The sequence below is a fragment of the Triticum urartu genome, chromosome 6A (genome assembly GCF_056163025.1).
Source record: "Triticum urartu cultivar PI428250 chromosome 6A, HENAU_Tu73, whole genome shotgun sequence".
NCBI lineage: Eukaryota > Viridiplantae > Streptophyta > Magnoliopsida > Poales > Poaceae > Triticum > Triticum urartu.
Window position 1 is genome coordinate 233,467,676 of NC_141878.1, and position 72,089 is coordinate 233,539,764.

Here is a 72,089-nt window from a genome sequence, read left to right on the forward strand (position 1 = left end):
CCCATACAGGAGTGCTTCATATTCAGCTTCATTATTGGAAGAATCAAAGTGGATCTGGAGGACATATCTGAGCTTGTCTCCTCGGGGGGATACCAGAACCACCCCAGCACCGGAACCATTCAGCATTTTGGATCCATCGAAGAACATGGTCCAGTGCTCCGAGTGAACTTGAGTCGGCAGTTGTTGTTTAATCCACTCGGCGAGGAAATCTGCTATTGCTTGGGACTTAATAGCTTTCTTTGCCTCGAATTTGATATCTAAGGGAAGGAGTTCAATCGCCCATTTTGCCACTCGACCAGTTGCATCTCTGTTGTGCAGAATCTCTGACAATGGAGCGTCTCTGATGACTGTAACAGAGTGATCAGAGAAATAGTGTGCAACTTTCTTCGTGGTCATGTAAATTCCATAAACGAGCTTCTGATAGTGCGGATATCTCTGCTTTGATGGAGTCAGAACTTCAGAAATATAATAAACTGGGCGCTGAACTTTGTAGGTTTTTCCCTCTTCTTCCCGCTCGACCGTAAGTACTGTACTGACGACTTGTCCAGTGGCTGCTATATAAAGCAGTAAAGGCTCTTTGCTGATTGGGGCAGCAAGCACCGGCTGGGTGGAAAGCAGGGCTTTTAGCTCTACAAATGCTGCATCAGCTTCAGGAGTCCACTCGAACTTATCTGATTTCTTCATCAGTCGGTAAAGAGGCAGTGCCTTTTCACCAAGGTGAGAAATGAATCGACTTAAGGCGGCCAAGCAACCAGTAAGCTTCTGGACATCATGCACACGCACCGGGCGTTTCATTCGGAATTACCAGTCGTCGCCTTTTTATTCTTCCTGGGCCTAAGAGCCACATCTTCATCGTCATCTGGAAGATCGATGATGTTGGGCGGAGCTGCGGAGAAAATCAGTCGACTCTAAAGTAAACCGCTAGAACTCAATCGACCGAGTAGCCAAGAGCAAGATCATAAGAGTTTTCACCTGGGTTGGAGGTGACCGCATCTTCCATCTCCTCGTCTCGGTACTAGAGAGAAGAGGTTCCTGATGTAGCAGCACTGCAAAGACCCGCACCCAGTCGGTTATGTTCTGTTGTTCGAGTCGACACAAAAAAACAAGTCAGATGATTACCCGGAGATGGTAGGGATGGTCACTTTGATCCTGGGCAGAGCTTTTGGCAGTTTGGCGGAGGTGGCTTTTGGTGCTTTTGGCGCTGGAGGCGGCACAACCTTGAGCTGCTTCGCAGCCTTCTCGATCGGCGCTGGGGAAGACGTCTTGGGACGCTTCGAAGACTGCCCAGTCGGCGCGGTCACCAGGTCCGGAGTGCTCACCGGGTCGTGAGCGTGTTTGGATCTCCTCTCCCTGCGAGGAGGTGAGTCGACCTCTTCGTCTTCAGTCGATTCGTCGCGCTCCTCGTCCTCCTCGACATCCGAGCGCCACTCGCCGCTCTCGCCCCCACTCGCTCCTTCCTCGACGTCTTGCTCCTGCACTCCATTGGGCATCGAGTATATGTCAATGAGGGCCTGAAAAGACAACGATCAGAAGAAAGTCAGTCGACCATCAACAAGGTGTCACGCAGTGAATCGGAAAGATACTTGGTAAAACAGAATCATACCTGCTCTGGCTGGCGCGAGTGGTCGAATGGAATCACCCTCCTAGACCCCCAGGGGTTGTCTTTGTTGTTGGTGATTCCCATCAGCCACTTCTCCAAGATGTCCTCGCTCACGTCCTTCGGGTGGATCCGAGTGGAGTCCTCGAGTCCGGAGTACATCCACATCGGTTGATCACGAGCCTGAAGCGGTTGGATGCGTCGACCGAGAAAGACCTCCAGCAGGTCCATCCCAGTCACCCCATCGCGGACGAGTTGGACGACCCGCTCGACCAGCACCTTAACCTGCGCCTTCTCTTCTGGGACCGCCTTTAGGGAGGAGGGATTCTCCACTCGAGCCAGAGAAAAGGGAGGAAGTCCAGTCGACTAACCCGGGGTCAGCTGGTCCTTACAGTAAAACCAAGTCGACTGCCAGCCTCGGACCGAGTCGGGAAGGATCATTGCTGGTAAGGTGCTCTTGTTCCTCATCTGGATCCCCAGGCCCCCGCACATCTGGATCACATGCGTCCTCTCATCACTTGGATTGGCATTTTTGACCGACTGGGAGCGGCAGGTGAAGATGTGTTTGAAAAGACCCCAGTGCGGTCGACAGCCCAAGAAATTTTCACACATTGACATGAAAGCAGCCAGATAGACTATGGTGTTTGGAGTGAAGTGGAGGAGCTGAGCCCCAAAGAAGTTCAAAAAGCCCCGAAAGAAAGGATGGGGAGGTAGAGAAAACCCGCGATCAACGTGGGTGGTGAGGAGAACGCACTAACCCTCCCTTGGCTGCAGCTCGGTCTCGTTCGCCGGGAGCCGCACCGATTTGTGGGGGATCAGTCCCCCCTCCACCAGGTCGTCGAGGTCGTCCAGGCTGATCGTCGAGCGGATCCAGTCGCCCTGGATCCAGCCCGGCGGCAGGCCGGATTTCGATGAGGATCCGCCCTGGCTGGTCCGCTTGCCCTTTGCCTTCGCGGTTGTCTTCTTCGCGCGCTCCAGCGCCACTGTCTTCTCTTTTCCCATGATGGCGGATCGAGTTCGAGCGAGGGTTCGGTGATGAGAGCAGGAGCGAGCGTGGCGGAGAGGTCGAAGGAAGAAGAAAAGAGAATAGGAGCGCACGGGGCAGAGACCCGGTCCGGTGCCTTTTATAAGGTCGCTCCCCGAGTGACTGACTGGTAGGCCCAGACGATCTAAACAAATCCAGCAACAGTCGCGCGCACAGTACGTGGTGAAAAAGGTGGCATGGAGATCGAGGAGACTTGCCTAATCCGTCCCGATTACCATGGCCCCGCCCGTCTGGTGCCCTTCCCGAAGTTCGAATCCCGCGAAATCCGCAGAGAGCAGAGCAACTTGTCAGACTGAAAATGTCCTCTACATTATCATTCGGAATTCTACCGTGAAAATTCACTCGACAAAAACCAAGAATGGACCAAGGCGACTGAAGAAGAAGTTGGCATTGTTTCCTCAGTTCATGGCTCCAGAACAAGTTATACCCAGAGCACGAAAAATGGGTCGGAAGTGTTCTCAACTCCTTCCCCACTCAAACCCTGATCCATTCGGGGGCTAATGACGAAGCTATGTACCTAGGGTAGGGTCATGGATCTGTCCAAGATACCCTCCCCAAGGACATCTCTAAAAGAACTAGAAGCAGTCAAAGAGAGATCGTCATCCACTCAACCATGAAGTTATGTTCCACTCGACAGCTTTGAAGACAATCGACCATGCGAACAACCACTCGACCACCAGAAGATGTGAAGCCACTCACTCCACAACGGTCAGGATTTAAATCATAGCTTTAATAATCATTTATAGCACTTTACTCCGGACGTTACCAGTAACGCTCCTCCTTTATGAACATTGAACCCTGAGTAACGGAGGGGAGCTGGGGTCCTGACGCACTCTATATAACCCACCCCCCTCCTCTGGGACAAGGGGTCGCACCTTTTGTAATACACACGCATATATCTAGTCGACCGCCTCCGGGCTCCGAGACGTAGGACTGTTACTTCCTCCGAGAAGGGCCTAAACTCGTAAAACTCGTGTGTACAACTCCTCCAGAGCTAGGATCTTGCCTCTACATTCCTACCCCCCCCTATTCTACTGTCAGGCTTAGAACCACGACACCGGCCGGTAGAATTGGGGAATGAGAGCTGAATGTTGAGAACGAATAAATCTTCTGAAATGATGGCATCCGGAGAATCAAACTGAAAAGACTCATGAATTGATCCGGATGGGTGAAAAGAATTGTCACGATTGGAAATAATTATGAGAGGATGGCATGAAGCTAGAACCATGAGTCTTGAGAGAATGGGTAAGATTGAAGATAAACTCTTCTTCGGTCTTCAAATGTTGAGAATGACGACGAGAAACATGACCATGAATTTGTTGAGGCACTCCGGAATGACAATTAGAAATGTTGAACCAACGATGAAAAGAATTTGAAAAATCTTGGTAAAAGACATTTGACTGATGATAACTCATTCTTGCGTCAAACTTTGAGATGAATTTGAGAATAACTCCGAGAAAAGAAGAGTCAGGCAAGATCCTGGGAAAAGACCTATGGGTTAGGGCCCACTCAAAAGAAACACCATTGAACGATTTAGTAGAGAGACACCGGTTGAATTAAATGGCTAGAATGAGATTACAACCTCGAAAGAGCTTGAACGAATGCAGAGTGGAAACACGAATCTTCGAGATATCTTCAGCAGTCCGGAACAATTGAATAGCAAGTGGGAATGATTATGAGGTGCACCGGCATGGGAAAACATTTGGAACAAGGAAATGGATATGATCAACAAAGCTTGAATTGAATCCACCGGAGAAGAAAACGAGTGAAGAGTGACGAACTTGAAGCTCCCTTAGCATCTTCATAAGAAACACCGAGTAAAACACCTATTTATATATAAAAAGTAATATACAGGTGACGAACCTATGTACCTAGGGTAGGGTCATGGATCTGTCCAAGATACCCTCCCCAAGGACATCTCTAAAAGAACCAGAAGCAGTTGAAGAGAGATCGTCATCCACTCGACCATGAAGTTATGTTCCACTCGACGGCTTTGAAGACACTCGACCATGCGAACAACCACTCGACCACCAGAAGATGTGAAGCCACTCACTCCACAACGGTCAGGATTTAAGTCATAGCTTTAATAATCATTTATAGCACTTTACTCCGGACGTTACCAATAACGCTCCTCCTTTATGAATATTGAACCCTGAGTAACGGAGGGGAGCTGGGGTCCTGGCACACTCTATATAAGCCACCCCCCTCCTCTGGGACAAGGGTTCGCACCTTTTGTAATTCACACGCATATATCCAGTCGACCGCCTCCGGGCTCCGAGACGTAGGGCTGTTACTTCCTCCGAGAAGGGCCTGAACTCGTAAAACTCGTCTGTACAACTCCTCCATAGCTAGGATCTTGCCTCTACATTCCTACCCCCCTATTCTACTGTCAGGCTTAGAACCACGACAGTTGGCACCCACCTTGGGGTAGGTATCTTAGCGATTTTTTAGAGAAGTTGCAAGTTTTCCGATCCCCGTTGCTACGTCTTGAGCTTGCGTTGGTTTTCCCCGAAGAGGAAGGGATGATGCAGCAGAGTAGCGTAAGTATTTCCCTCAGTTTTTGAGAACCAATGTATCAATCCAGTAGCAGCCCATGCTCAAGTCCCTTGTACCTGCACAAAGCGATAGCTACTCGCAACCAACGCGATTAGGGGTTGTCAAGCCCTTCACGGTCACTTACGAGAGTGAGATCTGATAGATATAATATTTTTGGTATTTTTGGTATAAAGATGCAAAGTAAAAAGTAAAGGCAAACTAAAAAAGCAAAGCAAGATTAAAGTAATGGAGATTGATATGATGAGAATAGACCCGGGGGCCATAGGTTTCCCTAGTGGCTTCTCTCAAGAGCATAAGTATTCTACGGTGGGTGAACAAATTACTGTTGAGCAATTGATAGAATTGAGCATAATTATGAGAATATCTAGGCATGATCATGTATATAGGCATCACGTCCGTGACAACTAGATCGAAACGATTCTGCATCTACTACTATTACTCCACTCATCGATCGCTATCCAGCATGCATCTAGAGTATTAAGTTAAAAACAGAGTAACGCCTTAAGCAAGATGACATGATGTAGACAGATAAATTCATGCAATATGAAATAAACCCCATCTTGTTATCCTTAATGGCAATGATACAATACGTGCCTTGCTGCCCCTTCTGTCACTGGGTAAGGACACCGCGAGATTGAACCCAAAGCTAAGCACTTCTCCCATGGCAAGAACTACCAATCTAGTTGGCCAAACCAAATGGATAATTCGAAGAGACTTGCAAAAATAACCAATCATACATAAAAGAATTCAGAGAAGATTCAAATATTATTCATAGATAGACTTGATCATAAACCCACAATTCATCGGTCTCAACAAACACACCGCAAAAAGAAGATTACATGGAATAGATCTCCACAAGAGAGGGGGAGAACTTTGTATTGAGATTCAAAGAGAGAGAAGAAGCCATCTAGCTACTAACTATGGACCCGAAGGTCTGAGGTAAACTACTTACACTTCATCGGAGGGGCTAGGATAATGTAGAAGCCCTCCGTGATGACGGCCCTCTTCCGGCGGAGCTCCAGAACAGGCCCCAAGATGGGATCTCATGGATAAAGAAAGTTGCGGCCGTGGAATTAGGTTTTTTGCTCCTGTTCTGATCGTTTGGGGGTACGTGTGTATATATAGGAGGAAGGAGTACGTCGGTGGAGCACCGAGGGGCCCACGAGGTAGGGGGCACGCCCTAGGGGGGGCGCCCCCCACCCTCGTGACCTCCTCTTTGATCCCTTGCAGTAGGGTCCAAGTCTCATGGATCACGTTCGGTGAGAAAATCACGTTCCCGAAGATTTTATTCCGTTTGGACTCCGTTTGATATTCTGTTTATCCGAAACACTGAAATAGGCAAAAAAAACAGCAATTCTGGGTTGGGCCTACGGTTAATAGGTTAGTCCCAAAAATAATATAAAAGTGGAAAATAAAGCCCAATATAGTCCAAAACAGTAGATAATATAGCATGGAGCAATCAAAAATTATAGATACGTTGGAGATGTATCAGGCATCCCCAAGCTTAATTCCTGCTCGTCCTCGAGTAGATAAATGATAAAAAGAGAATTTTTGATGCGGGGTGCTACTTGGCATAATTTCAATGCAAATCTTCTTAATTGTGGTATGAATATTCATATTAGAAAGATTCAAGACAAAAGTTTATATTGACATAGAAAATAATAATACTTCAAGCGTACTAATAAAGCAATTATGTCTTCTCAAAATAACATGGCCAAAGAAAGTTATCCCTACAAAATCATATAGTCTGGCTATGCTCCATCTTCCCCACACAAAGTATTTAAATCATGCACAACCCCGATGACAAGACAAGCAATTGTTTCATACTCTAACTTTTTCAAAACTTTTTCAATCTTCACGCAATACATGAGCGTTAGCCCTGGATATAGCACTATAGGTGGAATAAAATGCTGGTTGTGGAGAAGACAAAAAGGAGAAGATAGTCTCACATCAACTAGGCGTATCAACGGGCTATGGAGATGCCCATCAATAGATATCAATGTGAGTGAGTAGGGATTGCCATGCAACGGATGCACTAGAGCTATAAATGTATGAAAGCTCAACAAAAGAAACTAGTGGGTGTGCATCCAACTTGCTTGCTCATGAAGACCTAGGGTAATTTGAGGAAGCCCATCATTGGAATATACAAGCTAAGTTCTATAACGTAAAATTCCCACTAGTATATGAAAGTGACAACATATGAGACTCTCTATATGAAGAACATGGTGCTACTTTGAAGCACAATATATGAGACTCGCTATATCATGGTGCTACTTCGAAGCACGAGTGTGGAAAAAAGGATAGTAGCATTGCCCCTTTTTTGGGGGGCCTTCTTTTTTTCTTTGGCCTTTCTCTTTTTTTTGCACAATGCTCTATTGAATGATGATCATCACACTTCTATTTATTTACAACTCAATGATTACAACTCGATACTAAAACAAAGTATGACTCTATATGAATGCCTCCAGCGGTGTACCGGGGTATGCAATGAATCAAGAGTGACAAGTATGAAAGAATTATGAACGGTGGATTTTCCACAAATACTATGTCAACTTCATGATCATGCTAAGCAATATGACAATGATGGATGTGTCATGATGAACTAGATGGTGGAAAGTTGCATGGCAATATATCTCGGAATGGCTATGGAAATGCCATAATAGGTAGGTATGGTGGCTGTTTTGAGGAAGGTATATGGTAGGTGTATGATACCGGCGAAAGTTGCGCGGTATTAGAGAGGCTAGCAAGGGTGGAAGGGTGGGAGTGCGTATAATCCATGGACTCAACATTAGTCATAAAGAACTCATATACTTATTGCAAAAATCTAGAAGTTATCGAAGCAAAGTATTACGCGCATGCTCCTAGGGGTATAGATTGGTAGGAAAAGACCATTGCTCATCCCCGACCACCACTCATAAGGAAGACAATCAATAAATAAATCATGCTCCGACTTCATCACATAACGGTTCACCATACGTGCATGCTACGGGAATCACAAACTTCAATACAAGTATTCTTTAAATTCACAACTACTCAACTAGCGTGACTTTAATATTATCACCTCCATATCTCAAAACAATTATCATGCTTCAATATTTTATTAGTATTCAACACACTCAAAAGAAAGTTTCACAAATCTTGAATACCAAGCATATTATTATTAAGCAAATTACCATGCTATTAAGAGACTCTCAAATTAATTTAAGTGAAGCATGAGAGATCAATAGTTTATTTAAAACGAATCCACCACCGTGCTCTAAAAGATTTAAGTGAAGCACATAGAGCAAAATTATCTAGCTCAAAGGATATAAGCGAAGCACATAGAGCAAAATTACCTAGCTCAAAAAGATATAAGCGAAGCACATAGAGCAAAACTACTTAGCTCAAAAGATATAAGTGAAGCACATAGAGTATTCTATCAAATTTTAATTCATGTATGGCTCTCTCAAAAGGTGTGTACAGCAAGGATGATTGTGTCATACTAACAAAAAAAGACACAATAAATACAATACGCTCCAAGCAAAACACATATCATGTTGGTGAATAAAAATATAGCTCCAAGTAAATTACCGATGGAAGTGGACGAAAAGAGGGGATTTCTTCCGGGGCATCCCCAAGCTTTGACTTTTTGGTGTCCTTGGATTATCTTGGGGGTTCCATGGGCATCCCCAAGCTTAGGATCTTGCCACTCCTTGTTCCATGATCCATCAAAAGAATTCACCCAAAACTTGAAAACTTCACAACACAAAACTCAAAATAGAAAACTCGTGAGCTCCGTTAGTGAAAGAAAACAAAAGACCACTTCAAGGTACTGTAATGAACTCATTATTTATTTATATTGGTGTTAAACCTACTGTATTCCAACTTCTCTATGGATTATAAACTATTTTACTATCCATAGATTCATCAAAATAAGCAAACAACACACGAAAAACAGAATCTGTCAAAAACAGAACAGTCTGTAGTAATCTGTAGCTAGCGCAAGATCTGGAACCCCAAAAATTCTAAAATAAATTCCTGGACGTGAGGAATTTATATATTAATCATCTGCAAAAATAATTAACTAAATATCACTCTTCAAATAAAAATGACAGCAGTTCTCGTGGGTGCTAAAGTTTCTGTTTTTTACAGCAAGTTCAACAAGACTTTCCCCAAGTCTTCCCAACGGTTCTACTTGGCACAAACACTAATTAAACACAACCAAAAAGAGGCTAAATAATTTATTTATTACTAAACAGGATCAAAAAGCAAGTAATAAAAATAAAATTGGGTTGCTTCCCAACAAGCGCTATCGTTTAACGCCCCTAGCTAGGTGTAACAAGCAAGGATAGATCTAAGTATTGCCATAGTAATAAGATAGATTGGTGAAACTCATTTCATATTCTCTATGTTCGGCAGCAAGTTTTCTTTGAGGCAAGCAAAAGTAATCAAAAGGATTAAATTTAACGGGGCAAAAGTCCCCAAGATCAACCTTGGGAGGTATAGGTTCCTCCTTTGGTCCTTCATAATGCACCACCAATTCATCATTATCAGCATTCTTTTGACAGAACTTTGTGAGCCTATATTCAAGTGAATATCCTAGTTCATTATTTCGAATAGCCAAATCATCATTAAGATCAGAAATTCTATCAACTAAAACATTGGTAGGAACCTTTCTTCTAAGATTTTCATTGAAAGCAACATAATCTAGAGATTAAAAACGCATTATTTCTTCTTGATCAAAGAGGATAGCCTCTATGGGAGGACGGCAAGCATCCACCCTATAATGTGCAAAGATTTCTTTGGATTCTCTTATTATGAATATAAACTAATGAGCCAAAAAGATAGTAGCGGCATCTTCGCTAGGAAGGCCGGTGAATTGATCTTTCATAACAAGATTCAACAAAGCAGTATTAATTTCACAAGATTCAGCATCGGTAAGAGGAGCAATCGGAGTGCTAAGGAAATCATTATTATTGGTATTGGTGAAGTCACACAATTTAGTAGTATCTTGAGCCATCGCGACAAACAAGCAATCTAACACATGAGCAAACAAAAGGCAAGCGGGCAAAAAGAGGCAAATAGGGAGGGAGGATAGATAGAGAGGGCGAATAAAATGGCAAGGGTGAATTGGGGGAAGAGGAAAACGAGAGGCAAATGGAAAATAATGTAATGTGAGAGATAGGGATTGTGATGGGTACTTGGTATATTGACTTTTTGCGTAGACTCCCCGGCAACGGCGCCAGAAATCCTTCTTGCTACGTCTTGAGCTTGCGTTGGTTTTCCCCGAAGAGGAAGGGATGATGCAGCAGAGTAGCGTAAGTATTTCCCTCAGTTTTTCAGAACCAAGGTATCAATCCAGTAGGAGCCCACGCTCAAGTCCCTCGTACCTGCACAAAGCGATAGCTACTCGCAACCAACGCGATTAGGGGTTGTCAAGCCCTTCACGGTCACTTACGAGAGTGAGATCTGATAGATATAATATTATTGGTATTTTTGGTATAAAGATGCAAAGTAAAAAGTAAAGGCAAAGTAAAAAAATCAAAGCAAGATTAAAGTAATGGAGATTGATATGATGAGAATAGACCCAGGGGCGATAGGCTTCACTAGTGGCTTCTCTCAAGAGCATAAGTATTCTACGGTGGGTGAACAAATTACTATTGAGCAATTGATAGAATTGAGCATAATTATGAGAATATCTAGGCATGATCATGTATATAGGCATCACGTCCATGACAAGTAGATCGAAATGATTCTGCATCTACTACTATTACTCCAGTCATCGACCGCTATCCAGCATGCATCTAGAGTATTAAGTTAAAAACAGAGTAACGCCTTAAGCAAGATGACATGATGTAGACAGATAAATTCATGCAATATGAAATAAACCCCATCTTGTTATCCTCGATGGCAACGATACAATACGTGCCTTGCTGCCCCTTCTATCACTGGGTAAGGACACCGCAAGATTGAACCCAAAGCTAAGCACTTCTCCCATGGCAAGAACTACCAATCTAGTTGGCCAAACCAAACGGATAATTCGAAGAGACTTGCAAAGATAACCAATCATACATAAAAGAATTCAGAGAAGATTCAAATATTATTCATAGATAGACTTGATCATAAACCCACAATTCATCGGCCTCAACAAACACACCGCAAAAAGAAGATTACATCGAATAGATCTCCACAAGAGAGGGGGAGAACTTTGTATTGAGATTCAAAGAGAGAGAAGAAGCCATCTAGCTACTAACTATGGACCCGAAGGTCTGAGGTAAACTACTTACACTTCATTGGAGGGGCTAGGATGATGTAGAAGCCCTCTGTGATGACGGTCCTCTTCCGGCGGAGCTCCGGAACAGGCCCCAAGATGGGATCTCATGGATACAGAAAGTTGCGGCGGTGGAATTAGGTTTTTTGCTCCTGTTCTAATCGTTTGGGGGTACGTGTGTATATATAGGAGGAAGGAGGAAGGAGTATGTCGGTGGAGCACCGAGGTGCCCATGAGGCAGGGGGAGCACCCTAGGGGGGCGCCCCCCACCCTCGTGACCTCCTCTTTGATCCCTTGCAGTAGGGTCCAAGTCTCCTGGATCACGTTCGGTGAGAAAATCACGTTCCCGAAGATTTTATTCCGTTTGGACTCCGTTTGATATTCTGTTTATCTGAAACACTGAAATAGGCAAAAAACAGCAATTCTGGGCTGGGCCTCCGGTTAATATATTGGTCCCAAAAATAATATAAAAGTGGAAAATAAAGCCCAATATAGTCCAAAACAGTAGATAATATAACATGGAGCAATCAAAAATTATAGATACGTTGGAGACGTATCACCCGTCATCATGGTCTCAGGCGGAGTTTTGGCTGAGGGCCGCGAGATCCGTCTCGGCGCGCTCGTGTTTATCACCGACGACTCCGCTTGGCTTCCAGAGGCTCCACTCGACGTCGACGCGCTCCCCATCCGCGGGGCGACGCACTTTCGCGCGTGCGTCCGCGGTGTCCTCCTGCGGCAGCCGTCGACCCAGTATCAGTCGGCTCCAGCAGCTTTCCCCCTCTCCGTGGCCCGCCGGAGCAAGCATTCCGGTCGGTTGAGGCTTCTGCGGTGGGTGAGGCATGCGGTGGCCCGCCAGTCGGCCATCCCTCAAGTCGCGGCAATCGAGCCCGACGAAACTCTCTACGGCTTGTTCGATCTGTCGACTGGCTCCGTAGAGACTGCATCCGAGTGCGACAGCAGCGACCCGGCGGCGGAAGTTTTGATGGTCAATGGACCACACGGTCCTCCTGGCTTCACCCGTGAAGACGGAGGTGATGGGGACGGCGATCCGTCGCGCGTTCATGAAGAGTACCGCCCAGAACCCCTCTCTTCGCAGCAGAGGGGGGAACTTCGCCGTCGTAACATGGATGCACTGCACACTCCTATAGTTGGAGAAACCCCTGAGGCCCGGGCCTTGGAGCAGGCGCGCTTGGCCAACTTGGCTGAGCGCACTCGACTGGAAAACCTCCAGCGCGCACTCGACGATCGCACTCGGCAACGTGCTCCCGAATCCAGTCGACACCAGCTTTTTCCACCTCCGACTCAGGTATACCGAACCACGATCCAGAATCTAGCAGCTGCTGCCCGGATAGTGGAGTCGATCCAACCTTCCCAGTCAGAAGCTGGACGAGGTTTGGTGCAGATCCGAGCTTTGCTCTGAGCGGCGGGGGAACAGAACACAGCCGTATCTCAGTCGCGGAATAGGATCCATAGCAGATCCGTGGTTGCAGACACAGTTTAGTCGGCCTACAGCCCAAGATCGCCCCCGAGGCGTGAGGGACGTGGAGATCGACGAGATCAGTACAGAAACCGTGAGTAGTATGATCACCAAGTCGATCGCGATGATCGTCGTCGAGTGCCCACGCCTCCCCCAAGGAGTGGGTCATACGTGCCTCGGCAGCATGAAGACAGGCGCCCTCACAGCGTTGGGCGAGGGATTCCAGTCGACCCCAGGGAGCCAGGCTTTGATGCGAGATCTATTCTCGTTTAGGGCTTGGTCGACAGAAACAAAGCTCACTGAGAGGGCCATGACAGGGATCCGCAAACCAGCAGCAGGGTGCATGTCTCAGGTCTAGAGTGCTTCAGTAGAGCCATCAGGGCTGCGGTGATTCCCCCCAACTTCAGGTTGGCGACTGGAGTCAGTAAGTTCACTGGTGAGTCCAAGCCTGACACCTGGCTTGAAGACTACCGGGTGGCTGTCCAGATTGGTGGCGGCAATGATGAAGTGGACATGAAACACCTTCCTCTGATGTTGGAGGGCTCGGCTAGAGCATGGCTGAATCAGTTGGCACCTAGCAGTATTTATACTTGGGAAGATCTCACCCGAGTGTTTGTCAGAACATTTGAGGGCACTTGCAAACGGCCGGCAGGTTTGACAGAATTACAGTGTTGTGTTCAGAAACCAAATGAAACTTTGAGGGATTATATCCAGAGATGGATCACCCTGCACCACACAGTGGAGGATGTGTCTGATCATCAGGCAATTTGCGCCTTTAAGGAATGTGTCAGGTATCAGGAGTTGAATCTGAAATTCGATCGGACAGGAAATATGACTCTGACTCGGATGATGGAGATTGCCACCAAGTATGCCAATGGTGAAGAAGAACGACTCCGGAGTGGCAAGCACAAAGCAGTCGCCCATGAAGCCGGAGGAGGAAACTCCAGTCGGAAACAGAAGCGCAAGGCCAAGCCAGCTGCTCCTGGTGAAGCCTTAGCTGTGGTTCAAGGAAAGTTCAAGGGGAAGCCCAAAGGGCCATGGAACCCCAAGAAAGTAAAAGATCAAGATGGAAATGACGTGCTGGATCTGCCGTGCCACATCCACACCAAAAAAGATGAAGAGGGTAATTTCATTTATCCGAAGCACACCACTCGGCAGTGTCGACTCCTAATCCAGCAATTCCGAGAGAAACATCCCAAGGAAAAGGAGAAGGAAGCAGACAAGGCTGAGGATGAGGAAGAAGAAGATGATGGTTATCTCCACGTGAATTCCACTCTGATGATTTTTGCTGACGTTGAGAGCAAAAGTCGATTGAAAGTCATCAACAGAGAAGTGAACATGGTCGCTCCGGTGACACCCAGATATTTGAAGTGGTCGTAGACTGCCATTACATTCGACCAGTCTGATCATCCAGCGCACATAGCCACCCCTGGGAGGCAAGCACTGGTGGTCGACCCGGTGGTCGAAGGCACTCGACTGACAAAGGTCCTAATGGATGGTGGCAGTGGCCTGAACATACTGTATGTAAAGACAATGAAGGGAATGGGCATTCCGATGTCCAGACTCAGTGAAAGCAATATGAGTTTCCATGGGGTCATTACAGGCAAGAAGGCTGCATCGCTCGGCCAGATTGCTCTCGGCGTGGTTTTCGGTGATTCCAAGAATTACCGCAAAGAAAAGTTGACATTTGAAGTTGTGGATTTCCAGAGTGCCTATCATGCCATTCTGGGCAGGCCAGCTTATGCACGTTTTATGGCTCGACCATGTTATGTATACCTCAAATTGAAGATGCCTGGTCCCAAAGGGGTGATCACTATCACTGGTAATCGGAAGAAGGCAGAAGAGTGCTTCCAGAAGGGTTCAAAGATCGCCGACGCACAGATGGCTGTGGCAGAATTGCAAGAATACCAGAAAAATGCAGATCTGAGTGATTTGTTGCGAGCCAAGAAGCCAGCCACAGATTCAGCATTCCAGTCGTCTGGTGAAATGAAGTCGATTCACATTCACCCGACAGACCCCCAATGCTGCTCTGACTCACATTTCGACCACACTCGACTCAAATAGGAAGAAGTGCTCATCCAGTTCCTCCGTGAGAACTGGGACATCTTTGCATGGAGACCTTCAGACATGCCGGGTGTTCCCAGGGGACTGGCTGAGCATCGTTTGCGAGTCGACCCAAAAGTGAAACCAGTCAAAGAACATCTTCGACGGTCGGCTGTACAGAAGAGAAAGGCAATCGGTGAAGAGGTGGCTCGGCTTTTGGCAGCTGAATTTATCCGAGAGATTTACCACTCCGAGTGGTTAGCCAATGTTGTCATGGTCCCAAAGAAGGACGACTCACTTTGCATGTGCATTGACTTCAAGAATATCAATCGAGCATGCCCAAAAGATCACTTTCCTCTCCCTCGCATCGACCAGATAGTCGACTCGACTGCCGGGTGCGAGCGTTTGTCCTTTTTGGACGCCTACTCCGGGTACCACCAGATCCGTACGGACCCGACGAGATAAAAACAGCTTTCATTACCCCGTTTGGGTGCTTCTGTTATGTCACAATGCCATTTGGTTTGAAGAACGCTGGAGCCACATTCATGCGGATGATTCAGAAGTGCCTGCTCACTCAGATCAGTCGGAATGTGGAAGCATACATGGATGACATCGTGGTCAAGTCACGTAAAGGTTCCGACCTACTGACTGATCTTGCTGAAACCTTTGCCAACCTCAGAGGGTATGATATCAAGCTTAATCCATCAAAGTGCACGTTTGGAGTTCCGGGCGGAAAATTACTCGGTTTTCTCGTTTCCGAACGAGGGATCGATGCTAACCTAGAGAAAGTGGGTGCTATACTCCGAATGAAACGCCTGGTGCGTGTGCATGATGTCCAGAAGCTTACTGGTTGCTTGGCTGCCTTAAGTTGATTCATTTCTCGCCTCGGTGAAAAGGCACTGCCTCTTTACCGACTGATGAAGAAATTAGATAAGTTCGAGTGGACTCCTGAAGCTGATGCAGCATTTGCAGAGCTAAAAGCCCTGCTTTCCACCCAGTCGGTGCTTGCTACCACAATCAGCAAAGAGCCTTTACTGCTTTATATAGCAGCCACTGGACAAGTCATCGGTACAGTACTTACAATCGAGCGGGAAGAAGAGGGAAAAACCTACAAAGTTCAGCGCCCAGTTTATTATATTTCTAAAGTTCTGACTCCGTCAAAGCAGAGATATCCACACTATCAGAAGCTCGTTTATGGAATTTACATGACCACAAAGAAAGTTTCACACTATTTCTCTGATCACTCTGTTACAGTTGTCAGCGACGCTCCATTGTCAGAGATTCTGCACAACAGAGATGCAACTGGTCGAGAGGCAAAATGGGCGATTGAACTCCTTCCCTTAGATATCAAATTCAAGGCAAAGAAAGCTATTAAGTCCCAAGCAATAGCAGATTTCCTCGCCGAGTGGATTGAACAACAACTGCCGACTCAAGTTCACTCGGAGCACTGGACCATGTTCTTCGATGGATCCAAAATGCTGAATGGTTCCGGTGCTGGGGTGGTTCTGGTATCCCCCCGAGGAGACAAGCTCAGATATGTCCTCCAGATCCACTTTGATTCTTCCAATAATGAAGCTGAATATGAAGCACTCCTGTATGGGTTGTGTATGCCCATCTCACTCGGCCTCCGTCGCCTTATGGTCTATGGCAACTCAGATTTGGTAGTCAATCAAGTGATGAAGGAGTGGGACGTCAGAAGCCCAGCCATGACTGGTTGCTGCAACGCGGTGAGGAAGTTGGAAAAGAAGTTTGAGGGGTTAGAGCTCCATCACATACCCCGAATGAAAAATCAAGCCGCCGATGACTTGGCAAAGATAGGTTCCAAGAGAGAATCCATTCCCAGCAATGTGTTTTTGGAACATATTCACACACCGACCGTTCAAGAAGATCCTTTTACTAAAGAGCCCCCGCAACCTAAGAGCACCACAGATCCGACTGAAGTCGAGGTCCCAGCAGTGGTCGACCTGATCATGGAGGTTCTGGTCATCACACCCGACTGGACAGTGCCGTACATTGCGTACATCCTCAGAAAAGAACTCCCAGAAGACGAAGAAGAGGCTCGGCAGATCGTCTGTCGATCCAAGGCCTTTACTGTGATAAGAGGACAATTGTTCAGGGAAAGCGTGACTGGAGTCGGTCAGAAATGCATAACGCCAGAAGAAGGTCGAATGATCCTCAATGACATCCACTCGGGGACCTGTGGTCACCATGCGTCCTCTCAGGCCATCATGGCTAAAGCATACCGAGCCGGATTCTATTGGCCACGAGCAAATGAAATGGCCAAAGATATAGTCGACAGATGCGAAGGCTGCCAGTTTTACTCCGACATGTCTCACAAGCCAGCGTCAGCCCTGAAGACCATTCCCCTCGTCTGGCCCTTTGCTATTTGGGGACTAGATATGGTTGGACCACTGAGAACTGGTAGGAACTGGTAGAACTGCCAGTTTAGAGCTTTCTGCGCTTCTCAAGGCACACGAGTCGACTATGCTTCAGTCGCTCACCCGCAGTCGAATGGACAAGCAGAAAGAGCCAATGGCCTAATTCTCAAAGGATTGAAACCCCGACTGACGCGTGATCTCAAACACGCAGCAGGCGCTTGGGTCGATGAACTTCCGTCAGTTCTATGGGGTTTGACGACAACTCCCAACTGGTCGAGTGGACGAACTCCTTTCTTTTTGGTCTATGGTGCCGAAGTTGTTCTACCAAGTGACCTGCTCCACAATGCACCCCGAGTCGAGCTTTTCTCCAAAGAAAAAGCAGAGCAGGACCGGCAAGATTCAGTCGATATCCTAGAGGAGGAAAGAGAGATGGCCTTGATCCGGTCGACCATCTATCAGCAAGACTTGTGTCGATTCCACGCCAGAAATGTGAGAAGTCGAGCCTTCCAAAAAGGACACCTAGTTCTTCGAGTGGATCAACAGAAACCACACAAGCTCGCCTCGGCTTGGGAAGGCCCCTTCATCGTCACCAAAGTTCTCCACAATGGAGCATACCATCTTTACAGTGTTGAGCATCAGAAGGACGAGCCACGAGCCTGGAATGCGGAGCTGCTCCGCCCCTTTTATACTTAAGCACTCGTTCGAATAAAATGTAATAAGAAACACCTTTGTAATTTGTTTACCAAGGACAAGAGCTTTACAGTCCTCTCGTACGATTGTTGTTGTTCTTATTTACCTCTGAAATCCCCCAGTGGGTGGGCTTAGCCGCGAATCTGGTTCGCCTAAGTTCGAAAGAAAATCCTACCGAGTGACGAGCAAGCCTCTCATTCGGGAGGCTTAGCTACGAATCCATTTCGCCTAAGTTCGAAAAAAAATCCTACCGAGTGGAGAGCAATCCTCCCACTCGGGGGCTTAGCTGCAGTCCAGTACTCGCCTAAGTTCTCTCACCCAGAGACTTAGTTGCAGTCCGGCACTCGCCTAAGTTTGAAAAAATCCTACCGAGTGGAGAGCAATCCTCCCACTCGGGGGCTTAGCTGCAGTCCAGTACTCGCCTAACTTCTCTCACTCGGAGACTTAGCTGCAGTCTGGCACTGGCCTAAGTTTGAAAAAAATCCTACCGAGTGGAGAGCAATCCTCCCACTCGGGGGCTTAGCTGTAGTCTAGTACTCGCCTAAGTTCTCTCACTCGGAGACTTAGCTGCAGTCCGGCACTCGCCTAAGTTTGGAAAAATCCTACCGAGTGAAGAGCAATCCTCCCACTCGGGGGCTTAGCTGCAGTCCAGTACTCGCCTAAGTTCTCTCACTCGGAGACTTAGCTGCAGTCCGACACTCGCCTAAGTTTGAAAAAATCCTACCGAGTGGAGAGCAATCCTCCCACTCGGGGGCTTAGCTGCAGTCCAGTACTCGCCTAAGTTCTCTCACTCGGAGACTTAGCTGCAGTCCGGCACTCGCCTAAGTTTGAGAAAATCCTACCGAGTGGAGAGCAATCCTCCCACTCGAGGGCTTAGCTGCAGTCCAGTACTCGCCTAAGTTCTCTCACTCGGAGACTTAGCTGCAGTCCTGCACTCGCCTAAGATTGAAAAAATCCTACCGAGTGGAGAGCAATCCTCCCACTCGGGGGCTTAGCTGCAGTCCAGTACTCGCCTAAGTTCTCTCCCTCGGAGACTTAGCTGCAGTCCGGCACTCGCCTAAGTTTGAAAAATCCTACCGAGTGGAGAGCAGTCCTCCCACTTGGGGGCTTAGCTGAAGTCCAGTGCTCACGTAAGTTCTCCCACTCGGAGGCTTAGCTGCGGTCCAGTACTCGCCTATGTTTGTAAAATCCTACCGAGTGGAGAGCAGCCCTCCCACTCGGGGGCTTAGCTGTAGTCCAGTACTCGCCTAAGTCTCTCACTCGGAGACTTAGCTGAAGTACCGGCACTCGCCTAAGTTTGAAAAAATCCTACCGAGTGGAGAGCAATCCTCCCACTCGGGGGCTTAGCTGCAGTCTAGTACTCGCCTAAGTTCTCTCACTCGGAGACTTAGTTGCAGTCCGGCACTCGCCTAAGTTTGAAAAAATCCTACCGAGTGGAGAGCAATCCTCCCACTCGGGGGCTTAGCTACAGTCCAGCACTCGCCTAACTTCTCTCACTCGGAGACTTAGCTGCAGTCTGGCACTGGCCTAAGTTTGAAAAAAATCCTACCGAGTGGAGAGCAATCCTCCCACTCGGGGGCTTAGCTGCAGTCTAGTACTCGCCTAAGTTCTCTCACTCGGAGACTTAGCTGCAGTCCGGCACTCGCCTAAGTTTGGAAAAAATCCTACCGAGTGAAGAGCAATCCTCCCACTCGGGGGCTTAGCTGCAGTCCAGTACTCGCCTAAGTTCTCTCACTCGGAGACTTAGCTGCAGTCCGGCACTCGCCTAAGTTTGAGAAAATCCTACCGAGTGGAGAGCAATCCTCCCACTCGAGGGCTTAGCTGCAGTCCAGTACTCGCCTAAGTTCTCTCACTCGGAGACTTAGCTGCAGTCCTGCACTCGCCTAAGATTGAAAAAATCCTACCGAGTGGAGAGCAATCCTCCCACTCGGGGGCTTAGCTGTAGTCCAGTACTCACCTAAGTTCTCTCCCTCGGAGACTTAGCTGCAGTCCGGCACTCGCCTAAGTTTGAAAAATCCTACCGAGTGGAGAGCAGTCCTCCCACTTGGGGGCTTAGCTGAAGTCCAGTGCTCACGTAAGTTCTCCCACTCGGAGGCTTAGCTGCGGTCCAGTACTCGCCTATGTTTGTAAAATCCTACCGAGTGGAGAGCAGCCCTCCCACTCGGGGGCTTAGCTGTAGTCCAGTACTCGCCTAAGTTCTCTCACTCGGAGACTTAGCTGCAGTACCGGCACTCGCCTAAGTTTGAAAAAATCCTACCGAGTGGAGAGCAATCCTCCCACTCGGGGGCTTAGCTGCAGTCCAGTACTCGCCTAAGTTCTCTCCCTCGGAGACTTAGCTGCAGTCCGGTACTCGCCTAAGTTTGAAAAATCCTACCGAGTGGAGAGCAGTCCTTCCACTCGGGGGCTTAGCTGCAGTCCAGTGCTCGCCTAAGTTCTCCCACTCGGAGGCTTAGCTGTGGTCCAGTACTCACCTAAGTTTGTAAAATCCTACCGAGTGGAGAGCAGCCCTCCCACTCGGAAGCTTAGCTGCAGTCCAGTACTCGCCTAAGTTTGAAACATATCCCTATCTGCAAGGACGACGAGGTGCAGGTTGACTACAACCTTCTCCTTCGGAGCTATGGCACAAGTACAACATGCGCTCCATCCCTATCCGCAAGGATGACGAGGTGCAGGTCGACTGCAACCTTCTCCTTCGGAGCTACGGTACAAGTACAACATGCGCTCCATCCCTATCCGCAAGGATGACGAGGTGCAGGTCGACTGCAACCTTCTCCTTCGAAGCTACGACACAAGTACAACGTGCGCTCCATCCCTATCCGCAAGGATGACGAGGTGCAGGTCGACTGCAACCTTCTCCTTTGAAGCTACGGCACAAGTACAACGTGCGCTCCATCCCTATCCGCAAGGGCGGCGAAGTGCAGGTCGACTGGAGTCGCCATCTCAGAACTGCGTCTCCGGAGCAAAGTCCACTTGAAGGCTAAACGCAAGCATACTCGGAAATAAACCAAGTTTGGATAAATCCTAAGGTTCCAAGTAGCAAACCAAAAGTATTCGAGCATCAAGATCTAAGGAGTTTAACGGATACAGCAACCACTCGGCATTCCGAGGCAAATTTAAAGCAGATTCAAGTCTCATAAGTTTGTTCACTCAGCAGGAGGAGGGCTGGCAGGCTCGACGAATTCGTCCAGGTCGATCCCATCCGCGACCCGAGTGGCAGCAGCGATGAAGGTCTCCATGAAGGACTGGAAGTCATGCTTTTTGGTGTTAGCTTGTCTTCACGAGCTTCCTTGCAGTGGACTCGCACGAAAGACAGCGCCACGTCAGCACCACACCGGGCAGAGGACTTCTTCCATTCCTGCACTCGGTCAGGGATCTCGTTGAGTCGAGCCATCAGGGATTCCAAGTCATTTTGAAGCGTCACCCTTGGCCAGAGCAATGAGTCGACTCGTGAGACTGCCTCCTTCAGGCGCGCGAGGTAGCTTGTGACGCTGGCGACACGAGACTCCAGTCAGAGCACGTTCATTGCAGTTTCGTCGCAAACTGGAGAAGCGATAGGGTCCAGACCCGTCTCGACCTTTCCAGTTTCCTCGTCAAAGTCCTGGCAGAATTCTGCAGCCGAAAATTAGTTAGTCGACCGGATAGGATCCGTTCGCAAGTATCAACACAGTCGGTCTAAAAGAAATACCTTCCAGCATAAGATAAAGCTTCTTGGCGAGAGTTCTCAAATAAGCCTCCGTGGCATTCCTCTTGTGGACCGCAGACTCCAGCTTTTCGTTCAGGGTAATTTTGTCCTTCTTCAAACGAGTCGCCTCTCGGTTAGACTCGTTGAGACAGGACTTCAGCTTGGTCACCTCCCCTTCCAGTGTTTCCACTGAAGCCAGCTTCCGGTCTGCGAGGGCAGTTTTGTCTTGGGCTTCCTTCTATGCAGCGGCGAGGTCCGAGTCCTTCTTCTCCAGGGCCAACTTCATTTTCTCTACAAAAGAAGCAATCGGATCAGACAAGAGCTCGAAGAAATGTTTAAAAAAACAGTCGACATGCAGTTACCTTCCATACCAGCAGCTTCGTCTTGAGCTTTCTTCAGATTCTGCTGGGCCAACTCCAAGTCGAGGTTGAGTTGCCTCTGCTTCTCCTCAAGTTCAGCAAACTTGGAAATGAGAGTACAAGACTTCTGCAGAAGGCAAAAGACATGTCAATCGACAAGATCAAAGGTTGTTCACTTCCGAGTGGATAAAACTTAAAGAAGTTCGCTTAGACCCCAGCCGACTGCACACAGTCGACTGCGGTCTCGGGGGCTACACCCGACGGGTGCACTTGGCGTGCCCCCGCTGATTTAGACCCCACTCGATCGGTCCGCCCGGATGTAGTATAAAAAACACTATTCAGACCCCAGTCGACTGCCAGCAGTCGACTACGGTCTCGGGGACTACACCCAGTGGGTGCACTTAGCGTGCCCCCACTGGTTCAGATCCTACTCGACCGGTCCGCTTGAGTCGAGTGGAAGAAAAGAAAGGAAGGTAGAACTCAGACCCCAGTCGACTGCTAGCAGTTGACTGCGGTCTCGGGGACTACACCCAGTGGGTGCACTTAGCGTGCCCCCACCGGTTCAGACCCTACTCGCCCAAACCGAGTGGAAGAACGCAACTACCAAAGACAACACAACACCCACTGGGTGCACTGATTCGACGCAAACAACAGGAGATTGTATAGAAGAAAAATTTTCGGGTAGCATATCCTGATAGAAAAAGGGCAGTCGAAAAGTCTGCTTACTTGGACATTGGCCCAGAGAGCAGCGCTGGCGTCGTAGGCAGCCTGGCTATTCTCATGCACCATCTTCATCCGCTCCATCATCACGTCAGCCTGTCGAATGGCTTCCGCAGCCGCTTTCGACTGGTTGTCCAGAACGGGGTAGCTGGTGAAGAAGAGAGCAGACGACCCAGGTGCAGCAGCTTGGACCTCCGAGGCATGAGATGGGACGACTGAAGGAATCGCCGGTACAGTCGACGGTGCGGGGCGCTCACTCGACAAGGGTACAGCCAAGGTCATAGAGGCCCCGCCCGCGTCTTCAGATTGATAGACGGTTGGTGTTGTCGTTGGTCCCTGCTGAGACGCCTTACCAGTCGTCGCCTTTTTATTCTTCCTGGGCCTAAGAGCCACATCTTCATCGTCATCTGGGAGATCGATGCCGTTGGGCGGAGCTGCGGAGAAGATCAGTCGACTCTAAAGTAAACCGCTAGAATTCAATCGACTGAGTAGCGAAGAGCAAGATCATAAGAGTTTTTACCTGGGTTGGAGGTGACCGCGTCTTCCATCTCCTCGTCTTGGTACTGGAGAGAAGAGGTTCCTGATGTAGCAGCACTGCAAAGATCCGCACCCAGTTGGTTATGTTTTGTTGTTTGAGTCGACACAAAAAAAAACAAGTCAGATGATTACCCGGAGATGGTAGGGATGGTCACTTTGGTCCTGGGCAGAGCTTTTGGCAGTTTGGAGGAGGTGGCTTTCGGTGCTTTTGGCGCTGGAGGCGGCACAACCTTGAGCTGCTTCGGAGCCTTCTCGATCGGCGCTGGGGAAGACGTCCTGGGACGCTTCGAAGACTGCCCAGTCGGCGCGGTCACCAGGTCCGGAGTGCTCACTGGGTCATGAGCGTGTTTGGATCTCCTCTCCCTGCGAGGAGGCGAGTCGACCTCTTCATCTTCAGTCGATTCGTCGCTCTCCTCGTCCTCCTCGGCATCCGAGCGCCACTCGCCGCTCTCGCCCCCGCTCGCTCCTTCCTCGACGTCTTGCTCCTGCACTCCATTGGGCATCGAGTACATGTCAATGAGGGCCTGAAAAAACAACGATCAGAAGAAAGTCAGTCGACCATCAACAAGGTGTCACGCAGTGAATCGGAAAGATACTTGGTAAAACAGAATCATACCTGCTCCGGCTGGCGTGAGTGGTCGAATGGAATCACCCTCCTAGACCCCCCCGGGGGTTGTCTTTGTTGCTGGTGATTCCCATCAGCCACTTCTCTAAGATTTCCTCGCTGACGTCCTCTGGGTGGATCCGAGTGGAGTCCTCGAGTCCAGAGTACATCCACATCGGATGATCACGAGCCTGAAGCGGTTGGATGCATCGACCGAGAAAGACCTCCAGCAGGTCCATCCCAGTCACCCGTCACGGACGAGTTGGACAACCCGCTCGACCAACACCTTGACCTGCGCCTTCTCTTCTGGGACCACTTTCAGGGAGGAGGGCTTCTCCACTCGAGCCAGAGAAAAGGGAGGAAGTCCAGTCGACTGACCCGGGGTCGGCTGGTCCTTACAGTAAAACCAAGTTGACTACCAGCCCCGGACCGAGTCGGGAAGGATCATTGCTGGGAAGGTGCTCTTGTTCCTCATCTGGATCCCCAGGCCCCCGCACATCTGGATCACGTGGGTCCTCTCATCACTCGGATTGGCCTTTTTGACCGACTGAGAGCGGCAGGTGAAGATGTTTTTGAAAGACCCCAGTGTGGTCGACAGCCCAAGAAATTTTCACACATTGACACGAAAGCAGCCAGATAGACTATGGTGTTTGGAGTGAAGTGGTGGAGCTGAGCCCCAAAGAAGTTCAAAAGGCCCCGAAAGAAAGGATGGGGAGGCAGAGAAAACCCGCGATCGACGTGGGTGGCGAGGAGAACGCACTCGCCCTCCCTTTGCTGCGGCTCGGTCTCGTTCCCGGGAGCCGCGCCGATTTGTGGGGGATCAGTCCCCCCTCCACCAGGTCGTCGAGGTCGTCCTGGCTGATCGTCGAGTGGATCCAGTCGCCCTGGATCCAGCCCGGGGGCAGGCTGGATCTCGACGAGGATCCGCCCTGGCTGGTCCGCTTGCCCTTCGCCTTCGCGGTCGCCTTCTTCGCTCGCTCCAACGCCACCGTCTTCTCTTTTCCCATGACGGCGGATCGAGTTCGAGCGAGGGTTCGGCGACGAGAGCAGGAGCGAGCGTGGCAGAGAGGTCGAAGGAAGAAGAAAAGAGAATGGGAGCGCACGGGGCAGAGACCCGGTCCGGTGCCTTTTATAAGGTCACTCCTCGAGTGACTGACTGGTAGGCCCAGACGATCTAAACAAATCCCGCAACAGTCGCGCACGCAGTACGTGGCGAAAAAGGTGGCACGGAGATCGAGGAGACTTGCCTAATCTGCCCCGATTACCACGGCCCCGCCCGTCTTGCGCGCTTCCCGAAATTCGAATCCGGCGAAATCCGCGGAGAGCGGAGCAACTTGTCAGACTGAAAACGTCCTCTACATTATCATTCGGAATTCTACCGTGAAAATTCACTCGACAAAAACTAAGAATGGACCAAGGCGACTGAAGAAGATGAAGTTGGCATTGTTTCCTCAGTTCATGGCTCCAGAACAAGTTATACTCACAGCACGAAAAATGGGTCGGAAGTGTTCTCAACTCCTTCCCCACTCAAACCCTGATCCATTCGGGGGCTAATGACGAAGCTATGTACCTAGGGTAGGGTCATGGATATGTCCAAGATACCCTCCCCAAGAACATCTCTAAAAGAACCAGAAGCAGTCGAAGAGAGATCGCCATCCACTCGACCATGAAGTTATATTCCACTCGACAGCTTTGAAGACACTCGACCATGCGAACAACCACTCGACCACTAGAAGATGTGAAGCCACTCACTCCACAACGGCCAGGATTTAAGTCATAGCTTTAATAATCATTTATAGCAGTTTACTCCGGACGTTACCAGTAACGCTCCTCCTTTATGAATATTGAACCCTGAGTAACGGAGGGGAGCTGGGGTCCTGGCACTCTATATAAGCCACCCCCTCTTCTGGGACAAGGGTTCGCACCTTTTGTAATTCACACGCATATATCCAGTCGACCGCCTCCGGGCTCCGAGACGTAGGGCTGTTACTTCCTCCGAGAAGGGCCTGAACTCGTAAAACTCGCGTGTACAACTCCTCCATAGTTAGGATCTTGACTCTACATTCCTACCCCCTATTCTACTATCAGGCTTAGAACCACAACAACGGGCTAACCAGAAAATAGATAAATAGATAGATATTACCATAAAAATTAGAAAGATCTAGCCGTTGAATCTAATATATTGTTAACATCAATTAAATCTCAGCCAATAAATTTCATTAATGCTCTCCACGCCTCCTCCGGTCATGTACGACCTGTACCTAGACCCACGTCAAAAGCATACCAAGCTACAACTCCATCGCCAAAAAAAAACTGTGATCAATTAAAAAAAATATGACCTAGCACGGCCGCCGGCGGTACCTTCTCCGCAAGAATTCGTGTTGTGCCACTACCACGTCACATCCATGTCCTAGACCAGAAGGAATTTGCCAGACCCTCCCAGGTGGCAGCGACCCAAATAGAGGCAGGTACTGGATGGATTCTCCCAAGCTATCCAATGCATGTCCTTTTTTCTCCATAACTATTTTGTTCTTTTATTAGTCCTCTGTAGAACCTACAGAAGTTGATGAAGCACCAAGTTTTCTTTCTTTTCAATCTGATGTTAAATCTTACATGATGTTAAATCTTACATGAAAGCAGTACATGCATCCTTACATGAAAGCAGTACATGCATCCGAGAGAAACTATTGTTTCATTACTACTAGATTACAGTACAGATGGACATACAAAAGATTTACATCCGTTCTATCAAATACATAGGGAGCTATCTTTGGCGTAGATATTTACCAGAAAGAAAGATCTCCTTCAAGATTCGCTCAAGAAGATTCTTGCTTCACGGATGCACCTAAACTTCCTTGAGAGAACCCTAGCGGTTCTCCTCCAAGATGTCCTGAATTTTGAAATTCTGTCTACAAAGCGCCGGCCTGGAACAGACGTACGCCATGAACTGCATCGCCTTCATGAGGGACTGAAAACCGACTTCTCCCTTCACAACGAAGCAGGACTCCTCGACGCGGATGTTGGACCTGACGAGCAGCCGCAGGTGTTGGACCTGATAGATCAGAAAAAAAGAACTGGGATGCCCTAGAGCGTCCACCATCTCCATTGGAATTGTGGTTGCACAATGTAACATTAGTGGCAACCCAAGCTGAGGCAGGTATTAGATCGATTCTCTAAAACCTATACTATCACTCTTTGCATGCACGCCTCTTTTTTACCAATAAATGTTCTGTTCTTTAGTTAATAATACTTTGTAGCACACCTAGAAGTTCATATGCACCTGTCCTTTTCATGAAACCCCTTTGCTCTAATTAATAGCACATATATAAGTTCATATTTGGTTGCCGCCCAACTAACAAGTTTAAGCTCAATTAGGCAAGGCACTTACTTTTACTTCCACTTACCAATATTGTGCTTGTAGAACATTGTACGTTACATTGAGGATTGTCCGATCAACCTCAGCCAGCAATGACACAACCTACATCATTAGTTCCGTCTAGCGACAACACCACCTCGAGCAGGTACCATCTTCTGCATGAAATCAAGCCACCTCCAGCAGGATCCATATTGGAAAACAAGTTCAAATAGTTTACCAATAGTATACTGTGAGAATGTTCTTTATAAAGCATAATGGAAATCCAAGGAACAAAAGTCATGAATGAAGCAAAAAAGATTACAGAGAACAAACTTCTCAATAATCAGGTATTTCACTTCTCATCTTTTACATGTGTTAAATAATTGTTGTTGTTTTATGAATTTCCAAAAACTGCAGGCAAATATATTCGAAAAGAAAGTATGTCCATATGTAATTACATTAGAAGATGATTCAAATGAAGACTATGAAGAAACTTCACACATGTTAAAATACTTTAAAAGAGTGCATGAAAGAACACTTTACACATGTCAAAACTTTACATTTCCAATTTAAGAAAAGCAACCGTCCTATTTTATAATCCAAACGACATGGTATAGTATCTTACCTTGCAGGCGGGACAGGACAAAAAACATGACCAGTATAGCATTGACAGTATCAATGACGAGGTACTCCCATCAAAGAAACAAAATTCATATTTTTAAATGTTAGAACGGACATTCACTAGCACCTTGGTGCTACAATGCCCCATATGCATCTCTGAACACGACTATTTTTTTATTAAAGCTAGCCTAGCAAGGAAATTATGTTACTGACATTCAAATTTTAGTGAACGAATGGGATTCAAAATCTACAGGAAAAACGGAAAAAAGGACAGCATGCAAAAATAGGAGAAAAGAATCAACAGAAGACAAGATGATTAGGAAAGCACCTGGAAGGAACACAGGGTAGAACAAGGCAGAGCAAGTGCTAAACTACAAACTTAATTCCCTTGATTGTACTTATACAAATATATTCTAGATACTCTAAATACTTCGTACTCCCTTCGTTCACAAATATACGATGTTCTAACTTTTTTGTGAATCGGATGTATATAGACACGCTTTAGTGTGTTTGTTCACTCATTTCAGTCCATATTGAAATATCCAAAACATCTTATATTTGTGAGCGGAGGGAGTAGTAATTTGCGTTGGCATACAATTGTGTTTATTTTGAGTTCATGAGAACATGGATTTAACTTATTATGTGTGCATCCAGACAAATCCACTTTGGAGACTATGAGTGTTTAATTGTGCTCATCTTAGTATTTAATTATGCAAATTCTATTGATATTACGTCTTCCTTTCTCATATGAACTTAATTTTTTTTAGCATCACAAGGAATTGATAAAGGAGGCTTTTGTTTATAATGACAATAGAATCAAAAAGGAGGTGTACTTAGTTGGTTATGTAGATCCGTAACATGTCTGGTCCGCATAATCATTCTTGAAAATCACCAGGTCCTTATGATAGATGTGCGCCTCTCTAACACGCATTTTCACCTTTTGACATTCATATTCAATAAATGATTACAAATATGAGGCATCCACGGACTATAGGATTATTGGAATCTCCACTGTACCGCAGGACTTAAATGGCCGAGATAGCAAATCTTGGTAGTGCTTTACGCATACTGTGCTTCAAGACATCAGGCATGGAGAGCGAAAACCGATTTCACTCAACTAATTATAAATTATCAATTTTGTAGTCTAAGGTACCATCATCAATTATGTCTGTGAATTTACTACAAAAGAGTTGTCCATGCACTAAGGGAAAGTGCATGTATACACTGATCAATACAAAACAAATGATTTGTTTAGGCATAAAAATTATTAAAAAGAGCATGTGCCACGACTTGTATACATATGAACTAGATGGGTGTGGACTTGAACGTTCGCTGGGCAGAGGCCATCTCCTTCGCCATGAACTAGATGGATTTTAACAGCCTTTTATATAACCATAAGTACATGGATATGATGTACTACTCTGCATAAGCATTGGAAACATACATCAGCATGTGATGGAAATAGTTCAATAATACCAAACATCGACACTATATATCATTTGATACTTCAAGCCTGTTCTATAGGACAATCCAATGGTGAGAGCATCCGAGCATCGTTCTATATTATATTGCAATCAGACCTAATTAATTTTACTATTCACTTATTAAAATCACAAATACACAAATTACTTCCTTAATTTTGCGAATATTAATGGGCGTACGGGGCCAGACCAATACCAATTTCAATCCCAAGCCCGGAAAAAGTGGAAAGGACAAACTAATTAACATTTTGCCTTAAGCTGTGCTACGCGTCCACTACTTACTATCGCCATTTTGTAGATGGACAAGAAGTCAATCTGGATGAAAATCAACAACAACCAGTATGCAGGATAGGAACATTTGTCACTATCAAGCAGTACCTTAAATTATATCGGCTCAATCGTACGAAGACAAAAGAAATGGGAGAAGAAAGATGGGGGGACCTGTAGGTGGAAGAATGCAATGCCGAAGCCGGGCTGTCGCTGTTGAGGACGAAGAGGATGCGTCGGAGTGCCTCGCTTGGGGACAGCATTGACGCCAATGGCTCGACGCTTGGGGACGGACAACACCCCCAAGATCCCAAAATCGCGTAGGAGCTAATGGAACGAGATCCACTACTTCATCGCCTCCATGGATACATACTGGGAAGGAACCGTCGACTTCGACGACCTCGCATCCTCCATCACGCAGCTGCTATTAGGGCCCTGCTCCCATTGACCGGCCTGGGAGATCGACGAGGCACGTGGGAATCCAAACCAAGCGCCGTCCCAGCCATGAGGTGCGTGCAGGCAAGGACCAGGAGGTTGAAAACCGAGGGGGGGCTTAGGGGTCATCTTCAGATGCGGTGGATCCAAGATGGCTCAGCCATTTCCATGGCTAGGAGCTCCGAGAAGACAAAGAAGAGGACGAAATCACTATTCTGACCCTTTAAATGAACGTTGTCATAAAATGAACTCGACGTCAAGGTATTTCACGATTTGACCCTTTTAGCAATGCCATAGCCCGCGGCGTTTCTGTCCAATATAGAAACGCCGAGGTAGCTAGCGTGTCTGACTAAAGAAGAAACGCCGAGGTAGCTAGCGTTGCGGACCAGGTAAGAAACGCCGAAGGTGCTGGCGTTGCAGCCCATCATGGAAACGCCAACGACCATGGCGTTGCTGCCCTCTTTGGTCATAATTAATTAGCCTTATTAATTAGGTTGTCCATCCAGGTTCCACATGCACATGAAAAAGGGCAGCAACGCCATGGTTCTTTGGCATTTCTATGATGGCCAAAAACGCCAGCGCCTTCGGCGTTTCTTACCTGGTCCGCAACGCTAGCTACCTCGTCGTTTCTTCTTTGATCAGAAACGCTAGCTATCTCGGCGTTTCTTCTTTGAGCAGAAACGCCGCGGGCTATGGCGTTGCTAAAAGGGTCAGATCGTGAAATACTTTCACGTCGAGTTCATTTTGTGACAAAATTCGTTCAAAGGGTCAGAATAGTGATTTCGTCCCAAAGAAGACTCAGCCATTTCCATGGCTGAGAGCTTCGAGAAGACAAAGAAGACTGACGAAAGGAGAAAAATGAAAGTTCATGTTGGTGGGACCCTTGAAGCCACAATACGTGCTAATACTATAGTGGTGTGGATGGACATGGTTTAGAGAAAACTTTGCTTTTAGTTGAGAAGATGACCCAACGGACATGGAGTTTCTACACCCAGGAGCAAATGCTCCTGGTGTGAACAGTAACATTAAATAAATTTAAAAATAATTCAAAAAATTCTGAAATTTTTTTGTGACATACTTTCATAAATGTTTGTTGTGCATGCAAAATTTCGTCGCAAAATCATATTGATGGAAGGTATGGTAAACAAACAAAATCGATGCTCTGAAAATGTTACTTACAAAAGCATTTTGGAGCTCTGATTTTGTTTTTTCGGCATGCCTTCCACAAATGTGATTTCGCAATAAAATTTTGCATGCGCAACAAACATTTGTGGAAGTATGTCACCAAAAAAATTCAGAATTTTTTGAATAATTTTTCTATTTTTTTATGTTACTGTTCACACCAGGAGCATTTGCTCCTGGGTGTAGAAATGTACTTTCGTCAACGCCGGCCCTGCTTCCGGTGTAGTACGTGTTATAATTATTTTTCTGACAAATAGTAGTACGTGTTATAACTTAACTCAATCAGTGTCCATTAAAGAAAAAAAATACTACCACGAACGGAAACCCGTTGGTGCTCCTAGGAGCGTGCGCTCTTGCACGTGAAAAAACTATTTTAAATTATGAAAAGATTCGAAAAAAATTGATGCATACATCTCGATATTATACGCGTGCACATCAAGTTTCGAAGAAAACCGATATTTTTGTGTGGGTTGTGTAAAAAGACAAAAGAATGTCTTGTGAAAAACATTTTTTAACATCGGATTTTGTATCTTAATAGAAGGCTTATGGACCGTTTTAGAACGGCGATCGACGGAGCAGGGCTGCGCCAGATCAAGTGTAGCAATCGTCGGCTTACATGGAGCAATGAGAGGGACAACCCCACGTTAGTTAGCATTGATAAATTCTTCTGCTCCTCGCCCTGGGAAGCTCTGTTCCCACGCGCGCTTCTGATGGCGGTGTCGACTGCATGTTCTGATCACTGCCCGCTACTGCTAGCGGACGCGTCGGCGCCTCGTCAACGGGGAGGATTCAAATTTGAATCCTTCTGGCCGCGGTTCCCGCGCTTCCTCGACACGGTCATGGCTGCCTGGTCGCGCCCGACGGCCACCACCTGCGCTTTCGCCCGGCTATGAATCAAGATGAGCAGAACGGCCAAGGACCTTCGCATTTGGAGCAAGAATCTGGTCGGTGACACAAAGCTTCAATTCCATATTGCCTGTGAAGTCATTATGCGCCTCGACAGCCCAGGAGAGACGGCGGCTCTCGGCGGCAGAAGCTGAGCTCAGGAAAGGCCTGAAGATCAAGTTACTGGGCCTTGCAGCGATCGAGCGCTGCAGGAAAAGGCAAGCCTCCCGCCTCACCTGGCTGCGTGCGGGAGACGCCCCCACCAAATTCTTCATGGCCAAGATCAGCTCAAGAAGGCGCAAGAACTTCATCAGTGCCCTAAAAGTGGGAGATAACGTTGTGACTGCACACGTCGAGAAGGAAAAGGCAATACATGATCATTTCAACTGCATCCTAGGATCCACCCAGCACCGAACCACGTCGATCAACTGGGATGAGCTGTGTATGCCTTCTGTGCAAGCAAATGGCCTGGACAACCCGTTCTCCGAGGAAGAGGTGTGGGCGGCGATAAAGGATTCACCAGCAGAGAAATCGCCAGGGCCGGACGGGTTTTGCGGCGTCTTCTTTCGGAGTTGTTGGGGGCATAATAAAGGCAAATATCATGCAGGCGTTCCAGCAGTTCTACCACCTGGCCGGGCAAAATTTTGGGGCTCTGAACTCTGCGATCATCGCACTCATCCCCAAGAAGGACGGAGCGGAGTCCATTGCTGATTACAAACCGATTAGTATGATACATTCAGTAGCGAAGCTGTTCTCCCAGGTTCTATCAATCCGACTTGCTTCGGTGGTGCAGTCGATCATCTCGCCGCCCAGACGGCTTTTCTGAAGACCAGATGCTTGCACGACAGCTTTGTCTATGTCCAAAATTATGTCAAGAGCCTGCACCGCAGGAAAACACCGGCAGTTCTTCTTAAGCTAGACATCTCGAGAGCTTTCGACAATGTTTCATGGGAATATCTCCTGGAGCTGCTCGAAAGGCTAGGATTTACTGCTCGCTAGCGGGATTGGATCATGCTCCTCCACGCTACATCATCCTCGTCCATTCTCCTCAACGAGTCACCTGGCGCGCAAATCCTGCATCGGCGAGGGCTGAGACAAGGAGACCCTCTGTCTCCTCTCCTCTTCATCATTGCGATCGACACCATCCACCGTCAGCTTCAGGCAGCCGAGGAGGCCCTCGAGATCATGTTGGTGCCTAGCCGTGAGGTCAAGCTCAGAGTGAGCTTATACGCTGACGATGCCATCATCTTCGCAAACCCTGACAGAGAGGAGATTGATCATTTGATGCACATCCTTCAAAACTTCGGCGACGACTCGGGCCTCCGGATCAACCTTGCCAAATCCACGGCCACGCCAATCCACTGCAACGACATCGACTTAGAGCTAGTTCTTCAAGCGTTTGGCGGTCCGATTGCCCACTTCCCAATTAGATATCTAGGTCTGCCGATCACCACGGGCCGGCTACGTCTAGTTCACCTGCAGTTCATCCTTCACTGTATCAAGGCCCGGCTTGCAGGATGGAAGGGACGAATGTTGTCCATGGCTGGCAGATGCGTCCTTGTTCGTTGCGTTCTCTTGGCCCTACCTACCTTTGCCCTCACAGCGTTGGGGGTCCCCAAGAAGCTTCTGAAGGAAATTGACAAGCACAGGTGATGGTTTCTTTGGGGGAAGGATCAAGAGCTCTCCGGTGGCAGCTGCAAGGTTAACTGGGAACGGGTGTGTTCCCCGATCGAGCACGGCGGCCTCGGTGTGCTAGACCTTCCCAAATTCAGTCGCGCTCTCCGGCTGAGATGGCTCTGGCACAGTTGGAAGAATCCCACTCGCCCTTGGGTTGGAACGGAGCCGCCGTGCGATGACTCGGATCACGCTCTTTTCAACGCGGCAACGACTGTCGCAATCGACAACGATGGAACGACAAGCTTCTGGAATTGCTCTTGGCTCGGGCCGGTGCCGCTGAAGTTCTGCTTCCCGTCTCTCTTTAAGCACTCGAGGCGTAAGGGCAGAACTGTGGCACAAGCTATCACTGATGACCGCTGGGTCTTGGACCTTGCACACGGTAACAACAGCGACCTTGTCAGCGAGGTACTTGACCTGCACCGTCTCATTCAGCCCCGGCAGCTCAACTTCCAGGCCGAAGATCAGGACCAGATCCGCTGGAACTTGGAGGGATCAGGTCAGTACAGCTCTCGCTCGGCCTATGCCCTCCAGTTCCTGGGCTCGAGGACGACCATGTTCCAGGCCATGATCTGGGACGTCTAGGCTCCGGCGAAGATTAAGATGTTTGTGTGGCTCCTCCACCAGAACCGATTGTGGTGCAATGACCGGCTCCAGCGTAGGGGCTGGCCAAACTCCTACTTTTGCCAGCTCTGCCTCAGGAACCTGGAGACCTCGACTCATCTATTCTGGAGCTGCCCATTCACGAAGACAGTATGGTCTAGCTTGTCAGCTTGGCAGCACTTTCGGGGACTCAATAAGGCATGTCTGCCCGACGAATGCAGCTCCTTGGAAAAGGTCGAAGCCATGGTTTCAGTAATAGGGCCAGCACATGTGAAAGGAATCAAGTCGCTGATCATGCTGGTGCTTGGGAAAATCTGGCAAGAGCGCAACAGCCGCGTTTTCAAAAAGAAAGAGGCTACGGTGCAAGCGGTGATCAATGACATCAGGAGAGAGCTCTCTCTTTGGCAACAAGGCGGTTTCAAATCCATTCTGAGCCCCTTTGGGGATCCTCCATGAGATAGTAGTCTTAGATCCGGGTGCTTCAGGCACCAAGGCTTTTTCCTTCTTTTTGTTTACCTCCTTGATCCCAGGATCATCGCCTTTGTCACTTTGTCATCTGCTCCTACTACCTCTTTTAGCACTGCGTTGGTTTTCCCCGAAGAGGAAGGGATGATGCAGCAAATTAGCGTAAGTATTTCCCTCAGTTTTTGAGAACCAAGGTATCAATCCAGTAGGAGGCTACGCGCAAGTCCCTCGTACCTGCACAAAACAAATAAATCCTCGCAACCAACGCAAATAGGGGTTGTCAATCCCTATGAGGCCACTTACGAGAGTGAGATCTGATAGATATGATAAAGATAATTTTTTTGGTATTTTTATGATAAAGATGCAAAGTAAAATAAAGGCAAAGTAAATAGCAAAGTAGTAGGAGAACAATATGATGAAGATAGACCCGGGGGCCATAGGTTTCACTAGTGGCTTCTCTCGAGAGCATAAGTATTCTACGGTGGGTGAACAAATTACTGTTGAGCAATTAATAGAATTGAGCATAGTTATGAGAATATCTAGGTATGATCATGTATATAGGCATCACGTCCGAGACAAGTAGACCGACTCCTGCCTGCATCTACTACTATTACTCCACTCATCGACCGCTATCCAGCATGGATCTACAGTATTAAGTTAAAAACAGAGTGACGCCTTAAGCAAGATGACATGATGTAGAGGGATAGACTCATGCAATATGAAGAAAACTCCATCTTGTTATCCTCGATGGCAACAATACAATACGTGCCTTGCTGCCCTTACTGTCACCAGGAAAGGACACCGCAAGATTGAACCCAAAGCTAAGCACTTCTCCCATTGAAAGAAAGATCAATCTAGTAGGCCAAACCAAACTGATAATTCGAAGAGACTTGCAAAGATAACCAATCATACATAAAAGAATTCAGAGATGATTCAAATATTATTCATAGATAGACATGATCATAAACCCACAATTCATCGGTCTCAACAAACACACCGCAAAAAGAAGATTACATTGAATAGATCTTCACAAGAGAGGGGGAGAACATTGTATTGAGATCCAAAAAGAGAGAAGAAGCCATCTAGCTACTAACTATGGACCCGTAGGTCTAAAGTAAACTACTCACACTTCATCGGAGAGGCTATGGTGTTGATGTAGAAGCCCTCCATGATCGATGCCCCCTCCGGCGGAGCTCCGGAACAGACCCTGTTGGGGATATTACTATCAGCTAAGACCCGCCTGGGAGGGGCCGGGTCAGCCTTAATGGCGGGTTACATAAGAAGCCCAATATACAGTCAAGATGATAGTTTATTAGTATATATAGAAAGCCCAAAGGCCTCGGGCCGGCTCAAGGCCCATTATTGTAAACCGCCATATGTGCAGAAAGACTTGTAAGGAAAGGCATGTAAAGGAAGTCACCGAGCCGGACACGATTATGAGCCGGCCGGGATTCTGTAAGCCACCAGGCGTCGACCCGTGTATATAAGGGGACGACCCGGTGGCGGCTCAGGACAAGAAAACAACCAAGTCGATAACCAAGCCGGCGAATTGAGCCTCTTGGAAGTCAAAACCTCAGCAATACCAATCCCAACTAGACGTAGGCTTTTACCTTCATCGTAAGGGGCCGAACTAGTATAAAACTCTCCCGTGTCCTTTATCCCGATTAACCCCTTTAAGCTTCCTAGTGCGATGGCCCTACGACTAAGTCCTTGCTCTAGGACATCTGCCGTGTCAACTCCACGAAAGTTGGCGCCCACCGTGGGGCTAGCGCACGGTGGATTTGAGTTCTTGAAGGGCAACTTCGAAGGGCTCAAGGGATACGCTGTGGGCCGGATGACCAAGAGTCGTCGCGGCAAGATCTATATTGACGACTAAGGCTGGGGCCCCGAGGCCAGCTCAATCGAGTACGGGCACCAGGTCCCCTTCGGCGGAATCCACGTTTTCATCGACCGGATCGGTAGGTCAGGCCCTGAGCCGGATGTCCACGCCGACCTCATCGAAACGGCTCAGCGCACTGGGTCCGCCCGTGTTCAATCTGTCGTGAAGCGTGCCTTCGTAGGCTGCATCCATGGCGGTGGATACTCCGAAGGATCGATGGAAGGCGGGGAGACGGCCATCTGCTCTGATATGGCATCATCAACAGGGGAGACGGACTCGTTGTACCAACTGCAAGACGGCTTGCTCGGGGGCTGTTCCGATGGCAGCAGTATTCCGGACCCCTTGAGCCGCCAAATTGGGCCGGAGTCTTCATGGCAGGGACGCAGCCCGGGCAGAACTCCACCGCAATGACAACAGCAGCCACCGGGTCGGTAGCTGCCGGGTCAGGAGACCCCGCGCGCCCCCGACCCAGGTTCTCATGGACCTCATGGATAAACTGACGACTCTGTTAACCGCTGCGGTAGAGACGGCAGATAAAGCCCAGCATGATGTGGAAGTGGCACGCGTGCGGGAGGAGATGGTGCAATCTAAGGAAAATTTGGCCACGGAGGAAACCCGGATGGCAGCAGAACGAGCAGCTTTGGATGCTCGTGCTCAGCAGCTTCAAGCAGAAACCTTCCGGCTCTCCGTGGATCTTAATGCATCAAACGAAGTCATGAGGAGGAGGCGTCAGAAAACTCAGTCGTGTCTGCCTCTAACACTGGATCCGAGGAATCTGTTCCATACACCCAGAGCTAGAGGGGGCAACCCACCGGAGGCAAACCGGGTCGAGACACCCGGTGCACCAGTTCAGCCACGCACCATGGAGCCACTGCGCATGAATACAGCTCCTCCTCGTTATATATCAACACCCCCGGGTCACTTTTCCAGTCCCATGGAGAACCTCATTGCAACGTCGGCTCGATTGGTGGCTCTCCCAATGGAAGGCGACTCGCCAGAAGCAATTGAGACCCGGAGGGTAAGAGAACTGCTTCAGACAACTTTGGCCCAGCAGGATGCATACTCCTACAGTCGACACAGGATTCATTCAACTCCTTGCCCAAGCCGGAGCCCGAGTTACAGTAGGCACATGGAATCTGCAGAAATGTCAAGTAATGCTCAACGTGACAACCGGCCATATAGGTATGAGCCAGTGCGGGCTGGAGCTCTTAACTTGGTGGATCAGGAGAGGATTCGTCAAGAGGCGGAATAGGCGGCTCAGATAGCAGCAGAATAGGCGGCTCACCAAGCCTTTCCGGCTTATCCAGCAACCTCGGTTGAGGCAGGAGTGGCTACAAGAACCGGAGGCGTACCTTGCCTGGTCCCAGCCATACGCAATGAGCGGTTGCCCAAGGATTTCAAGGGACCTCGTAAGGTGCCTAACTACACGGCTGACTTATAGCCAAGGGCTTGGATTGAGAGTTATGAGATGGCTATGGAGCTATTGGAGGTTAGTGATGCTGCAATTGCTAAATATTTTACCATGATGTTGGATGGAACGACTCAGACCTGGTTGAAAGGATTACCACCCAATTCCATCGGCTCATGGGCAGAGTTGAAGGCACGGTTTATCCAGAACTTTAAAGACACGTGTAAGCAGCCAATGTCGATTGTGGATCTGACCAATTGCAAGCAAGAGGATGGAGAATCTACAACCCATTGGGTGCGCCGGGTCAAGGAAATAATACATTCATCTGATAAGATGGATGCCGGCTCAGCAGTTTTGATGTTGGAGAAGAATTGCCGTTTTGAACCTCTGAAGCAGAAGTTGGGGTGGCTTAAACGAGACTGTAATGACATGGGAACGTTGATGGCGGCTCTTGTCAAGTATGCCGATTCTGGTACCACCAAAGACCCGGCGTCTGACGAAGAAATGGCAACAAAGGGAAAGAAGAACGGCAATGGCAAGGGTCACCAGCATAACCCGGCAAATCAAGGAGGTAATAAGCGTAAGGCTGATGAGTTTGTTGCTAATACTAATGCACAGGGTGGTAATCAATGGCGAAAGGGCAGACAGCTCCCTCGATCGCGCGGGTCAGGCCCCACCCTTGAACAGCTGTTGAATGAACCTTGTCCCAGACACGGCACCAGGGAGAAGCCAGCTACCCACTTGTGGAAGGATTGTACGATCATGAAGGCATTTAAAAATTCAAACGCGTTTGATGGGGGTCACGGTCCGGGTGGTGGCTCAGGCGGCTTTCAGGGCCCGGGCGCCGGTTCAAGCGGAGGAGGTTTTCATGGTCATCCTGGTCACCAGGGGGATATAATCAGCAACATGGCCAAGGGAATCAACAGCAGCAGCAATCCGGCTATCAGAGCAACCCGAAGCAGTTGAGTAGCAAACAGTATCATGTCTTTACTACCAGTTTATGTAAGAGAGACCAGAAGCTCCACAAGAGGGCCGTTAATGCTGTTGAGCCGGCAGTTCCATGTTACTTACGTTGGTCGGAGCAGCCCATTGTATGGAGTAGAGAGGACCACCCACCCCGGGTTGATAATCCGGGTCACTTGGCGTTAGTAGTGGCACCTCGGGTTGGTGGATTCAAATTTACTAAGGTACTCATGGATGGAGGCAGCAGCATCAACATCCTTTACTATGAGACGTTTCGCCGGATGGGATTGATGGATAAAAATCTTAAACAATCCAACACTATTTTTCATGGTGTGGTGCCTGGTAAGTCGGCATACCCACTTGGTAAGATCGAGCTGGAAGTAGCTTTTGGAGATGAGTATGACTCCAGAGCAGAAAAATTAACCTTTGAGGTGGTTAAAATCAAGAGCCCATATCATGCTATGTTTGGGCGGCCGGCTTATGCCAAGTTCATGGCTCGGCCGTGTTACATATATTTGCAGCTCAAGATGCCGGGTCATAAGGGCACCATTACAGTCCATGGGAGTCGGAAGATAGCCTTGGAATGTGAAGAGGGGGATGCTGCTTATGCTGAATCTGTTTGTGCAACAGAGGAGTTGAAATTCTACAAGGACCATGTTGACCCGGCGCACATGACGTCATTAAAGAAACCAACAACAGAGCATGAGCCGGAGTTAAAGTTCAAATCGGCTGATGACACTAAGATGGTTGACTTTGTGCCTGGCGATTCATCCAAAAAGTTCATCATCAGCGCAAACTTGGATCCGAAATAGGAAAGCGCGCTCATCGAGTTCATCCGTGAGAACCGGGACATCTTTGCATGGAAACCTTCAGACATGCCAGGTGTTCCGAGGGAACTCGCTGAGCACACTCTTAATATCGATCCAAAGTTCAAACTTGTCAGACAGTTTCTTCGCCGGTTCAATGAAGAAAGGTGCAAGGCCATTGGAGAAGAGGTGGCCCGGCTCTTGGCGGCCGAGTTCATTGTGGAGGTCTTCCACCCAGAATGGTTAGCTAACCCGGTGCTCGTGCTCAAAAAGAATGGCACCTGGCGTATGTGTGTGGATTACATAGATTTAAACAAAGCCTGTCCGGCTGATCCTTTTGCTCTTCCCCGTATTGATCAGATCATTGATGCTACGGCGGGTTGTGCACGGTTGAGTTTCTTAGATGCTTACTACGGGTATCATCAAATTAAGATGGCAGTCAAGGATCAAGAGAAGACAACGTTTATAACTCCTTTTGGGGCTTTCTGCTATGTGTCTATGCCTTTTGGGCTCAAGAGTGCTCAGGCGACTTACCAACGGTGTGTGCAAAATTGTCTTCATGATCAAATTGGGCGCAATGTTCATGCCTATGTGGATGATATAGTAGTGAAGTCCAGGGAAGAGGAAACCTTGGTCACAGACTTGAAAGAGACTTTTGATAATCTTTGGATTTACAAGATGATGCTTAACCCAGCCAAGTGTGTTTTTGGAGTGCCAGCCGGCAAGCTTTTGGGTTTTCTAGTGTCTAACCGAGGTATTGAAGCTAACCCAGAGAAGATCAAGGCAATTACATCCCTAGCCAAACCAACCTGCGTCAATGATGTTCAACGACTATCGGGTCGTGTGGCTGCTTTGAGCCGGTTCATAAGCCGATTAGGGGAAAAGACTATGTCTCTGTATCAGTTGATGAAGAAAACAGATGTGTTTGTTTGGAGCGATGCTGTGAACGCCGCTTTTGAGGATCTGAAGGCACAATTGGCCGAGCCGCCGGTCCTAGCTGCTCCAATTGAGAAAGAGCCGCTATTGTTATACATAGCAGCCAACTCAAGGATTGTTAGTGTGGCTATGGTGGTAGAGCGCAAGGAGGCTGGCAAAGAGCATCCGGTTCAGCGGCCGGTTTATTATGTCAGTGAAGTGCTAATTGAGTCTAAGCAACGATATCCACATTGGAAGAAGCTTGTTTATGGGGTGTTCATGGCAAGCCAGAAGCTTAAGCATTACTTTCAGGGACATCCAATCACTGTGGTTAGAGACATTATTCAAAACAGAGAAGCTACAGTGCAAGTGGCCAAGTGGGCAATTGAGCTTGGGTCTCATGGGCTGAAGTATGTTCCACGCACTGCGATTAAGTCTCAAGCCCTGGTTGACTTCATCAATGACTGGACAGAGATGCAGATGCCAGAAGAAAAGCCGGACAACACATATTGGACTATTCATTTTTATGGGTCCAGGCAATTGGAGGTCTCGGGGGCTGGAGTTGTATTAACTTCCCCACGAGGTGATAAATTTTGTTATGTGTTACGATTGATGTTTCCGTGCACTAACAACGCAGCAGAGTATGAAGCATTGCTCCATGGTCTTCGAGTGGCAAAGGAGATGAGCTTGAGCCGGGTCAGATGTCTTGGTGATTCAGATCTAGTGGCTCAGCAGGTGTCTGGCAAGTGGGATTCCAAAGACCCTCTCATGGCGGCTTATCGCTGAGAGGTCGATGCTATTGCAGGGTATTTTGAAGGTTATCAGGTGGAACACATTGAACGTCGAAAGAACGAAGCAGCTGATGCTTTGAGCCGGCTGGGGTCTCAACGTAAGCCGGTACCACCCAACACCTTTTTAGATGTTTTGCATAACCCCTATGTCAAGTTGCCCACAGAAGAAGATTTAGCTGTTCCTAACCCGGAGGCGCAGTTGGTGGCGGTTCTTCATGTCATCCCAGATTGGACGGTGCCGTTCCTTGTTGGGTTTCGTAGTAATTTCAAAAAATTTCCTACGCACACGCAAGATCATGGTGATGCATAGCAACGAGAGGGGAGAGTGTGATCTACGTACCCTTGTAGATCGACAACGGAAGCGTTAGGTTGATGTAGTCGTACGTCTCCACGGCCCGACCGATCAAGCACCGAAACTACGGCACCTCCGAGTTCTAGCACACGTTCAGCTCGATGACGATCCCCGGACTCCGATCCAGCAAAGTGTCGGGGAAGAGTTCCGTCAGCACAACGACGTGGTGACGATCTTGATGTACTATCGTCGCAGGGCTTCGCCTAAGCACCACTATAATATTATCGAGGACTATGGTGGAAGGGGGCACCGCACACGGCTAAGAATATGATCACGTGGATCAACTTGTGTCTCAAGGGGTGCCCTCTGCCTCCATATATAAAGGATCAAAAGGGGGGGCCGGCCGGCCATCATAGGGTGCGCCAGGAGGAGTCCTACTCCCTCCGGGAGTAGGATTCCCCCCTTTCCTAGTTGGAATAGGATTCGTTAAGTGGGAAAGAGGAGAGAGAGAAGGAAGGGGGGCGCCGGCCCCCTCTCTCCTTGTCCTATTCGGACTAGGGGGAGGGGCGCGCGGCCCAGCCCTGGCCACCTCTCCTCTCTTCCACTAAGGCCCATTAAGGCCCATATACCTCCCGGGGGGTTCCGGTAACCTCCCGGTAATCCGGTAAAATCCCGATTTCACCCGGAACACTTCCGATATCCAAATATAGGCTTCCAATACATCAATCTTTATGTCTCGACCATTTCGAGACTCCTCGTCATGTCCGTGATCACATCCGGGACTCCGAACAAACTTCGGTACATCAAAATGCATAAACTCATAATATAACTGTCATCGAAACCTTAAGCGTGCGGACCCTACGAGTTCGAGAACAATATAGAAATGACCGAGACACGTCTCCGGTCAATAACCAATAGCGGAACCTGGATGCTCATATTGGCTCCTACATATTCTACGAAGATCTTTTATCGGCCAGACCGCATAACAACATACATTGTTCCCTTTGTCATGGGTATGTTACTTGCCCGAGATTCGATCGTCGGTATCCAATACCTAGTTCAATCTCGTTACCGGCAAGTCTCTTTACTCGTTCCGTAATCCATCATCCCGCAACTAACTCATTAGTCGCAATGCTTGCAAGGCTTTATGTGATGTGCATTATCGAGAGGGCCCAGAGATACCTCTCCGACAATCGGAGTGACAAATCCTAATCTCGAAATACGCCAACCCAACATGTACCTTTGGAGACACCTGTAGAGCACCTTTATAATCACCCAGTTACGTTGTGACGTTTGGTTGCACACAAAGTGTTCCTCTGGTAAACGGGAGTTGCATAATCTCATAGTCATAGGAACATGTATAAGTCATGAAGAAAGCAATAGCAACATACTAAACGATCGGGGTGCTAAGCTAATGGAATGGGTCATGTCAATCAGATCATTCACCTAATGATGTGATCCCGTTAATCAAATAACAACTCTTTGTCCATGGTTAGGAAACATAACCATCTTTGATTAACGAGCTAGTCTAGTAGAGGCATACTAGTGACACTCTATTTGTCTATGTATTCACACATGTATTATGTTTCCGGTTAATACAATTCTAGCATGAATAATAAACATTTATCATGATATAAGGAAATAAATAATAACTTTATTATTGCCTCTAGGGCATATTTCCTTCATTCCTGGCTTACATGACCCCGGGAGAATTGCCAGCAGATAAGACTCTGGCTCGACAGATACCCGGCGGTCTAAGTCCATGACAATTTCGGATGGAGAGTTATTTCATCGCAGTGTTTCCGGAGTGTTTCAACGGCGTGTTCCCCCAAAGAAGGTCAAGAAATCCTTCGTGAGATCCATGAAGGCAATTGTGGTCATCACGCTAGGTTAAATTCTTTAGTGGCCAAGGCGTTTCATCACGGTTTTACTGGTTGATGGCTCACGCTGATGTAGAAGATTTGGTCAGTAGATGTGATGGGTGTCAGAAATTTGCACGACGAGCGCATGTGCCGGCTCAAGAGCTTCGGGTGATTCCAATCACTTGGCCATTTGCAGTCTGGGGGCTTGACATGGTGGGACCTTTCAAAAGGTCTAAGGACAAGAAGACACATCTCCTGGTGGCTGTTGATAAGTTCACTAAATGGGTTGAGGCGGAGCCTGTGAGTAAGTGTGATGCAGCCAAGGCGGTCAGTTCATGAAGCAAATAATCTTCCGTTTCGGTTTTCCACACAGTATTATCATAGACAATGGCACTAATCTGTCCCAAGGGGCTATGGAAGAGTTTTGTCAGCGAGAGCACATCCGGCTTGATGTTTCTTCTGTAGCTCATCCTCAATCCAATGGTAAGCTGAGAGAGCCAATCAGGAAATTCTGAAAGGGCTAAAACCCCGGCTTATGGTTCCTTTACAGCGAACGCCGGGTTGTTGGGTAGGGGAGTTGCCTTCAGTGTTATGGAGCATCAATACTACACCCAACAGGTCTACGAGTTACACACCCTTCTTCATGGTTTATGGGGCAAAAGCAGTATTTCCCAGTGACATCCGTCATGACTCACCCTGCGTGGAGGCTTATGTTGAAGCTAACAATGAAAAAGCCAGACAGGATGCGCTTGACTTATTGGATGAAGAAAGAGACTTAGCAGCAGCACGGTCAGCAATCTATCAACAGGACCTGCGTCGTTATCACAGCCGCCGGGTTAAGACCATGACTTTTCAGGAAGGCGACTTGGTGCTCCGGCTCATCCAAGATCTTTCAGATGCACACAAGTTATCCCCACCTTGGGAAGGACCCTTTGTGGTTAGCAAAAATTTAAACAACGGGTCTTACTACCTCATTGACATTGGAGAGTACGCAGACTCACGTAAGTCAGAAGAGGAGACCCGCCGGCCGTGGAACATTGCTCAACTTCGGCCATATTATACCTAAGCCACTGGCTCTCATCATGTACATATGTTCATGTTGTATATACGATGATAAGCAATAATGTAAGACAATGGTCTCTTTTCTTTTCAAAGATTATGCATTTTTATTATTTTTCACAAATGTCTATTAAGGAGCTGATCATATTTGAATCAAGTTTAACCTTTTCTAGTCCGGCTTATGATCGTATCCGAATCTAGCTGTAAATCTTATGGTCACTTGGGGGCTTCCTGTTCAAACATAGGTCATATGCGAACCAAAGAGAACATAGCTGTCATAATCCTCTTGATCGGCTCAAGGCCAAACTCACTTGGGGGCTTCTTGATCGTATCCGAATCATAGCTTAACCCCTTTTGAGCCTTCTTGGATCGTATTCGAATCAGGGTCATTAAAAACCTCTCAAGGTCATTTGGGGGCTTCCTGTTCAAACATAGGTCGTATTCGAACCAAAGAGAACATAGCTATCCGTACCCTCTTGATCGGCACAATGCCAAAGCCACTGGGGGCTATATGGTCGTATTCGAACCTTAGCTTAACCCTTTTGGTATGGTTTACTAATTGTATTCGAATCAGAAACCCCCAATCTTTTGAATACAGAGTTAAAATTATGTTTGTTGCTTGCCTTTGAGTTTTTGCTATTTCAATATTACAAATGAGTTAGCCTGGTTTTATTTGCCGGCTCAATTATTAGACAGCACAGCCGCCCGGGTTGTTCAAACCGGTGGTCTAAGGATCTAAAGGTACGAGCAACTGCGATATGATTATTGAATATTCAAGGATTATTAACTTTCATACATATTGAATTATCAAGTTTGTCACCCGGGTTATTTGAGCCAGCGGCCTAAGAATCAACAAGGACAAGGTATAATTCTTATTTACACGCGCTTACCGGCTGCGTTAATTTAAGAGTTAGTATTAAACCTTATCCTTTATTTATATTTGTCTCTGTTCTTTGAGGTGGAGATACGAGTTGTAAAAGAGGTGTTTAAACCCAGTTGTTTCTAAACCGCCTTGCCAGGTCCTTCTTTTTTCCTTGTGTTCACAGAAACAGAGTTTAAATATTGCAGAGACAAGCATTAAACGAGGCATAAGAAAAGCATTAAAACATTGGCACCCGGAAGCACAGATTCACATAGAAGTGTTTTATGCGCGATGGCATAAGCAAACATACGGTGTTTTTAACAGCTAAGCTATTACAAGGCTTTCTAAAGCCCATGAAGATGATCATTGTCCTTCCCTCACCGGCTCAACATCTTGAATGTGCTGGAAGTTGGGTTTTGACCAGTCATAGCCGTTCATGGCGACAAATTCAGCTTCGTCATCAATCAGGCCAACCGGATCAACCTCCGGGGCAAATGTGTCTTCTCTCACCGGTGGGATCAAGTCGGTTACTTTATAGGAAGGAGGGGCCATCTTCTTATTCTCATTATCAAAACCCGGTTGATACTTGTCCACATTAGTATCATCTCCATGGCTAGTCGCCTGAGGCCGGACTTCACGGACGCAGGCTATAAAGTCATTCTGATCAAAAGGAGACCCGTCCTCCTTCACGGTAGGATAACCCCTTGCCACGTCTGCCGGGTCTAGATCTGGTACCCAAGCCTTGGAGCGGCTTAGGGAAGTCAATGCTCCGGCTCGCGCGCATGAGCGTTTCACCTCTTGGAATCTGGCAGGGAGAATGGACAGCTTCTTCAAGACGTCACTGATCCGGTTAGACCCTTGATTAGTAGGAGAGATGGCAGCCAGAGCTCGTTGTGCGCCGATATACAATTGTGCAGTTAAAGTGTACACGGCTTTCATCTTAATCAACGGGTCTTGGTTTAGATTCTTACTTCGCGGACCTACATGCATTTTTCACAGTCAGTTGACGGATCATATTCCGGTTTGACAAGAAATACATATGAAAGATCAAATCAGGAAACTTACCAAAGATAGCAGCAACCATCTGAGACACCCGGACTTTTAAACTGTTTAGTTCGGTTGAAATTTCCTTCAGAGCTGTTTCGGCTGTCTCAGCTCGCCGGGTCAGAAGTATCTTCTCATCTACCCACGTTTTCTCTTTGACAACAAAGTCGGTCTTCAACTTCTCCGTTTCAGAAAGGCTTATTTGCAGTTGGGAGGTGGAAGACTTAATTTCTGATTCCTGGTTCGCTAGCCGGGTCTTTGTATCAATCAATTGGGAGTTCAGTTCAGACAATGCATTCTGTGAAAACATTCAGATAAATCAAGACTTGGTTTCAAATTCCAGTATGCAATTTCAAGACTCAAGTCTCAAGTACTTTATGAATAAACCACTTGACACTTGGGGGCTAATGTATGTCAAATAAAATTTTTATGACTCTACCAACATATTTGAAGTCCCAAGTCCTTTACAAAGTAACAACACTTGGCACTTGGGGGCTAATGCACGCAGTTCAGCAAATTTTTCAAGTTTAAACCGGAGTGTTAAGTATTTTGAAGGTGGTTTTCATTCTAAAAGTACCAATTCATTAATGCTCAAAATAAACCGGTCCTTGGGGACTATGGGTCAAGTTTTGTTTCTATCAAGCAATGAGTCAGAGGTAAAAGTCTCGGCCTATATTTTAAGTCTACATGTTATTCCGTTTCTCTCATAAAGCTGAAGACTTGGGGGCTGAAGGAATATTGGTAAACCGGAAGTAACATACCTCATACTTCAACTGAAGTTGCTTGACCATCTCGATCTTAGACTCACGACTAGAGTGGACATGGCTGAGATAGCCGGATAAGATATCACTGGCATTGAGACGGTCATAGTTGGCGATTTCAAAGCGAACCTTCTGCCGTTCCAATGCTTCTTGCTTTGCTGTGCACCGAGCCAACACTGTTGGATTCCCCGGCTCAACAAAGCGGCTCCCAGTAATTTGAACATCTGGAGCATGTGGAGATGGCGGGTTAGTTGCATTTGACGGTCCTGTTGTAGAAGGATTGATAGTGGTATTATCAAGAGACGGCTCAGGAGGATTTGCTTCACTGATAATTGGCGGGTCTTCTGGGGCGTCAGTTAATGGAGAAGGCGGCCTAGCCGGGTCAGATGCTAGTACTGGCGGGTCTTCCGCTGGTTTTGTTACCCTTGCTTTCTTGGACTTAGCCTGACCGCTAAAGAATATATATATATATATATATATATATATATATATATTACAGACAGTCAGCATCAAAGGTATAATTGATCAACCCGGAAGAAAAAAGGATCTCTGATTACCCAGGAGCAGTCTTGAAAGCTGGAAATTGTGTTTGTGATGAATTGCCCAAAGAGCGAGACACCTCCTGAGAAAGTAAAAGAAAGGAGTTAAAAGGAATACAATGAGCAGGATTCATCAAAACCAGTTAAGGGCGGTAATAAGTAAACCTCATTCGGACGTTTCCGAGGGGTCTGTTCAGGGACGACAGCCGGCTCATCTTCAATGTCAACTTCACGACGGCTTTCATGCTGCTGCTTTTTCAAATGAAAGTTGGGATCCAAGTAAGCTAAGGGGTTAGAAAACCTTACTTTACGGATCACTCATCGAACTTTGTGTCTTGGTAAGGGCTCTGAGTCGGAGGAAATGATAGTTACCTCTGCTTCCCCGGCTTGGCTAGCCCCAGTGTCATCCTGGTAAGGATCAGTATCAATAAGATTGTTAAAAAGTTGGCCAAGGGAATCAAGGGCTACCTCCGAGTCAGACGAGTCATCAAGCTTCATTAAATCCTCAGCAGTAGTTTTCTTCTTCTTCTTTGATTTCCGGGTTGTCTTCTTGGTGTTCATAGCGGTGGCTTTCGCCTTCTTGGCAGCTTCTTGGTCATATTTCGCCTTCCAAAAGTCAGAATTGGCCTGTAAAGACAAGAAGAAAGATCAGTATTAAGTACTAATAGCTGGGCAAAACACGAAGAAAAAGAGATCAAAATGTACTTACTTCTAGCGCTGGATTAATCTTGCAGAAGGGACTCAACCCAACAATACTGCAATCCTCGTACTTCCCATTTACCAAAAGGGTTGACATCGAAACAATATCTTCTTCGGTGAGATCAACTGAGCTGTGACGAAGAGAGTTGTCCGGGCTTCCGTCATATTCATACATCAGTTTGGATCGACGACCTAATGGAATAATCCGCCATGAGATCCAGCAGCGGGTTAGATCTACTCCGGTTAAGCCATTGCCCAACAAAGCATTGATTCTTCTGATGGAGGGAAGTAGCCTCTTGCATTCAGCAACGGTGAGCTTATCCGGAAGGGTGAACTTGGAGTCAAGACGACCGGGGCGGTAACCCGGCAGAGGCTTCTCGTTTGCTGGAGAAATATCCTGACAATAAAACCAAGTTTGGTTCCAGTCTTTTGGGTGACTTGGTAAGACGATAAGAGGAAAAATAGCACCCTGGCGGCGCTGAATTGAAATGCCTCCAAGTTCTAAGCTAGGACCATTGGTGCATTCGTTCTACCGGTTTAGGTAAAAGTACTCCCTAAACAGCTCTACGGTGGGCTCTTGCTGAAGATACACCTCACAGAGTACTTGGAAGTTGCAAATGTTGGAAATGGAATTGGGTCCCAGGTCCTGAGGGTGGAGTTTGAAAAAATGAAGGACCTCTCTGAAGAATTTTGAACCGGGCGGTGAGAAGCCACGATTCATGTGATCAGTGAAGACAATCACTTCTCCGTCTTTTGGATTGGGGCGTTCTTCCTCTGGGTCAGGAGCACGATAAGACATGACATTCTTCGAAGGCAGAAACCCAATGATGAAGAACTCTTTTAACCATTCCTCAGTTATGGACGAAGGGACCCAGTTACAGATGGTGGGTGTCTTTGACGGCATGATGTGTAGAGAACTGAAAAATAGATAACAACATGCCGGCTCAGCCTACGGTCAGTTATAAAACAAGTAATGGCGGTTTAACTAAGGGCTAATGTTATATAAGGAAAAGAAAGCCGGAGTGGTAAGCCGCCATGACTATAGATTTTCTCAGAAGGCAGAATTCAGTTAAGTATTGGTATAAACAAGTGTCACAAGTTGTTGTTATTATTTTGGATCAAGATGGTTCAAAAAAGGAAAATAAATCTAGACCTAAAACTGGCACAGATGAGTTCGTCAGTGCTAAACAAAGCCTCTGAATAGGGAAAAGAATTTGTTTGCATTTGAAACAGGGGCGAAATAGCTGCCGCGTCATTTTTATACTATCCCAAAATCAAGAAAGGGCGATGGTGATGAAATCTACAAAGAGTTCATGACGAACAGTAAACAACACCAAGGAACTCGAAGATCCTAATACGGATCTGATGTCGAGGAAGAAAGGGACTTACAGATGCTGAGTTGCAGCAGAGGTTTGTTGCGGTTTCTTCGGATCTAATCAGGTTGATGCGGCGGCCTGAGTCAATGAAGACAAGATCTGCGGCGGCGGCGGAGCTCGAGCGGCAGAGAAGCAGTGAGAGGAAGAAGACGACCAAAGGGGAAGAATGGAAAAGACCTAGGTCGTGCCTATTTATAAGGGAGTGTGCGAATAGGCGGGCGCGAAAATCAAGGAGACCCAATAATGATTATTCAACTAAATAGACGCCTCGATTCCCGGAAGACATTAAAAATGAAAGATCCGTTGAAAGGTGACATCATGAAAGTTTTTTGTGTTTCAAAAAGATGACGTCACGGCGGGTTAAGGAAATTTTCAGACAGAGGATGGATTCTGCCTAAGTATTGAAGATTGACAAAGAACAAAGTTCAAAGTCAACCTGGGGCCTAATGTTGGGGATATTACTATCAGCTAAGACCCACCCGGGAGGGGCCGGGTCAGCCTTAATGGAGGGTTACATAATAAGCCCAATATACAGTCAAGATGATAGTTTATTAGTATATATAGAAAGCCCAAAGGCCTCGGGCCGGCTCAAGGCCCATTATTGTAAACCACCATATGTGCGGAAAGACTTGTAAGGAAAGGCATGTAAAGGAACTCACCGAGCCGGACATGATTATGAGCCGACCGGGACTCTCTAAGCCACCAGGCGTCGACCCAGGGGATGACCCGGTGGCGGCTCAGGACAAGAAAATAACCAAGTCAATAACCAAGCCGGCGAATTGAGCCTCTTGGAAGTCGAAACCTCAGCAATACCAATCCCAAGTAGACGTAGGCTTTTACCTTCATCGTAAGGGACCGAACTAGTATAAAACTCTCTCGTGTCCTTTGTCCCGATTAACCCCTTTAAGCTTCCTAGTGTGATGGCCCTACGACTAAGTCCTTGCTCTAGGACATCTGCCATGTCAACTCCATGACAGGCCCCAAGATGGGATCTCGTGGATACGAAAAGTTACGGCGGTGGAATTAGGGTTTTGGCTCCTCTTCTGATTGTTTGGGTGTACGTGGATATATATAGGAGGAAGAAGTACGTCGGTGGAGCAACAGGGGGGCCACGAGGGTGGAGGGCGCGCCTGGGGGGGCAAGCGCCCCTACCTCGTGGCCTCCTGTTAGTTGGCTTGACGTAGGGTCCAAGTCTCCTGAGTTGTATTCGGTGAGAAAATCACGTTCCCGAAGGTTTCATTCCGTTTGGACTCCGTTTGATATTCCTTTTCTTCAAAACCCTAAAACAGGCAAAAAAATAGCAAGTCTGGGCTGGGCCTCCGGTTAATAGGTTAGTCCCAAAAATAATATGGAAGTGGATAATAAAGACCAATAATGTCCAAAACAGTAGATAATATAGCATGGAGCAATCAAAAATTATAGATACGTTGGAGACGTATCAAGCATCCCCAAGCTTAATTCCTGCTCGTCCTCGAGTAGGTAAATGATAAAAACAGAATTTTTGATGCGGAGTGCTACTTGGCATAATTTTAATGTAATTCTTCTTAATTGTGGTATGAATATTCAAATCCGAAAGATTCAAGACAAAAGTTTATATTGACATAGAAAATAATAATACTTCAAGCATACTAACAAAGCAATTATGTCTTCTCAAAATATCATGGCTAAAAGAAAGTTATCCCTACAAAATCATATAGTCTGGCTATGCTCTATCTTCACCACACAAAATATTTAAATCATGCACAACCCCGATGACAAGCCAAGCAATTGCTTCATACTTTTGACATTCTCAAAACTTTTTCAATCTTCACGCAATACATGAGCGTGAGCCATGGACATAGCACTAGGGTGGAATAGAGTGGTGGTTGTGGAGAAGACAAAAAAGGGGAAGATGGTCTCACATCAACTAGGCATATCAACGAGCTATGGAGATGCCTATCAATAGATATCAATGTGAGTGAGTAGGGATTGCCATGCAACAAATGCACTAGAGCTATAAGTATATGAAAGCTCAAAAAGAAACTAAGTGGGTGTGCATCCAACTTGCTTGCTCATGAAGATCTAGGGCAATTTTGAGAAGGCCCATCATTGGAATATACAAGCCAAGTTCTATAATGAAAAATTCCCACTAGTATATGAAAGTGATAACATGAGAGACTCTCGTTTATGAAGATCATGGTGCTACTTTGAAGCACAAGTGTGGTAAAAGGATAGTAACATTGTCCCTTCTCTCTTTTTCTAATAATGATGATCATCACACTTTTATTCTTCTTACAACTCAACAATTACAACTCGATACTTAGAACAAAATATGACTCTATATGAATGCCTCCGGCGGTGTACCGGGATATGCAATGATGCATGAGTGACAAGTATGAAAGAATTATGAACGGTGGCTTTGTCACAAATACTATGTCAACTACATGATCATGCTAAGCAATATGACAATGATGGAGTGTGTCATAAACGAAACGATGGAAAGTTGCATGGCAATATATCTCGGAATGGCTATGGAAATGCCATAATAGGTAGGTATGGTGGCTGTTTTGAGGAAGGTATATGGTGGGCGTATGATACCGGCGAAAGGTGCGCGGTATTAGATAGGCTAGCAAAGGTGGAATGGTGAGAGTGCGTATAATCCATGGACTCAATATTAGTCATAAAGAACTCATATACTTATTGCAAAAATCTACAAGTTATCAAAGCAAAGTATTACACACATGCTCCTAGGGGGATATATTGGTAGGAAAATACCATCGCTCGTCCCCGACCGCCACTCATAAGGAAGACAATCAATAAATAAATCATGCTCCGACTTCATCACATAACGGTGTTGACACCTGATTTTGGCAAGATACATATTGCAATGAAGATGGTCTCGAGTGAATGAGTTTTCAGCATAAAAAATATTCACGTCACCGAGTGGAACCACTTAGATGTTTCGGTTATATTCATTCGACTTTATCTTACGGACCGAAACTATACTCCGAGTGGCATGGTTCAATGTTCCGAGTGGTTTGTGGCCAATCACGTCTTCAAGATGACCTCGGATGAAGGAGCACTCTTAAGGAATTGTCTTCGTCTCGTCAAGGCAATTGATTTTGATATATAAATCATCTCAATCCGAGTTCATATGCAAAAGTTAGAGGCAATATACTGCAGACTGAACCTCAACGGAAATATGGCGCGAGGTGCCAGACGCTTGTCTGATAGGTTGCGCGAGTAATTCGGCCATCTATATGGCCTTGAATCGAAAAACCTTCAACACGGAAAAGTTTCGTCTCGTCGAGCCGATTGATTTTCATATATAATTCGTCTCAATCCGAGGTCGTATGAGGCCTGGAGAGACAAATCAAGATCAGGCTATGTTTTCAGTCGGAAACCCGAGTGAAAAGTTTACCATCTGAGTGAAAGTTTACGGTCGAGTGAAACCGGATGAACTTATTATTATCCAAGTGGAAATATAGTCATCCGAGGGAAAATATGATCATCCGAGTGAAATTGTCATCCAGGTGAAAATATTCTGAGTGAAAAGATTACCATCGGGACGAAAACTTGCCGATTGAATAAGATAGTGCCTTCTGAGTGGAAATATAGTCATCCAAGTGAATAAGATAGTGCCTTCCGAGTGGAAATATAGTCATCCGAGTGGAAATATAGTCATCCGAGTGAAAGATTGTCTTCCGAGTGAAAAAGTCCAATCGGACGATCCGAGTGAAAGTATCTAATATCCGAGTGGATGAGCTCAAGTCCAAGTGAAATTGAACATGTGCTCAAAAGTTTATCAAAATGACCTTGGATGAAGAAGTGTTCAATACAGAAGTTGTGCGTATCATCAAGACGGTAAGCTTTGATTTTGGAGTCATCATCATCAGAGATAATATATAGCCTACAAATTCACTACGAGATTCGGATAATCCAGTCTACTGCAAGACCGAGTCCGACTGGAAGATAAAGATGACCTCGAAAAGTATTCAAGATGGCCTTATTTGAAAAAGTGATCAGCATGAGAGTTGTTCGTATCGTCGAGGCACACAAGTTTGATATTTGGGCCATCTCGATCGGAGATCATATGCAAGCCCGGCGGCCCGCGCAAGAAGGAAGACAGAGTTTGGGCCAGATTCAGACTGAATCCGAGTTGGAATAGAATTAGGACTCTAGGACGTGAATTGATGTATTTTTTCTTGTAAGGAAAGCCTAGATGAATCCTTTACTTGTACGGGAAGTCCAGCCGCCTCTTATATATATTGGGGGTGACGGCCGATTGAACAACACACAATCGAACAAATCAATATACTACTTTTTCATCTACGTTTTATCTCTCCACCGTTTTTCTATCTCGTTCTTCGCTATTCTTCGTGTTTGAGAGCTGCGAATCCCGAGGCTCTAGGGGTGAGCGGATCGACCTAGGGCAGCCCATAGCCGCCGCACTCCCTGACGGGGTCCCTCCCGGGGGTGTGGGGTTTTCGGGTCTGCAAAAGCGCCCGTCGACTGTATTGCGTATCGCGCTGTCGGTCGGGTCTCCTTCGACGTGAGCTGCGGTGCATCACCCCCGGCGTCGAGGGTACACGTGACGTGTTCGTGTGTCAACACACTTTTTGGCGACTCCGCTGGGGAACGAAGATCAATCGTCATCATCCACCATGTCCGATCTTCCCAAGCCATCTGAGGTAGACGCCGATAACATCATTAAGCCTAGTCTTGATGAGATATCGGCCGATCATCGCCAAATCTATGAGGAGTACAAGAAGGCGGGCGAGGAGAAGGACCTGCAGGAGTTCCTTGCACAATTCAAGAAAGATCGCCAAGGCAACATCACTCCGATTGAAGAAATCAAGTTCCCTCCTCTTCAAACCGAACAGGTTAAGCCTTCTGTAAGTACTGCCTTTTCTCCTGAGCAGTGGGCTGAGATTGAAAGTCGTATTGCTGATGGTAACAATCTAGTCTATCAAACTTTTATAGAAAATACTAATGCTCATAAGAATATATCTCAATCGTCTAGTGGTAATAATGGTGTAGCTGCTAGTGTGCAAAACCCTAATCTGACTTTACCTATTGCATCGGCGCCTCCCGTGCCGATGACTTATTATCCTACCCAAACAAATTAGATTGTGGCTACACCCATTAATCCTATTACAAGCATGACAGGTTCGGTGGCAATGCCGAACCAAATTCTACCTACAGCTACAACCACTCGACCACTACCAAATTATGGGTCGACATACATGCCACAATTCCTACCTACAGCTAGTAACCATACTCTTCCTATATCACTGCCACAAGCTTCATTGTCCACTACGGATGATGGTCTAGCTAATCTTAGAGAGGAGATTTCTAAGATGCTTAGAGAGAATTTTGGAGTTGAGTTACCTCGAAATCGGATTTACCAAAAGCCGTACCTCGAGTACTTTGATGCCATCGAGTGCCCTCCGGGATATAAGATTCCAGATTTTGTTAAGTTCAATGGAGAGGGCACAAAAACCACATGGGAGCATGTTAGTCAATACTTAGCACAACTAGGTGAAGCAGGCTCACTAAATGAGTTGAAAGTGCGTTTGTTTCCTTTATCTTTAACTGGTACTGCATTTTTATGGTTTTCTTCTTTACCACATGGTTCCATTCAGGTTTGGTCACAGCTAGAGCAGAAATTTCATGATCACTTTTATAGCGGCGACAATGAACTCAAGTTATCACATCTAACATCGGTTAAATAGAAGCATGATGAATCGGTCTCCGATTACGTCAAGAGATTCAGAGAAACAAAAAACCGGTGTTTTAGTTTGGTGATAACCGAGAGAGACTTGGCAGACCTAGTGCTGAGTGGTTTGAGAACTCCCATTAGAGAAAAGCTAGAAGGTTATGAGTTCTTAAATATCAACCAAGTCTTACAAAGGGCTTTGGCTCAGGAAAGCCGAAGCAAAGATCTCAAAGAAGTGCATAGATACAAAGTCGATCGTCCAAAGATGAATATGGTGGAATATGATGGTGATCACTCGGAGGATGAGGGTGATGTTTTTGCTACTGAATTTGTTTGGCCATCTAAGGCCAAACCCTTTACTTGCAATGATCTGAAACTGATTCATAAGAATCGTGATGAAGAGATGAAGTTTACTTTTAACATTGCTAAGTGTGATAGAATATTTGATGCTTTGCTGCAGGCTAAGATTATTAGAATATCTCATACTTTACCGCCGTTTGAAGAGCTAAAACGGCGTGCTTATTGCAAGTATCATAATTCTTTTTCTCATGCTACTAAGGATTGCAATGTTTTTCGACGACAGATACAATCGGCCATTAATGATGGACGATTGAACTTTTCTGAGATGCAAGTTGATAAACAGCCTTTTCCAATGAATACCATGGATTTGGAGGGGAAGAAGCTACTCATTCGGCCGGAGGTAGCCGAATCTGCTAATAAAGCTAATGTCATTGTTGGTGAGCCCAGGAAAGACAAGGAGGACAACAAGGTCTTGGGGAGACAGGTTGTGCTTGGTAAGCAACCCGATGGCAAGGAAGTGATCAAAATCACCATCAAGAATCCTACACTCAGGGGGCAACTGCAAGTGCAAGAAAATGCTCGTGTGAGATTTGTCAAGCCCAAGAGTCCAGAAATTGGCAAGTGGAAAAGGAATGAAGTTAAAGTACAGCGCAAGCGGATCAAGCCAACTTTTGATATGTTGCTGTCCAAGTACACCAACCAGTCGGCCGGTTCTAGCTTTAATCGGCCGACTCATCTGAAGCGACCAAGGTCACCATCAGCTGATATGTTCAGTCAGTATATGAAACCGAGTGGACCAAGGGTGCCGTTTCCAGAAGAGCATACACAATCTGTTTGGGATCGACTTGACTATTCATATAGAGGCCGACTGAACATCGGTAACTATCGGTCGGCTGGTCAAAACATGCGACCGGATGGAAATTATCCGAGTGTGAGAATGCACCCAGGTGGAAGCTATCCGAGTGAAAAAATGTGGCCGAGTAGATTCCATCCGACTCAATTCCATCCGAGTGGATTCCATCAGAGTAAAAAGGTGCGCCCGAGTGGAAATTTCATGCATCTGGAAAGTCGAAAAGAATGACATGTTAAATCACCAAGTGTTGCAGCAGTTGAGTCGGGAAAAGGCAAGGAGAAAATGGATGTCGATTCACTTATCTTGGGCACCGAAACATTCGCCATACAGCAGCCGATTGTGCATAGCAATCCAACTGAGCTGATACTTGCTATCGCGCCAAAGCACTCGGCTAATGACCATGAGGCAAGCACCAGCCAGGTAAAGACGAGAGATCCTAAATACACAAGAGGTGTCCTCCAGGGCTAACAAAGACACAAAAGAGGAAACTACAGAGGTTAAGGAGTCGAGAGATGGTAGAACAGGAGGCCGAGAAACAAAGGGATAAGTTTTCAATGACACTCGACCCATGGTTCCACCAAAACAAGTGTGGAGGCCTAAACAAATGCAAGATACAACAGCTTCTACATCTATCACAGCAATACCTACATCACCAAAGGAGGATGATGCAACAGATATGACATCGTCTGCGACACTTCTTACTTATCCTTCACTCGGACAAATTTCAGAATTGGTGGATGCACTCGAGGAGGAGGCTGATATGTTGGACTATGAGTCTACGCCGGTTCATGAAGGTACGGATATCAATATGGTGTACTACTTACCTGCTGAGTTTCGTGCTATAGATGAAGAAGGGGAGGTGGCTCAGCTGGATTTTGGCCCTAAAAACGCAATATTCGAGAAGCCAAAAGAACCAGTAACGCATCTTAAACCATTATATCTCAGAGGTCATATCAATGGGTCGCCGCTCACTCGGATGCTTGTTGATGGTGGTGCTGTGGTAAATCTTATGCCCTATTCGGTCTTCAAGAGATTGGGTTTGCCTGATGAAGAATTGATCAAGACCAATATGGTGCTCAATGGATTTGAAGGCAAAGAGAAAACTGAAGCCAAAGGTGTGATGTATGTGGAGCTTACAGTCGGAAGCAAAACTTTGGCTACTGCATTCTTTGTCGCTGAGGTGCAAGGTAACTACAACGTCATACTAGGCCGCGATTGGGTTCATGCAAACCAGTGCGTGCCATCCACTATGCACCAGTTTTTGATTCAGTGGGTTGATGATGAAGTGGAAGTTATTCACGCGGATAACTCGGCCTGTGTAGCTTTGGCCGATGCATCGGTGGATTGGCAACATCCCAATGCTACTTGCTTGACGGGACGTGACTTGTCAGAATTTGATTTTCTCAGCGCAACCAAGAATGGTTTTGTGCCTGTCTCTTTAAAGCCGAGTGAATGCAATCGGCTCCAAGGTATGATATGTTTAAATGGATCCTAATTCCGAGTGGTTACAAAAATGTCTTGTAAAGTATCGGTCCAATGAGAACGATATGTATGAGTCTATAGAGGAGTTGGATGACATGGATAAACTTGGACAAGGTTTTACATCAGCCGATCCGTTAGAAGAGGTAGATATTGGAGATGGTTCAGTCACTCGACCGACATTTATAAACAAAAATTTGAAAGTCGATTGTAAGGCTAAGTTAATCGAGCTATTGAAAGAATATGTTTGTTGCTTTGCATGGGAATATCATGAGATGCCAGGGTTAAGCCGGGAGCTAGTGGAACATCGGTTGTCTATAAAGGCTGGTTTTAGACCTTATAAACAGTCGGCAAGAAAATTTAATCCGAAAACATATGACCGGATCAAGGAAGAGATCAGTCGACTGCTTGAAGCTAATTTCATTCGACCTTGCAGGTATGCCGAGTGGATTTCTAACATTGTCCCGGTAGAGAAGAAAGGATCTGGCAAGTTGAGGGTGTGCATTGATTTCAGAGATTTGAATAGGGCTACACCCAAAGATGAGTATCCTATGCCAGTAGCCGATATGCTTATTAATAATGCTTCTGGACATAAGGTTATTAGCTTTCTAGATGGTAATGCCGGATACAATCAAATTTTTATGGCCGAAGAGGACATGTACAAAACGTCTTTCCGATGTCCTGGTTTCCTTGGTTTATTCGAGTGGACAGTGATGACATTCGGATTAAAAAATGCTGGCGCCACGTATCAAAGGGCTATGAATTTGATTTTTCATGATTTACTCGATGTCATACTTGAAGTTTATATTGATGATATTGTTGTCAAATCGGATGCTTTTGAATCTCACTTGGCCGATTTGCGTTTAGCTTTTGAAAGAATGAAAAAGTATGGATTGAAAATGAATCCTTTGAAGTGTGCTTTTGGCGTGTCAGCTGGCAAGTTTTTGGGTTTCATTATTCATGAAGATGGTATAGAGATTGATCCCAAAAAGATAGAGGCTATACAGAAGGTGGAGGCTCCAACATGCAAGAGAGATATGCAAAAGTTCCTTGGCAAGGTCAATTATTTGAGAAGGTTCATAGCTAATTTATCAGGGAAAGTTGATGCATTTACTCCTATCCTTCGGTTAAAGAATGATGCTGATTTCACTTGGGGGGCAAAACAGCAAGAAGCATTTGATATGATCAAGAATTATTTGTGCACTCCTCCGGTGATGAGAGAACCCAAGCATAGGGAACCCTTCAGACTTTACATTGCAGCAGAGGAAGGAGTTATTGGTGCTGTTCTAACTCAAGAGACCGAAGGAAAAGAGCATGCCATCACTTATTTGAGCCGCCGCTTATTGGACGCAGAGACAAGGTATACATTCATTGAGAAATTATGTCCATGCTTATATTATGCTTGCACAAAACTGAGACATTATTTAGTGCCGAGTGTTTGTGTAGTAGCTTGTCAAACCGATGTCATTAAATACATGTTGCATAGGCCAATTCTTAGTGGTAGAATTGGCAAGTGGGCTTATGCTTTGATTGAATATGATTTGGCTTATGAATCTCTAAAATCCATGAAAGGCCAAATTGTTGCTAATTTCATTGTTGAACATCGGGTTAATAACAAGCATGATATTGATATGAACCTTGTTTCATTAGTACCATGGAGATTATACTTTGATGGTTCAGTTTGTAGCAATGGCCAAGGTGTTGGTATTGTTTATATATCTCCTCATGGCGCTATTTTTGAAGCCTCATGCCACTTAGAATATTTTTGCACAAACAATCAAGCCGAATATGAAGCATTGTTATTCTGCCTAGAGATGTTACTTGCTATAGGTGCTACACATATTGAGGCTTATGGTGATTCGTTACTAGTGGTGCAGCAAATATCCAAAGTCTTTCAGTGTTTGGACGAATCACTTAATGTTTATCTTGATAGATGTCTAGATATAATTTCTACTTTGGATTGCTTTAGCATTGCTCATATATCTAGACATAACAATTGGAAAGCAAATGAATTGGCACAACAAGCATCCGGATATCATGTTGATCATGGCATGTTTCATATCTCTCAAAGACCGATGTCTTGTCTTGCCAATATGGGAGAGGCCGAACATGAACCCACTGATTCGGCCATTAACAAAAAGTCTAGTGCAGGTGACAATCCCGACTGGAGGAAGCCCATTGTTGATTACTTGTGCAATCCGAGTGAAAGGGTGGACAGGGATGTTCGGCGCATGGCTTTCAAGTATACAATGAGAGATAATAGTCTTTATCGCCGAACCATCGATGATGTTCCTCTAAAGTGTTTGGATGAGGACCAGGCAAGAGTTTCTATGGGAGAAGTACATGAAGGTATTTGTGGCACTCACCAGTCGGCTCCCAAGATGAAATGGTTATTGCGACGTGCTGGGTTTTATTGGCCGACTATGATTAATGATTGCTTCAGATATTATAAGGGGTGTGAAGCTTGTCAAAAGTTTGGTGATATTCAATTGGCTCCTGCTGCTATGTTACATCCTATTATCAAACCATGGCCTTTCAGAGGTTGGGTTTAGATTTCATTGGACAAATCCATCCGTCTTCCTCAAAAGGGCATCGGTTCGTATTGGTGGCAACTGATTATTTCACTAAATGGTCTGAAGCAGTACCTCTCAAGAACATGACGCATACGGAGGTAATTCAATTCATAACCGAGCACATTATTCATAGATTCGGTATTCCTCAAACATTAACTACAGATCAAGGTTCATCTTTCATGTCACACCAAGTCAGAGAGTTTGCCGAATCTTATAACATAAAGTTGCTCAATTCCTCTCCATATTATGCCCAAGCTAATGGACAAGCTGAGTCTAGCAATAAAATTTTAATCAAGCTCATCAAGAAGAAGATTGAGGATAATCCAAAGAGATGGCATGACTTGTTGTCTGAGGCATTATGGGCACATAGAATCTCAAGGCATGGTGCTACGAAAGTGACTCCATATGAGCTAGTATATGGTCAGGAGGCTGTTTTACCGGTGGAAGTAAATTTGAATGCTTTGAGAATAGCCAAACAAAATGATTTATCGGCAATAGACTTCTATAACTTGATGATGGACAACATTGATGAGGTTGCTGATAAATGTTTGGCTGCTTTGAATGCCATAGAGAGAGATAAGTTGAGGGTGGCAAGGGCTTACAATAAGAAAGTCAAGTTGAAGAATTTTCAAGTTGGTGATCTCGTTTGGAAAGTGATTCTGCCGATTGGTTCAAGAGATAGAAAATTCGGGAAGTGGTCTCCAAGTTGGGAAGGTCCTTTTAGAATTGCAAGAGTTGTTCCCGGAAATTCATATTTGGTGGAATCAATACAAGGGGCATTGTTACCTCGAGCTCTCGATGGCAAATATTTGAAGAAGTACCACCCGAGTGTGTGGCAGGAAGCCTAAGTGGGCAATGGCCGATATACGATTATCGCCCTTAGCACAAACATGGCCGATACATAATTGTCGCCCTGAAAAAAATAAATGGCCGATGGAGTGTTGATATCGTCCTTAGAACAAACACTATGCATATTATTTTTCGGCGTGCAAGCTTTGCCGAAAAATAGGGGGGCATGTGTTGACACCTGATTTCGGCAAGATACAGATTGCAATGAAGATGGTCTCGAGTGAACGAGTTTTCAGCATAAAAATATTCACGTCACCGAGTGGAACCACTTAGATGTTTCGGTTATATTCATTCGACTTTATCTTACGGACCAAAACTATACTCCGAGTGGCATAGTTCAATGTTCCGAGTGGTTTGCGGCCAATCACGTCTTCAAGATGACCTCGGATGAAGGAGCACTCTTAAGGAATTGTCTTCGTCTCGTCAAGGAAATTGATTTTGATATATAAATCATCTCAATCCAAGTTCATATGGAAAAGTTAGAGGCAATATACTGCAGACTGAACCTCAACGGAAATATGGCGCGAGGTGCCAGACACTTGTCTGATAGGTTGCGCGAGTAATTCGGCCATCAATACGGCCTTGAATTGAAAAACCTTCAACACGGAAAAGTTTCGTCTCGTCGAGCCGAAATTCGTCTCAATCCGAGGTCGTATGAGGCCTGGAGAGACAAATCAAGATCGGGCTATGTTTTCAGTCGGAAACCCAAGTGAAAAGTTTACCATCTGAGTGAAAGTTTACGGTCGAGTGAAAGTTTACGGTCGAGTGAAACCGGATGAACTTATTATTATCCAAGTGGAAATATAGTCATCCGAGGGAAAATATGATCATCCGAGTGAAATTGTCGTCCAGGTGAAAATATTCCGAGTGAAAAGATTACCATCGGGACGAAAACTTGCCGATTGAATAAGATAGTGCCTTCCGAGTGGAAATATAGTCATCCGAGTGAAAGATTGTCTTCCGAGTGAAAAAGTCCAATCGGACGATCCGAGTGAAAGTATCTAATATCCGAGTGGATGAGCTCAAGTCCGAGTGAAATTGAACATGTGCTCGAAAGTTTTATCAAAATGACCTTGGATGAAGAAGTGTTCAATACAGAAGTTGTGCGTATCATCAAGACGGTAAACTTTGATTTTGGAGTCATCATCATCAGAGATAATATATAGCCTACAAATTCACTACGAGACTCGGATAATCCAGTCTACTGCAAGACCGAGTCCGACTGGAAGATAAAGATGACCTCGAAAAGTATTCAAGATGGCCTTATTTGAAAAAGTGATCAACATGAGAGTTGTTCGTATCGTCGAGGCACACAAGTTTGATATTTGGGCCATCTCGATCGGAGATCATATGCAAGCCCGGTGGCCCGCGCAAGAAGGAAGACAGAGTTTGGGCCAGATTCAGACTGAATCCGAGTTGGAATAGAATTAGGACTCTAGGACGTGAATTGATGTATTTTTTCTTGTAAGGAAAGCCTAGATGAATCCTTTACTTGTACGGGAAGTCCAGCCGCCTCTTATATATGTTGGGGGTGACGGCCGATTGAACAACACACAATCGAACAAATCAATATACTACTTTTTCATCTACGTTTTATCTCTCCACCGTTTTTCTATCTCGTTCTTCGCTGTTCTTCGTGTTTGAGAGCTGCGAATCCCGAGGCTCTAGGGGCGAGCGAATCGACCTAGGGCAGCCCATAGCCGCCGCACTCCCTGACGGGGTCCCTCCCGGGGGTGTGGGGTTTTCGGGTCTGCAAAAGCGCCCGTCGACTGTCTTGCATATCGCGCTGTCGGTTGGGTCTCCTTCGACGTGAGCTGCGGTGCATCACCCCCGGCGTCGAGGGTACACGTGACGTGTTCGTGTGTCAACAAACGGTTCACCATACGTGCATGCTACGGGAATCACAAGCTTAAACACAAGTATTTCTCAAATTCACAACTACTCAACTAGCATGTCTTTAATATCACCATCTCCATATCTCAAAACAATTATCAAGTATCAAACTTCTCATAGTATTCAACACACTCACAAGAGAGCTTTATTATTAATCTTGCATACGAAGCATATTAGGATTTTAAGAAAATTACCATGCTATTTAAGACTCTCAAAATAATCTAAGTGAAGCATGAGAGATCACTAGTTTCTGTAAAACAAATCCACCACCGTGCTCTAAAATATATAAGTGAAGCACTAGAGCAAAATTATATAACTCAAAAGATATAAGCGCAGCACATAGAGTATTCTAACAAATTCCAAATCATGTATGGCTCTCTAAAAAGATGTGTACAGCAAGGATTATTGTGGTAAACTAATAAGTAAACACTCAAATCATACAAGACGTGCCAAGCAAAACAGATATCATGTGGTAAATAAAAATATAGCTCCAAGTAAAGTTACCGATAGAAGTAGACAAAATAGGGGATGCCTTCCGGGGCATCCCCAAGCTTTGGCTTTTAGGTGTCCTTAGATTATCTTGGGGGTGCCATGGGCATCCCCAAGCTTAGGCTCTTTCCACTCCTTGTTCCATAATCCATCAAATCTTTACCCAAAACTTGAAAACTTCACAACACAAAACTTAAAGTAGAAAATCTCGTGAGCTCCGTTAGCGAAAGAAAATAGAAGATCACTTCAAGGTACTGTAATGAACTCATTCTGTATTTATATGGGTGTTATACCTACTATATTACAACTTCTCTACGGTTTATAAACTATTTTACTAGCCATAGATTCATCAAAATAAGCAAACAACACACGAAAAACAGAATCTGTCAAAAACAGAACAGTCTGTAGTAATCTGAAGCTAGCGCAAGATCTGTAACCCCAAAAATTCTAAACTAAATTGCTGGGCGTGAGGAATTTATCTATTAATCATCCTCAAAAATAATTAACTAAATATCAATTTCCAAATAAAAATGACAGCAGTTCTCGTGAGCGCTAAAGTTTCTGTTTTTTACAGCAAGTTCAACAAGACTTTCCCCAAGTCTTCCCAACGGTTCTACTTGGCACAAACACTAATTAAACACAAAAAACACAACCAAAACAGAGGCTAGATAATTTATTTATTACTAAGCAGGAGCAAAAAGCAAGGAATAAAAATAAAATTGGGTTTCCTCCCAACAAGCGCTATCGTTTAACGCCCCTAGCTAAGCATAACAAGCAAGAATAGATCTAGGTATTGCCATCTTTGGTAGGCAATCCATAAGTGGCTCTCATAATAGATTCATAAGGTAATTTAATTTTATTTTTAGGAAAGTGTTCCATGCCTTTTCTTAACGAAAATTGGAATCTAATATTTCCTTCCTTCATATCAATAATTTCACCAGTCGTTCTAAGGAAAGGTCTACCAAGAATAATAGGACATGAAGGATTGCAATCTATGTTAAGAACAATAAAATCTACGGGCACATAATTCCTATTTGCAACAATAAGAACATGAATAATTCTTCCCATAGGTTTCTTAATAGTGGAATCCGCAAGGTGCAAGTTTAGAGAGCAATCATCAAAATCACGGAAACCTAACAAATCACACAAAGTCTTTGGAATCGTGGAAACACTAGCACCCAAATCACATAAAGCATAGCATTCATGATCTTTAATTTTAATAGTTGGTTCCCACTCATCATAAAGTTTTCTAGGGATAGAAACTTCCAATTCAAGTTTTTCTTCATAAGATTGCATCAAGGCATCAACGATATGTTTAGTAAACGCTTTATTTTGACTATAAGCATGAGGAGAATTTAGCACGGATTGAAACAAAGAAATACAATCAATAAAAGAGCAATTTTCATAGTTAAATTCCTTGAAATCCATAATAGTGGGTTTAGCAACATCTAGGGTTTTAATTTCTTCACTCCCATTTTTCTCAAATTTAGCATCAAGATCAAAAGATTCGGAATTCTTGGAATGCCTTCTAGGTAAAGGTGGATCATATTCAGTCCCATCATTATCAAGATTCATATTGCAAAACAAAGATTTAATAGGGGACACATCAATAACTTTAGATCTTCATCATTATTTTCATAGGAACTAGAAGAACACGCTTTTATAAAGGCATCTTTCTTAGCACGCATCCTAGCGGTTCTTTCTTTGCACTCGTCAATGGAAATTCTCATGGCTTTGAGAGACTCATTGATATCATGCTTAGGTGGAATAGATCTAAGTTTCAAAGAATCAACATCAAGAGCAATTCTATCAACGTTCCTAGCCAAATCATCAATCTTAAGCAATTTTTCTTCAATCATAGCATTAAAATTCTTTTGCAAAGTAATAAATTCTTTAATATTAGAATCAAAATCAGAGGGCATCTTATTATAATTTCCATAAGAATTGTTTTAGGAATTACCATAATTATTAGATGGATTACTAGGATAAGGCCTAGGATTGAAATTTCCTCTATACGCATTATTACCAAAATTGTTCCTACCAACAAAATTCACATCCATAGATTCATTATTATTCTCAATCAAAGTAGACAAGGGCATATCATTAGGATCAGAAGAAACACTCTTATTAGCAAATAATTTCATAAGTTCATCCATCTTTCCACTCAAAAAATTATTTTCTTCTATCGCATGCACCTTTTTATTAGTGGATCTTTCAGTATGCCATTGAGAATAATTAACCATAATATTATCTAGGAGTTTAGTAGCTTCTCCTAAGGTGATTTCCATAAAAGTGCCTCCCGCGGCCGAATCCAAAAGATTTCTAGAAGCAAAATTCAATCCGACATAAATTTTTTGTATAATTATCCATAAATTTAAACCATGAGTAGGGCAATTACGTATCATTAATTTCATTCTCTCCCAATCTTGTGCAACATGTTCATGATCAAGTTACTTAAAGTTCATAATATCGTTTCTAAGAGAGATGATTTTAGCGGGAGGAAAATACTTAGAGATAAAAAGCATCTTTGCACTTATTCCATGAATCCATACTATTTTTAGGCAAAGACGAAAACCAAGCTTTAGCACGATCTCTAAGCGAAAAATGAAATAGCTTCAATTTAACAATATCATTATCCACATCTTTCTTCTTTTGCATGTCACACAAATCAACGAAGCTATTTAGATGGGTAGCGACATCTTCACTAGGAAGGCCAGAGAACGGATCTTTCATGACAAGATTCAGCAAAGCAGTATTAATTTCACAAGATTCAACATCGGTAAGAGGAGCAATCGGAGTGCTAATAAAATCATTGTTGTTGGTATTGGTGAAGTCACACAATTTAGTATTATCTTGAGCCATCGCGACAAACAAGCAAACTAACATACCAGGAAACAAAAAGCAAGCGGACAAAAAGGGGCAAATAGAGAAAGAGAGGGAGGATAGAGAGAGATGGCGAATAAAATGGCAAGGGTGAATTGGGGGGGGAGAGGAAAACGAGAGGCAAATGGAAAATAATGTAATGCGAGAGATAAGGGTATGTGATGGGTATTTGGTATGTTGACTTTTGCGTAGACCTCCCCGGCAATGGTGAAATCCTTCTTGCTACCTCTTTTAGCACTGCGTTGGTTTTCCCCGAAGAGGAAGGGATGTTGCAGCAAAGTAGCATAAGTATTTCCCTCAGTTTTTGAGAATGTGACGCCCCCAATTCAATCATACACTAATGATACACGCAAACGTGTATGATCAAGATCAGGGACTCACGAGAAGATATCACAACACAACTCTACAAATAAAATAAGTCATACAAGCATCATATTACAAGCCAGGGGCCTCGAGGGCTCGAATACAAGAGCTCGATCATAGACGAGTCAGCGGAAGCAACAATATCTGAGTACAGACATAAGTTAAACAAGTTTGCCTTAAGAAGGCTAACACAAACTGGGATACAGATTGAAAGAGGCGCTGGCCTCCTACCTGGGATCCTCCTAAACTACTCCTGGTCGTCATCAGCGGGCTGCACATAGTAGTAGGCACCTCCCGAGTAGTAGTAGTCATCGTCGACAATGGTGTCTGGCTCCTGGGCTCCATCGTCTGGTCGCAGCAATCGGGTATAGAAAGGGGGAAAAGAGGGAGCAAAGCAACCGTGAGTACTCATCCAAAGGACCCGCAAGCAAGGAGCTACACTACATATGTATGCATTGGTATCAAATGGATTAAGGGTATCATATGTGGACTGAACTGCAGAATGCCGGAATAAGAGGGGGATATCTAGTCCTTTCGAAGACTACGCTTCTGGTAACCTCCATCTTGCAGCAGGAGAAGAGAGTAGATGGTAAGTTCACCAAGTAGCATCGCATAGCATAATCCTAACCGATGATCCTCCCCTCATCGCCCTGTGAGAGAGCGATCACCGGTTGTATCTGGCACTTGGAAGGATGTGTTTTATTAAGTATCCGGTTCTAGTTGTCATAAGGTCAAGGTACAACTCCTAGTCGTCCTGTTACCGAAGATCACAGCTATTCAAATAGATTAACTTCCCTGCAGGGGTGCACCACATTTCCCAACACGCTCGATCCCCTTTGTCCGGACACACTTTTCTGGGTCATGCCCGGCCTCGGAAGATCAACACGTCGCAGCCCTACCTAGGCACAATAGAGAGGTCGGCACGCCGATCTAAATCCTATGGCGGAGGGGTCTGGGCCCATCGCCCATTGCACACCTGCATGTTGCGTACGCGGCCGGAGAGTAGACCTAGCAACCTCCATTACAAAGGAAGTTGCGTTACGCGGTCCAACCCGGCGCCCGCCGCTCAGTCGCTGACATCACGAAGGCTTCGGCTGATACCACAATGTCGATTGCCCATAACTGTCCCCGCGTAGATGGTTAGTGCGTATAGGCCAGTAGCCAGACTCAGATCAAATACCAAGATCCCGTTAAGCGTGTTATGTTGAAATAACCACGGACGCCGACCAGGGCCAGGCCCACCTCTCTCCTAGGTGGTCTCAACATGGCCTGTGGCTCCGCCACAAAGTAACAGTCGGGGGCCTTCAGGAACTCAGGCCCACCTCTACTGGGATGGAGCCACCTGCCCCTTCAGCCCCAACATCGGAATCACTCGCGGGTACTCCTACGAGCCGACCCGACTTTAATCACCACCTGTATAGCATGTATATATGTATAAGTATATACCCGTGATCACTTCCCAAGTGATCACAGCCCGATAGTATAGCATGGCAGACGGACAAGAATGTAGGGCCACGGATGATAAACTAGCATCCTATACTAAGCATTAGGATTGCAGGTAAAGGTAACAACAGTAGTAGCAAGGACAAGCTATGCATCAGGATAGGATTAACGGAAAGCAGTAACATGTTACACTACTCTAATGCAAGCAGTAGAGAGTAGAGTAGGCGATATCTGGTGATCAAGGGGGGGCTTGCCTGGTTGCTCTGGCAAGAGAGAGGGGTCGTCAACACCGTAGTCGTACTGGGTAGCAGCGGCATCGGTCTCGGTGTCTAGCGAGAGAAGAGGGGGAAGAAACAATAAATATTAAGCAACCAGATGCATATCGATGCATGACATGACAAGTATCGGTGCTAGGGGTGCCCTAACGCGGTAAGAGGTGGTACCGGTGAAGGGGGGAAACATCCGGCAAAATATCCCCGGTGTTTCGTGTTTTCGGACAGATGAACCGGAGGGGGAAAGTTACGTGTTTGCTATGCTAGGGATGTGTGGCGGACGAACGGGCTGCGTATCCGGATTTGTCTCGTCATTCTGAGCAACTTTCATATACAAAGTTTTTCCATCCGAGCTACGGTTTATTTTCTATTAATTTTTGAAGTTTTAAATCATTTTCTGAATTATTATAAATTCGAAATTAATAGACAAAATGCTATGGGTACCCAGCCCTGTGTACACAGAATGTACACAGAGGCTGACATGTGGGCCAGGGGGACCCAGTTGACCAGTCAAAGTTTGACTGGTCAACAGGGGTGGGGCCACCCTGTCATACTCTGATCTACTAATTAACCTAGTTAATTAGCTTAATTAGGATTAGGTTTATTAAGGCAAATTAATTAAGTTAAATATATATGTATATATATATATATATATATTTTTTTTCCTTTTTTAGGGCTGGGCCCCACGTGTCGGTGGCCCATCTGGGCCAAGCGGGGTGTGGGCTATCGGGCACGGGCGCCCGACGGGGCGAGCCCGAGCACGGAGTCGCTCGAACGCAGGGGCGCGCCGGCGAGTAGGGGCGGCTGGGGCGCGTCTGGTGGCGCGTAGCAGGGCAGTCGAAGGTGGCGGCGGTAGGCCCACGCAGTGGCGCTGCAGTGGCTAGCAGGGGACGGCGCGAGCGGGGCCGCGGCGAGCAGCGGGGCAAGCGCGGTCGACGAGCAGAGTGAGGCCGGGGCGGGCGGTGGCAGGGCAACAGGCGGCGCAGGCGGCGACACGCAGTGGTGGGGGGAGGGGGTGCAGCGAGGTAGCAGGAGGGGAGCCGGCGTGGCAGGCCGGCCGGCTGGAGCGGTGACGAGTGGGGCGGAGGTAGGGCGCTCGCTGGGTTGTGGCGAACAACATGGAGCGAGCGAGCAACGGCGAGACCTTGCGCGGGTGTGGGGCGGCGCGGGGCCAGGGCGCCCAGCGAGTGAGGCAGGGCGTGCGTGACGCGCGCGGTGGCCGCGGTAGTGAACACGGCGGCGACGAGCTTCGGCAACAACGGAGCTAGCAGCAACAACAACAAACCGAGGGGGAGGACGGAGGGGGAACGTGGTGCTGCTCACAGTGTTGCAAGGGAGGCTCGATGACGCCGGGGATGACCGGAGTCGGGCGGATCGACGCGGAGGAGCTGTGTTGGCCGAAGATGAAGACGAGGTTGATGCGGATGTTGCGGTGGCTCCCTGCTAGATCCAGTGGGTGAAGACGATGAAGCGGACGATGACGGAGCTCGCGGGCAATCTTTCACGGCGCCAGGACCATGGAGAGCGCGGGAACGGAGGTGGCCATGACGACGACGGTTCGGACAGCGTGGGAAGACGATGGCGGCGCGAGAAAAAGGAGGGGAAATGATCTAGGGTTATGAATGAGGCCGCGAGCGTCGTTTTAACCAGCAGGGGACAACAGGGATGCTCAGCACGTGGCCAGGGCGCGGTCATGGCGGCCGGATGCCTGGCACGATCCCCCCGCCTCCTGTAGAAGGAAGGAGACGATTGGGGGGGGGGTGGGCTGGGCCATGTGCACACTAGAGCCCACTTGGACAGTACTTGGTTAGGCCCTTTTCTGTCTGTCTTATTTATTTGCTATTGTTTTGTTTTGTTTTCTTTTATTCTGCTTTATCTTTGTTTCCTATTGTTTTAGTTTTTGTAAAATATATACTTGGCATCTAATTTAGTATTTCAATTTAGTCCACTGCCACAAAAAGTCTAGTCCCCAAATACTTTAGTTTGATATTTTATTAATTATAAAAGGTATTTAAATAATCATTTTGCTACTGTTTTACTTAATATAGTGCACTTATATACTTTACAGAAGTGTGTTTTCTTCACCAATATTTAGTATGGAATATTTGCCACAACCCAAACATTTTGTTTTGTATCTTTGAAATTTTTTGATGTTTGCCTTTAATTCAATTTTGAATTTGAATTGGTTTTGAACTAATGCGAGATTAGCAACAGTAACTAAGGTGACATGGCATCATTAGCGTGGAATTACTGTAGCGTAATTATCCGGGCGTCACAGAGAACCAAGGTATCAATCCAGTAGGAGGCTACGCGCAAGTTCCTCGTACCTGCACAAAACAAATAAATCCTCGCAACCAACGCAAATAGGGGTTGTCAATCCCTATGAGTCCACTTACGAGAGTGAGATCTGATAGATATCATAAAGATAATATTTTTGGTATTTTTATGATAAAGATGCAAAGTAAAATAAAGGCAAAGTAAATAGCAAAGTAGTAGGAGAACAATATGATGAAGATAGACCCAGGGGCCATAGGTTTCACTAGTGGCTTCTCTCGAGAGCATAAGTATTCTACGGTGGGTGAACAAATTACTGTTGAGCAATTGACAGAATTGAGCATAGTTACGAGAATATCTAGGTATGATCATGTATATAGGCATCACGTCCGAGACAAGTAGACCGACTCCTGCCTGCATCTACTACTATTACTCCACTCATCGACCGCTATCCAGCATGGATCTAGAGTATTAAGTTAAAAACAGAGTAACACCTTAAGCAAGATGACATGATGTAGAGGGATAGACTCATGCAATATGAAGAAAACCCCATATTGT

General features: G+C 46.2%; 1 long non-coding RNA gene across 1 annotated transcript; it reads right to left on the minus strand.

Annotated features, from left to right (window-relative positions):
* Positions 1-26,505: 26,505 nt before the first annotated feature.
* On the minus strand, positions 26,506-30,335 carry LOC125526562 (uncharacterized). Its single transcript, XR_007291777.2, has 2 exons — positions 29,837-30,335; positions 26,506-29,335 (listed from the first exon to the last, which is right to left on the minus strand). It is a non-coding gene; the product is annotated as an uncharacterized LOC125526562 (long non-coding RNA).
* Positions 30,336-72,089: the final 41,754 nt, after the last annotated feature.